At 37.6% G+C, this 66,073-nt stretch overlaps 2 protein-coding genes and 1 pseudogene across 2 annotated transcripts; 2 read left to right on the top strand and 1 right to left on the bottom strand.

Annotated features, from left to right (window-relative positions):
- Positions 1 to 6,911: 6,911 nt before the first annotated feature.
- Positions 6,912 to 10,089, bottom strand: LOC149023680 (protein NRT1/ PTR FAMILY 8.3-like; annotated as a pseudogene).
- LOC149023681 (ABC transporter B family member 25, mitochondrial-like) lies at positions 10,025 to 49,156 on the top strand. Its single transcript, XM_089144205.1, is given in 21 exon segments — positions 10,025 to 10,520; positions 22,504 to 22,734; positions 22,846 to 23,032; positions 23,296 to 23,357; positions 34,978 to 35,021; positions 35,560 to 35,662; positions 35,933 to 36,040; positions 36,185 to 36,268; positions 36,408 to 36,468; positions 37,002 to 37,147; positions 37,256 to 37,372; positions 38,090 to 38,175; positions 41,247 to 41,335; positions 42,621 to 42,676; positions 45,726 to 45,806; positions 45,953 to 46,018; positions 46,106 to 46,198; positions 47,313 to 47,377; positions 47,635 to 47,770; positions 47,892 to 47,997; positions 48,000 to 49,156. Coding segments are annotated over 21 exon segments (2,229 nt in total). The 5' UTR covers positions 10,025 to 10,253; the 3' UTR covers positions 48,041 to 49,156.
- Positions 49,157 to 58,859: 9,703 nt separating this feature from the next.
- On the top strand, positions 58,860 to 61,308 carry LOC149023682 (putative pectinesterase 14). The gene is made up of 6 exons (XM_089142834.1): positions 58,860 to 59,334; positions 59,420 to 59,591; positions 59,932 to 60,138; position 60,310; positions 60,549 to 60,798; positions 60,895 to 61,308. Exons 1-6 carry the CDS (start codon positions 58,883 to 58,885, stop codon positions 61,076 to 61,078), a joined length of 1,266 nt encoding a protein of 421 aa, XP_088998960.1. The 5' UTR covers positions 58,860 to 58,882; the 3' UTR covers positions 61,079 to 61,308.
- Positions 61,309 to 66,073: the final 4,765 nt, after the last annotated feature.

Genomic DNA, 66,073 nt, shown 5'->3' on the forward strand with positions numbered 1-66,073 from the left:
ATAACCTTATAGTTCACATTGCATAGGCTAATGGGTTTGAAGTCTGTAACTTCCTCAGGGTTGTCCTTTTTTGCGATGAAACATAGCAATGTGTGATTTGTTCCAAAAGGTAAGGAGAGATTTGTGAAGAACTTATGGACAAAGGAGAGTAGGTCATTGGAGATTAAATCCCAATTTTTTTGATAAAAGTGAGCATTGAAACCATCAAAACCCGGTGCTTTATGGGGTCCCAAAGAGAATAAAGCTTCCTTGATTTCCTCCATAGATGGCAAGAAGGAAATGTTCTGTGGGATTAGATTGGGATCAAGAGGAGGGAAAAGCCCTTCCACAAAGTCCGGGTCTAGGGGATTTGAGGTGGTGAAAAGATTTTCATGACATTTGCAGAGGCAGTTGCAATTTCCACAAAGTTCTTTAGGATCCTTCCTTCGGACTTGAGACTTGATATCTTTCGCTGATGACGATGTATTTTTGACGCCAAATGGTAGTACCGAGTATTCCTGTCCCCATCAGAGATGTATTTTTCTCTAGATTTCTGGAACCAGAATTGTTGTTCAACCCTCAAAGCCCATTGGATTGAGCATATTTTTTCCCCAATGAGATCAGCATCTGGGTTACTGGAAGTCTATAAGATGTCCACTTCAACAGACAGTTGGTTAAACAGGTAATCAATGTTCCCAAACGAGTCTCTACTCCATTTTTGAAGGAATCTGGAGAGATTGGCTAGTTTAATGTGAAGTTCTTGTTCATCATCCCTTGTCCAGGCAATTGTGAGGGACTCTGAGAAATTAGGATGTTGGTACCAAGCATCTTGGAAGTGGAATAATTTTTTCCCCATCATAGGATTACAATCGAGACTGAGAAGGAGGGGGTTGTGATCGGATACAAGCATTGGTAGGATTTTCAGAGTTGCATTGGGGTAGATAGAGATCCAATTTGGACACACAAACACATGATCAATCTTTTCCTTGACTAGCTGGGGTGGTTGTTGCATGTTAGACCATGTAAAAGGATTTCCTTTACCAATAATGGCCTGGAGAGAAAATCCAAAAATGATCTTGGACAGGTTGGGTAGGGAAGGGGATGGTTTGAAGCCTCCTCCTAATTTGTCTTCTTGTTTCAATACTTCATTAAAGTCTCCCACAATAAGGAAAGGTTGATGGAGGTTTTCAATGAAATTGAACAAAGCTTCCCAGAAAAATTTTCTATCAGCATAGGTGGGGGGGGGGGGGCATAAATGAAGATTGTAACCCAATGTGTTTCCTTACCTAAAATTTCAACAGCAATAAATGATTTTTGGATCTGAAGGGTTCGAGGTTTGAAGCTCAGGATTTTTCAGAATGCACAATCCCCCTCTAAGTCCTTTGTTTCCCCAACTGTTGGAGTGTGCAACAGGGACCAAATGGCGAAAGGTCTTCCTATTTTTATGGGAAAAAACATCATGGTCTTGACATTTGGTTTCACATAGAGAAATTAATTCCAGATTTCTTAAGTTTTTCTTTATGATCATGGAGAGACATTGTTTGGTAAATTTCCCATTTATTCCTCTAACATTCCAAGCAAGGATGCTCATGGTGAAGTAAACTGTAGTTTTTGAGAGGAGAGCCCAAGAACAAAATATGCTAACAATATGTACCAACAAATGGATCTTCTTCAGAAATCTAAACAAGATATAAAATTTAAAAGGAAAGGAGAGGGAGATTCTGTAACAGCAATAGGGAGTGACAAGCAAGACTAGAAAAAGGAAAAGGAAAAACAGAAGTAAGATTTCAACTCAGATTAAGGTAAGATAAGATTCATTCAAAAGAGATGGAGTAAACCTAAGATAATATCAAGATAAATCTAAACTTATGTCAATCATGATAACGATTCCAACGGATAAATTGGATATTGTTGAACCAGTAAAACAGAATACTAAAAACACAAATGAAATGAACGAGACAACTGTCGAAAAATTCGCTATAGAGATGGTAAGGGAGGACCTGGGGGGCTTCAATCTCTTGTTCCTGGTCATCATTCTGGATCTGAGTTAGATGTGCAGGTGCATGTTCAGGTTCAGTTTGGTTGGTGTTCATCCTTGACTGCATCAAGTTGTTTTGCAGGATGAAGTTGTTGAAACGAGCCTCGATGCCAACCCTGTAACACTGGAAAGTTTCCCACGGTTGTGGGCAGGAGGCTAGGACCGATTCTAGGTTAAGATTGAGGGTTTCGACCGGATTAGAAACCAGAGGTGTTCCCACTTCTCTTCTTCTCTTTTTGTTTGATGTGGTTTTGCTTGTCTGGCCATTCTCGATGGTGTTTGGATCAGCTTTTAGGTTTGGTGAAGAAAAGGTTTTCTGGGTTTGGTTTTCAGCTGTAGTTCCTTGGGTGCATGAGCAGTAGAAATTCATTGTATGGGCTGTGACTGAGTTGTTGAAGATCCCTCCTTGTTTCTCAAGCTTGCTTAAGAAGTTTTTGATGTTTTCATCTTTGGCAATGTTCCCTTCTTCTTGTTGTTCTTCTCTAACTCGTTCTTCTCTCATAGTCAAAAAGGCATTAGAGGGCTGATTTGTTTTGTTTTCATACATGAATTCCTTCTCATGATTTGCTGCGTTTTCCCCTTTTCCCATCATTGAAACACCCCGATTTCCCTGCTGAAGGGCCAGATCTGCTACATTTTCTGCTACCAATTCAGCTGCATTTTCTGCCATTTTTTCTACAGTTTTTTTCCTTGCATTTGCTGTTGCAAAAACTGCTGCATTAGCTATTTCAAATTCTGTTGCACTTTCTTTTGCATTTTCATTTGCAATTTCTGCTGCACTTGCACTTTGGATTTGAACATGTACTTGTTTCTTCGCATTTCCCAGTTCATGATGCACATCATTCCTATTCCCTGCTTCTTCTAGGATACTTTTTCCTGCATCTTTTCCTACAATCCTTTCTTCAATCTCACAACCGATTAGATTGTAACCGTTGTGAGAATCAAGCTCACCAGAAGTATAGTTGTTACTATACCCAACCTGATCATTATTTCGACCAGTAGATCCTTTGATGGAATTATTGTTTCCACTCAAAAACTGAGGGAGGGAGAAGTCTTCAATTTCATTATTCCTTCTTTGAAGACTTTCCACCCCAAAGGGCTCACTGCCTTGGGCATGCCATTCTTTCTACAGTAAAGGATCAATCAAAGATGGGCCCTCAGCAGCACTATGGCCATTAGCCTGAGAGTCAGGCGCCATTTTAGCCATATCAAGTAGATCAGTGCAGGGATTAAATGCAATATCCCCTACATTGTGCTGCAAAGTGTTAAGATTTACACCACTTCCCTGACTTTTTTGAATGGGAGTGGTATAAGAAGCAACAACCATTGATCTCAACTCAGGTTGATGTTCATGAAAGGGATTACTCATAAAGAAAACATCATCCATGTTGAGTGGAGGGGAAGTATTGAAACTCAAACTTAACTGTTCAAAGCCCTCCCCTCCAGAAGTATCATGTTCAAAATCTGATCCAGCCACATCATGATTTCCCACGATTTAGAGGGAGACTTGGGTATTCTCATCAATCTTGTTAATGAGATCAACAGTAGGGAGGGAGAGCATTTGTTCCAAATCCTTAGTTGAGAGTGCTCTAGAGAGGCCTCCTTGGATTGGTTCAGTGTTCAGCCCTTTAAAGAAAACTTGGTGTCCCATATTAGAGACTATTGCTGAATTAGGGCCCATCAAACTAGTACAATGCTTGGTAGTATGAGTAATTTTACCATAGAAGTAACATATGATTCTTACCTCATATAGCAGGTTCAATGGGACCCAACCCCCCTCTTTGTTACGGTAGGATGCTTTAAATCCCACATTTTTGTTAATGTCCAGATGATCTTCACTCTTGCTGTGTTTCCAGTCAATCCAAGTTCAACAGGGTTAATATGAACTTTGATCACTCTATCCAATGCAACAGCAACAATTTTTGCTTGATCCAAGTTGAGGTATTCATTGTTCATTCCTCTTAGTTGGATCCACACAGCAATGGGTGGCAGAATAACATCACTTCTAAATTCCGGCAAGGGTTTAAGGGAGAGATGGAGTAGAGATGATCCTAGCCACCAAGGTGATAATGAGAATACCTGGTTTCTCCTTTCCTTAGATATGAACGTAGCTTTGAAGGTATCCATACCAGCGTAGAAGACTTGAGTAGCTCCCAATGGAGACCAAAGGGTGGTCAATTTCTTCCCAATTGCTAGTATGGATTCACATTTAAAACCAATAGCATAGCCATAGAGGATTTGACCTTCAACAACCTTCGGGGGATTGGGGATGTTGCCCTTCACAGTCTAGTTGTTTAGTTGCTGAACTTCCCTCCAGGCTTTGGTTTTGATTTTCCCTTTATGCTTTTCAGCATTAATAGGAGGGGGCTGTGACGGGGGAGTCATGGTTGGAGGATTCAGGATAGGAGGTCGACCATGAGTAGAAGCTGAGGGAGATCTTACCATTTTGAGTAAGAGTTGTATTGTAGAGCCACTGGACAACAATGTTTGAATTTGAGACAGGTAGCAAGGCACAAGGAATATGGTTCAAACGATTGTCTAAAAGAAGAAATATGTCCTGGCCTTCCATACATGGGAGATGGTTTGAATAAAGGGGATCAGAGTACGGCCAAGCCATAAATGGTTTTGGGTAGGCAGGGATCATCGAGTGCTTGGGTCAGATTTAGATGAAGTGACTAAGCTCTGGCTTTAGGCTATTAATGGCTTGATCTCAGTAGGTAAAGGCATGGATATGGATGGTAGGATTATGTATTTTGGATTTGGTATGCTAGATTTGATTCAGGCCATGAATAATGGGATCTTGTTCAGCAGAGAGAAGGATTTGAAGTGTAATGGCTGGGTTTTAGATTATGACTTGAGGTATGCAAGAGTGGGTGTGGTTCCAGATTTGACAGGGTGCATCACATCATCCTGCAAATCAGAAGAGATTAGTCTAAAGGAGAACAACACACACCTTACTTACCTTTGTTTTTCTCATTGCAGAGACGACCAGGAACTCCAGATCTCACCCCCCTAGGGTGGGGGTGTAGGCTCTTACATTGTTACAGCCGTGGGGAAGGGGAGAAGATGAGGGAGAAGAGGGATATGTTTGGTTGGGTCAGAGTCGCAGAGAAAGAGGAAGAAGATACATCGCAGAGTAGGTCAATTTCTTGTTTAGGCACTTGATAACCTAACAAAATGAATATCCCTTTCACCTGAAGTTAATAATGTTTTTTTTTTCCCTCCTGAAGTTTCACTCTGAAAGGGTTCAATTTGTGATATTCACTTCAACCATATTTTGGTTTGAGGACAATAAAAAAAAACACATTGGGAAGGACGCTTGAGCTTGGCCAGCCTATCTTCACTGTTCCTCCATCTACCCCAGCTGATCCATTCTATTTTTCTCTGTCTGAAAGTTGTAGTTTGATTGTGATTAAGGTTTCTGAAATCTTAGTAAGGGAAGAAAGAAGTAATAAGCTTATCCAATCTTCTTGGACTTCCAAACATTCACCATTCAAGGACCTTGATCTTCACTGGGAATTTGAGTAAGGAGCAGTTGTTTTGGAAGGTTTCTAGTATAATTTTTTTTTTATATTAAATCAAAGCTTGATATTAATTAAGATAGCAAATATAGAGTAGTAGGGTCAATTACATTTACTGCTTTGTTAAGGTCTATGGAGGATACAAATGCTACGTATGTGAGCCATTTGTGGAGTGTGGTGTCACAAAAACCATTAAGGTTTGTATCCTTAATGTTAGAAACATGTTCATCAAAATTGGGACAGACCCTATCGACCACCTGTTGTGATGAAGTGGAAGCAGTAAATCTCAAACTTCTTTTTCATTGCACCATATGTCTTGTAATTGAAGGTTTTATAGCAATGCTTGATCTATCCCGTCCAACCGGTTCCACAACCAATGGTTGAGTTGAAATGGAATGATGAACTATATACAGTAACCAAGGGTGAAGGTTGGCAGGGGTTCAATCAAGTCCCTTGCAGGTATGGCTACAGAAATGTTGTGTATACAACTCCTTTGTACAGAGATGTATTATCAGTATATGCATATACAAATGGAATTTCACCATTACAGATGTTGAACAGGGGTAATAATGATTAAGCAATTATGGATTACTTGATGCATCAGTATTAGTCTTGTACATAACTTAGTACAAAATATAGAAATTTAGAACGGCTATGACTGGACATAAGTGATTTAAAGAGGGGCAATCAATCCAATGAACAATAAGTAAACGACCACAAGGATGTTTCCAAGATCCATAAGATCAAGACAATCACCTACAAAACCCCTTCCTTATGCAGAAAATTTTCAAGTCACCTGAAGGTACAAGGGGATATTCTTCATTCCCCCATATTCCATGATGAGGATGAACCTGACTCACTAAGTTATCACCAGCTTCAGATCCGGGAACATGATCTCTTGTATGTTTCCCAACCACAACAGAAAAACATATCTGTTTTGGAGATAGAACACCACTCATATACCCCAATGATCAAGTAATATCTAACCCTTAGATCCAACATTAGCACACAAAGGTCAATCGGCATCCTGAACAGTGTGTGCAATCTGCTTTATTGGCATTCTGTTTAAAGATGCTAATATCAAATTTATGTCATTCAACCATTGATTTCTTATGTTTTTCAAGTTGCCCAGAGAGAAAGAGTTCCAATATACATTATCACAGTATTCTTAACATAAAAACGTAATAGAATCTAAGCAAAAAGACTCTAGAAATACATCCAGAAGTGAGAAAGAAAGATGTGTTGCAGACAATCAACAAGGTTAACATAAATAATTGCAAATTCTACCTGGATGTAAATTGAAATTACAATTTAATGTACATTACGTGTATTTGGTTTGTTATGTGATAGTAATGCATCTTGTTTGGATAATCCTAGGATGCTTTCTTATATTTGTACCTTCCAGCACAAATGAAATACACCACCAGGTTCAAGAAGCTGAGACCTGTAAGTAGCCAAAAATAGTAATCAAGGTGCCCCTTGTTTAAGTTATTGGGTATCCAACCAGGCTTTCCACCTTTAGTTGTTATGGTTGTCACAATGGTCAGAATGAAGGAGCTAAGGTAATTCCCAAAGGCATTTGTGAGAAGTGACAAAGCACTACATAAACCGATAAACTACGCATAGCATTAGGTGATTGGTCATAAAAGAATTCGAGCAAATCAATAAGGGTAAATATTTCAAGCAGCCTCAACCAAAAAATACCGAGGTATCTGCCATAATACATTCATAGGTAGAGCCACCTTATGGTCCACCAAGTCAAGAGACTTTGCAATTTTTAACCGCTTGATCTCTACAATTGCAGCAGCAACCATTGCGAGAATTGATATTAGAAGGTCAATGCTCATCCTTTGCAACTGTGAAAATACTCTCTCCTTAACCAGTGATTTTTCTTGCAAATGGAACAAGGAGCCTGTCATACACTGGGACCCAAGAAATGACACTGAGTATGTCAAATGTTGATAAGGATGCCGGGGGAATGATGAAGGAACTGACAGTCGTTTCCATAACCATCCCTTGCTCCACAAACATGGTGAACATTTGAGCATGAACAGCAGAAACACTATTCCAGTTGTCCAAATAGGAAACATGCGTATCAGGATTTTCAATTCTTCGACTTGTGTAATAGTGTAGAGTTTCCATTGACTAGAGAAGTGAAACCTTGCTTGTCAACAAGGTTTCATATATATCCAAAATATAATACAATCCAAATATTAATACAATGTTGACATGCCACTATCTATGATTTTTTCCAAAAATCTGCTAGTTTGCATTCTTGTGTTATTATTATTTCAATTCATATGAGAATTTAACATGTAGGTTAAGAAGGAAATACTCGAATTCATCACTATGCTCCAACTTCCGACTCCCTTTGATTGCTGAGGTTTTGTCTGACAGTTCATTCAACAGAGAACTATCCTGAGGGACTTCCAAGTTCCACTTGGGAATAGATGAAACTACAACCTGGCACATTCTTGTAAGAGGGCTCCCACTTGATTTCTAAAATCTATATACATAAGGGCGTGCCTGAAAAGAAACTTATAATGGAAAATCCCATAAACACTGTAGCAATACCAAAACCTAGTCCCTACCTAGTATTGTCCTTAATCCAAGCAAGAAGACTACTTGATATAAGAGCACCAATGTTGATAGAGAAGTAAAACCAATTAAAGAAAGACCCTTTCTTCATTTTCTCTCCTGGATCAGTATCATCAAATTGATCTGCCCCAAAGGGTGAGACACAAGGTTTGATTTCACCAGTGCCTAGAACAATCAGATATAGGCCGCAAAAGAAAAAATAGTGTACTGAATTGGTGTAGCGGGTGGGCAAAGAGAACCAACACATGGGGTGGTTTGAAGCAAGGTTTAAAGTATCAGTATCAAGTATCGTATCGGTCAGGTGATTTTAAGAGACATATCGTCCTGTATCAAGTATTGTATCGCTCTAGCTAATGTATTTTAGTGTAATTCAATGGAGAGACGTTTCGAGATGTATCGTATCAATTTGGTCAAATATGGATACGTATTGGCTAGTATCATATCGTGGGATACTTTAAACCTTGGCCTGAAGGTAGAAACTGAAATTGACAAGGTCAAAGTACCCATTCCCTGTACAATACATCTAGTCAGCTGTCAAGAAAAAAGAAAAGCCATGAAAATAAAAGAGGAGTAAATTGAGAAAAATAAATGAAGACACACTATATGATTAGAGGTAAATCACCCTCAATAAAACCTTAAATATGCACAAATCAAAAGTGCCCTAACACATGGATGTGGTAGCCCCACTCATGGACAAAATAGGGCCCATGATAAGACAAAGACTTCTAGCATTTCAGTGGATGCATTTCTTCTAATTTGTATCATTTTCCTCTTTTTCATTTCAAACTAGCTTTGATTGGATTCATGCAACCATCCAAGATTAATCTCTAAATATGAGGATATAAAAATTAACATTTTGAACTCACAGGTGATGGCTGTCAAGTAGAGGTCACTTTGGAGTCTGGATTATATAAACCTTATGTTAGTCAAATACATTCTATGCAAGGAATCAATAGCCCAAAGAAACCAAAGGAACAAAATTCCAATATATACTTACAGTGAAGTAGATTGTGAAGAAAATTGCAATTGTCCAATACCTTCCCCAATATGAATATGCTAAAACAGCCCCTATCAGAGGTGTAATGTAGCAAGTGCCAGACCAAGTGGTAACATTTCCTGCAGCAGAAACATTTCCTTCATTTAGTTTGTTCAGCTAGCAAAACATGTATCTTATGACCTTCTTTCTTTTTTCCTTTCTTGTTTTTCTTATTTGTTTCTTTCTTTTTTCTTCTTCCTTCCTTTTTAGCAACAGACAATTTTATATATTAGAGATTAAAGTATTACATAATACAAAGCGGAGCTTTGCCCTTAGCCCAAGAGAATTCGAACTCTAACCTTTTGCTTTGATGTATTGATTTTTAACTTCTTATTTGTTACTATGACTTTTGGAAGACAACACGTGACAAGAACGGATAATTATGATTACAAAGGTGAAAGATGATAGCCGTTGAATATACCTCTTACAACGCGACACCTTACAGAGCAACCCAGAAAATACACCCAACAACAAACTAAAAATGTGTATTTTATACTATAAAACTAACAGCTACGAACCATGTCAACCACAGAAACCAAAACGATGGGTTGGTTAATGCTTTCAGAAGGAGAAAGCTTGCATCATGATTCATGCATGTAATTTATTCAATAATTTACCTACTAAAATGCCCTTTTACATTCATAGTCAGCAGCCTCCTGTTAACATTGCGTAATGCTCATTGTAATCTTCCAAATAATTTATCATTTTTTCAGAAGCTTCAATAAACTTTTTTTTTTTTAATTATCTATTTTTTAAAAATAAATAAATAAATTATTTATAGTGACGCCATTTCCACGCATTTCTGCATTAAATCTATTTAATTATTGTTATTGTGATCGTTCACCGTTCAGATTTCAGACCTGCCTAACAGTTTCAAAAAGTAACAAAAGGAAGAAGTAAACGAGCTCATGAATCATATCATAACCAACATCGATCCTATATGTAATATATTTCGATCATGTGCTGCACGGAAAATTGAAGCATCAATTGGTGTTTGGCATGTAAATTCGTTTATGAAGGCGAGTGAAAAGTGAGCCTGGGTTGATCAGCAACCATTAATGCTGGAAATTGATTAACGAGGATGTTAGGTGCTTCAAGGAGATGTTGTTTTAAGCTTTCTGAGTTGTTGCGTTGCAGAGACCAGCTGAGTTCACGCTTTGTTTATCAGAAATCAATTTCTTCAGGCTCCCTGCTAGATGGTCGCCGGGGGCTGAACATCGGAATTGGAAGTCATATATCCGACGACGAATCTTCTCCGAGGCGCACCGGCGGTTTTCTCCAACAACAGAATGGGCTTCTACTCTGGGGCTTTGCATCGCCCACAAGGATTGGGCTTCCCGGAAAATCGGTAAGTCACCTTCCAACGTTTAGCCACGGCGTCATATTTTGTTTGGTAATGATGCTACGGAGTGAAATTGAATGCTATGTATTAAATGCGCAGCGGTCAAGATCAAATCTCGACCTAGATTTAGATCTCGGCCGTCCATTTCAAAAGTAGTTTTGGTGAAAACTGAACGTAGGCAATACAGTAGTACTGAAGTTGAACCGGTATTATTATTATTATTATTTTCTCGGGTACAAAAAACAACTCAAAAGAACAAACAGAAAACTTAACTTAAACAAGAACTATGAGAATTCCTTCTAACCCAGCTGGAGGATCAGGAAAGAAAGCTCATGAGTCTAAGGGACAAAGTTGCACCCTAGACATCCAATCAACAGCTTTGTTTGCTTCTCTACTAAGATGAACAAACTTCACCCTTCCATTAACGCTTGAAAGGGTTTATTGGTACTGGATATGACTTAGAAAGTCATGATTATATTACTCAAGAAAAAGGAAAATTTTCAATGCTTCTAATGAATTATCCCCTAAATTAATGCCATCATTTGAATTATCCAATCAGACCTTTTATATGGTAAAAATTTATTAAAAGTACCTATTGTAATTAGAAAGTCACAATTAAGCACACTGATGAAATCAAGTTAAATATTTCGAAATAGACCTGTTGCTGTGTATTCTTGTTCGTCCTCTCAACCAAATGTACTTGTAACGAGGTCGAGTATCACATTCGACGATCTCGTTAGAATTCTCTCCGACCAGAATGGACAAGAATGCAACAAACAATAAGAATCTCAATAGTGATTACTCAATTCAGCGTACCTTTCTCTCTTGCCTATCTGCCTTTTTTATAGGGTTCTTCGGGTTTTTTAGTGTTTGATTCATCTCAAACTAGATCCTTACTTAGACTTCAATATAGACTCCAGTTGTTGAGTCTATCTTCGACCAATTTAAGTCTGGATAAAACTCTTCTTTGATTAGGAGTCTGATTCACAAACGCGCTTGTCACAAATCTTCTTAATAGACCATTCAACATATGGTCGATTACACGGTCCAACCAGGTTCGGTCTGGATTATAATTCTTTTATCAAGACCTCATAGGCTACTTGCTTCTTCATCTCCCTCTTCCTCGTTTAATCTTAAATCCTTCCATAGTTTTGGAGATATAATTCGAATGGTATTCATAAATTTTTAAGTAGTGAGGATAATATTGAAAATAAATAAATAAAAACAGACACTACCCGTCCTTAATAATAAGAGAGCTAACTGATAAATTATGTAAGTCAGGGGATGACGTTGATATTCGGGGGTAAGTCAGGGGTGAGACTGAAAATTTCCCTATTTCAGGGAGCGAGGTCAGGAGAAGATTTTCCCGCTTGTTTTTCTTTCTTCTACTCTCCTTGCAAGAAACAAAGTAGAGGAGCTTTTTCACCAGCATCTCCAGCGAATTCAATTTGGGTTAGGTTTCCAAACTTGGTCGGTGCATTTCTTGTCCGGTCACTGGAAATCTCGTAATTTGGAGACTAGGGTTCACTTTTGTCAGTCGAATTTCAGGGTTACCTGAAATAAAAAAAAAAAAAAAACAAATTTTAAGAAAATTCTTCGACGATCTGATCAATAAGAGTCAATACGGCAACCCTAAGCCAACTGCAATGATGGGGAATAGTCTGAAAAATATCACATGCCTCCTCACTTGGATCCACACGTATATGCATATGATATTGGAAATGGCAGTTTTCCCATGGATGATGGGTTTTGTTAAGGTTTTTCAATGACATGTTGACTAAGACTTCTTATATAAGGTATAGTAAACTCTCTTTCAAGAGATTCATTTTCCAACGTCTCCTTTCGGATGATCTGCCCATGAGATTGACATTTCTTCTCAAAGGTAGAAGTTATGGCTTCGAAATCCCTAGCAGAGGGAGGGTTTTAAAGAGGAACTTCAGATCTAGCTCTAAGTATAAAAGCGTGGATTTCTGATCCTGTTAGAGTATCTTGATGTAGAAGAAGCTGCAACGAGGTTTGAGTTGCAAATTATGAGTCTATCGAGGAAGAACAACTACGATGTTCCAGTTAGAGAAATGACTGGGAAGGTAAACGTATCTTCTTCTTCTCTTCTATTGGGTTCTGTTTCCCAATCAGAAGAAATTGGGAGTCTGTTTTCGTATTCGTGTCAATCTTCGGTGCTTGATATAAGCAAAACTACTGCACCACCTGTTCATCACTATCATCAAACAGCGACAACAGAGTCAAGAAGTCCCTTCTTTGGATATTCTGATGGATGCCACCCATAACAGAGTAAGAGATCTAACCTTGATTTGATTCGTTTCTCATGAAGGACACTGAACAGGCGATTGGTGATTTGGGTGGATTTAATGATTTCCCATTTTCTGGGTTTGAACATATTGCTTCAACAGATCTTACAAACTTTATGATTTTGTTATTGACCCCGAGACACGGGCCTGGATTGAATTCTTTAATTTCAACGATGGGATCGACCATCTAAACTGGTTCCGGAGACGAGAAAATTGGGGAAGACAAAGTAGAATGTTCCCATCTCATCCCCTTTCTATAATAATAAATAAAATGGCATGAACAATTTTGTTAACCTTTTGAAACTTTAAGAGATGATTGTTTGATGGAACAAGAAAGGTGGGAAAAATGTATTGCTTACATTTAAATTTTAAAATTTGAGTTTATTTTGTTCACGCGGATGGGAGAATGAGCAAATAAGGTTTCTCAAGAAGCTTGTTTGCTAATGGTGGCACCAACTTTGTCCTGCCCCATGTCTAAAAAAAGTCCACCATTTTGGGTGGGACTGTGTGGAAAACATAGAACAAGTTTTTGGGGTCCACATAATCACTTTTCCCTCATTTTTCCATCCTTTACTTTCTGTTCCTTCACTCTAGTTACATAGATCTCACACACTTAACTATTCCAACCCACACGGCCTCTAAGGAGTGTTAACACCCCCCCCCCCCCAAAAAAAAAAAAAAAAAAAAAAAAAAAAAGAAAAAAGAAAATGGCAAGAAGAAAAATAGAATAAAGTGACCAACTTGTAAGGAGTGCATTTTTCATTTCATAAAATTGAGTTATCACTATTTTATCTCAATAAACTTCAGGAGTTTAAGTGAAAACACTCTAAAGAGGTTTATTTCGGACTGCTTGGAATCATTTGGGAATTGAAGGGATCCACCCATTGGTTAATTATACCAGGTCTCAGGTTTGGAACTGTATTTTTAAGTCATATTCTAGTGTTGACCCATAAGGGCCAAAACCATTAAGCAAGCAGATAAACTGCAGTCCTAGTGGCTAATATTTGTGGAAGTTCTAGAGTAGAAATGTAAACAGATTGATATCTTTGACTATTCAGTATCCATTGACGTCTCTAACTTCAGGTAACCATACCTTTCTTCCATTATGAAACGAAACTATTCGTTCCTTGGTTAGTGGTTGTGTTCCTAATGACTAGTACACATGTGAGCTCTGGAGGAGGAATGCAAATGGATCAATATTTTTTCATTGTGGATGTACATCCTTAACCAACGTAACAGAGACCTTGGTAGGACTGATGCTTAATCCATTTGTCCATGTCTTTTAGTTGGTAAAGTCTCATGATTCTCATTACCTCATTCCTTGAAACTTGCTTATATTTGTATTGGACCCTAATTATTATTATTATTATTTTAAATTTTCAAACCAACTCTAAACAAATAAAAGCATCCTAAATGAGTGCGAATGTAAACTGAACTCAGAGTTTTAAATATTTGTTTGTAATCCTACCTAAAGACTTAGGTAATAGTGCATTTCTTTGTTATTATTATTATTATCTCCTTTCCTCATGTTTTTTCTTTGGATGAATGAGATCTATTATAAACAGCCCAAAAGGGAAAAGTAATTTGGGGGGGGGGGGGGGCAGGGGGACCAGCTCGATTAGTGGTGCCTAGGAGGAAAAAGCAAAGAGGTCTTTAGTCCCCAGGTAATGATAGTGAGCCTGTTCCTTGGGGAGTCTATTAGAGGCTTGGGCACAAGATCCCTACAGATGGCCTTCCAAATTTTCTTAGGAGCTGGATTTGGAGGTCCATTTGCAAAAGTTCCGCTCCATCCAGATGTAAGTAACAAATGTGCCAAAGAGAAGCTTTCCCACCATATCGACGATAGAAGATCCTCCGAAGCATGAGATGATCCAACAACGTTCAATCTCAAAAGGTCACAAGCATCTGCATTAGTGCCAGACAGAGGCAAGGGCTCAGGACCAAATGGGCTTGGCAAAGGGGTAGGTGAAGAAGAGGTGGTTGCAGTCTTAAAGTCTAGGGCAAAAAGATCCAGATAGAGGTAAGGGCTTGAGATCAAACGAGCTTGGTGAAAGGGCAGGCGAAGGAGAGATGGTTGGGGTCTTCTAGTCCAGGGCAAAAGATGCTTTGGGGGGGGGGGGGGGGGCTTGGAGAGCGGACAATGAGGAATGATGGGTGGGCATGTAGTGGGACAGGGCTTTTCTGTTCTGCGTGTAGTCCTTGATCCTTCGGATGCCAAGGCCTCCTACAGATTTAGGTTTATTGATGGAACCCAACTAGTGGGGTGGAGGAATTTTGGCCTTTTTAAAGGAAGCTACAGAAGAGGGATTCCAATGCATGGATGATGGATTTCCGAAGAGCAAAGATTCCACACCAGTACATGTAAGAAGACTAGAGAACAGATTTTTGAGGGATTCCTTTCCTTATGTTATGCTTGCTTGAGTTGCATTTACTAATTATGGGCAAAGGAATATTACTTGCTTGTGAGAATTTCATTTTTAACTATTCGTTTATACTTCAGGTGATGTTATGTTTCTTTGTAATTGTTACACAGCAGTAAAAAAAACTGAAAACAGAGAGAAGATGGTAAGACAAGAGAGAGGGATAAATGGAGAAGAAGTGAGGAAGAGGGGGAGCTGTAGAAGTCATAGCTTTCCCCCTTTCACAGAATTATACTGACATATCTGATATCTTTATCTTTGGTTTAGGGAAGGTGGTTACGATAAATCTAGATCACGTCCCTTGTAGTCTAGAAACAAATAAAATGATATCTGTCCTGCATAAATGTTTTTTCTCCATTCCAACAGCAAATGTTATGTCTGGCCTAGTAACTATTAGGTAAATTAATTTTCCTACTAACCAACTTTAGCAATGAGGATCTTCAGAATCTTCACTACCAGTGCTGCTAAACCTTTTATGAGGGTCCATAGGGGTATTAAACTGGTTTGGCAGCCAGAAAATCTTGTATCAGTCAGGAAGTCAAGCACATACATCAAATTAATTTGCAACAAATTAATTTGCTTCTTGCTGCAAAGAACTTCAATACCCAAGAAGTATCAAAGTGGACCTATGTCCTTCATTTGGAAATGGTGGTGAAGGTAAGTCTTTGCATCCGCAATACTGGTAAGCATCATCTCCAAAGATGGTGATATCATCAATATACATCATGAGTTTTACTACATGTGAAGTCCGACGGTGAACAAACATAGAATGATTAGAGTAGCATGTATACAACTATATCGGGTAACAATGGAGCTGAATTTCTTAACACCACGCATGAGGAGACTGTTCCACTCCATAAATAGCCTTATAAAGTCTGCAAATTTTGCCTGACATCTCTCCTTGAGCAACAAATTCAGGAGGTTGCTCTCCCATAGAAGAAGGCATTTTTAACATTCAACTTGTAAAGGGCCAATCAAGATTGCAGCTGAGATAGAACTCTCGCAAGATTAAGTGAAGCCACAGGAGAAAAAGTTTCTTAGTAGTCTATCTTATGTCTGAGTATAGCCTTTAGCAGCTTTAAGATGTAGAAAGATACCTAATAGTGTAGACCTAATGACAATGGACAATGTCCTTTCCAGGAGGCAAATCCACAAGAGACCATGTTTTTTGTGACAATAATGCATCCACCTCATCGTCCATAGTAGGTTTCCACCCTGGATGAGAGATGGCCTTAAGATGAAAATTTGAAACTTTGTTAGTATGTAGATGATGAGGACATAAATGAGCAACACAGAAATGGAAAATGGGAACCAGAAATGTATTGAGTGATGGGATATGTAGGGGTTTTAAGGTGCAGGAGAGTGTACCTGTGTGAAGGGAGACTAGTAAGTCCGATGGCTCTATGGTGTCAGAAGGAGGACCAGGGATGACTTGATCAGGGGTTGCAATATCTTCTAGTGCTGGAGGGTAATGCTACTGCTGCCTACATTGATACATCAACAATAGTTAGGACTCTATAGAAGGAGTAGTTCTCATCCGCTCAGTTCTCCAATCTTCCTACCTCTATTAGTGCGAAATCTTCTCCATTCCCAAATCCACTATCCGGGCCATGGAATTCCTCTGCTGTGCCTTCCTTTGGAAAGGTCAAGAATCCTCCCGCTTTCTCCATCCCATCAGTTAGCCTTTTTCCGGCCGCCCCAAATCTGAAAGAGCTTGGGGCTCTGTAGAATTTCCAATATCAATCTTGCATGCCTTATGAAACTCATCTGGAAAATTGCTTCCAAGTACAATTCCATATGGGTTTCTTGGATTTACTCTCACTTGCTAAAATCGGACTTCATTTGGACTGTTTCCATCCCTCCTAACCCCTCCTGGGTCTGTAGAAAACTCTTGCTCCTCCGTCCTTGAGCTCTTCATGCCATCTCCACTCAAATTGCCTCAGGCTCCTCTACCTCTTTTTGTTAGACCCTTGGCACCCGTCAAGAGTTCTTTTTAACCTTTTTGGTCCTCGTTCTGTGTTTGATACCAGATACCCGTATTCCCAAGCTCACCACTCTATCCACTTTCATCTCTAGTGGTTCTTGGTCTCTGCTCCCCCACCCAAGGCTCACACATGTGTGGAATTCTCTCCCCCTCTTGCCGCAGATACCTCCCCTACTGACATTTCTTTATGGTTACCCTCCCCCACTAAGCTTTTCTCCACCTCCTCTGCTTGGAACCTTATTAGACTTCCCCCATCCCCTTGTCCCCTGGGCCCCCCTAGTTTGGTTCAAAGGCCACATCCCCTATCACTCTCTCACTCTTTGGAGAGCCCTTAACCTTGCCCTTCCCACAAACCTTCCTCATTAGCCGCCATATCCCGGTTAACCCTAACTGTACCTTGTGTTGGAACTGTTGTGAGGACCTTGAGCACCTTTTCTTCCTTTGCCCCCTTTTCTCGCTCTCTCTGGGAGAAAGCCCTAGCCACCATTTGGCCTAGGTCGAGGCACTCTTACGGTTTTGCTCAAGACTGGGCCTGGTGCTTGAGAGTCTTCTTTGTCTCATCCATCTGCGACCAGGTGGGCAAGCTCGCATTTGGTGTCATTATCCACCATTTGTGGTGGGAGCGAAATCTTTAGCGTTGGACCTCCAAATCTTGATCTCTTGACTTGATTTGGAAGGCCATTTGTTTTGAGGTCTCATCTAGATCGTCTCTTTTCCCCATCCCTTGGTGACCGACTCTCCTTGGAATAGGGTGATTGTTAGTTCTTGGAGTCTCACCTCCCCTTTTAGGCCTCCCTCTCCTTAGGCTGTGCCCCCCCCTCTTTCTCCCTTTGTATTTTGGCATTGTTGTTTTAATCTAATTATTTAAGAAAGATATCAGGTGATTCTCAAGAAAAACAACAATTAAATCATCTGAGGAAAAATAAAAAGGTATGTTTTCAAAGAAGGTAACATCGGCACTCACAAAATGATGATTTAAGTGGTTCAAGACAACTGTACCTCTTGTGAGTACAAGGATATCCAGGGAAAATACGTTTCAGCGCAGGTGGAGATAATTTGTCAATTTCCGATGTAAAGTCATGAACAAAGAACACACTTCCAAAAACACTAGGTGGAATGGGAAACAAGGTTGCGTTATGCTGCAAAAGATGAAAAGGGATTTTATTATCTAGCGAGAGAAGAAGGCATACGATTTATAATAAAACGAAGCAGTAAGAATAGCATCACACTGAAAATGTATAGGGAACTTCATCTGAAACATAATAGGACGAGCAATATCCAACAAGTGTCGGTTCTTACGTGCAGCCACCCTATTTTGTTGGGGGTGTAAGATCAAGTTGTTTGACGTATCATTCCCTTAGACAAACAACATTCAGAAATATCCTTTTGAACTCACTCAAGAGCATTATCTAGTCGAAAAATTTTAATACTAGCATCAAACAGAGTTCTTGTTTCATTACAAAAGTTCTGAAAAACTGAATCAAACTTTGGTTGATCTTTTAGTGAGTAGACTCAAGTTAAATGAGAATAATCAATCTATGAAGCTAACAAAATAATTAAACACTAATCTATTACGGACATGACAAGAACCCCAAATGTTAGAATGGACTAAAGAGAATAAAGAGGAACTGCGTGCATAGAACAAAATTCCATCGAAACTTGCGAAATTTCCACCGAAATTTCCCATTTTGGAAAATGCGAAACGAAACTCATGAGGACCGAAAAAAAGTCCTCAGTTTTGATCGAAATTGTCAAAATTTCGTCGAAACTTGTCGAAACCTCGAAACCTGTCGAAACTTGGTTCAACCTAGTTGGACCAGCTGGTTCATGAGGAAAAAAATTCCCAAATTTCGTGGAAACCTGGGAAATTTTGTGGAAACTTGGGACTTTTTCCTGTAAATTTTGTAGCTTTTCCAAATGTTCAATTTTTTTGTTTATTTCATGTTTCCCCAAATACCCACGACAAATACCCCCTCCATCGGGACTTCCCTATCCAAAGTACGTATTCCCTCGGAGTTGGTTATCTTAAGCATATTGATGACCAGACTCATAAAGTTATAGTTGTCGATTAACTTGAGAACCATAGGCATAAAATGTCATGGGATGTCTATGTTCGTTGGTTGGAGGAGAGGATGTTACAGACGTAGTACTACTCAGCTCATAGGATGAATCCACTCTTGGCACTCATCTTAACACTAAGTTGTATTTTCCTTTTATTGTCAACTATTTTGAAGTTAGAAATTATATATTGAATGTTATGTGCTTAAGTAGTTAAGTTTATAATGTACTTTTTGGACAACTCTACATTGATGTTATGTACATTGAATGACATATCTCCATTGATTTTTTTAGCGAAATACAACAAATGTATTCTTTATACTCTAATTAGCTTAAATACAGGATCCCACCCCAAAATACTCTCTAAAACATGTCGAAACTTGTATGGAAAAGTCCTCGGTTTCCTCAAAATTTCCCAAGTTTCCACCTAAGTTTCCCATTTTCACCCGGTCGAAACTTGAGTTTCCCTCGGATTTTTTACCATGACTGCGTGTATTAGTATTACTAGGAAAAGAAGACTGATGATGTTTTCCCAATTCACATGCTTCGCACTTAAGGTGAGCACACTGAAAGACAGGAACCATAAGTTGAAGCTTTGCCAAAGAGGGATGACCAAGCCAATAATGCCACTAGAGAAGGTCCAATGCCATTTAAGTACTACAAGCCTGATTGCTCAAGCCCTCCACCAATCGTCGTTTTTGTCTGTAGATCCTGAAAGACACAATAAGAAGAAAAGAAGGTAATAGAACAATTAAGATCATTAGTTAACTGACTACAGACAACAAACTTAAAAAGGAAGTTTGAGAACAAAAAGAACAGCGGAAAGGTCCATGTAGGTTGTGGGAGAGACCACTCCATGTCCAACTATCTTGGTAGTAGAACCATCAGCAAGAATAATAGGTGAAAAGTTAGCATGACTGTTTAAGGATGAAAACAAATTAGACTTAACCAGTCATATGATAGGAAGCACCGGAATCATCTTCCATGGTGTGGAAGTAGATTCGAGGAATGCAGAGTTACCTGTATGTGCCAAAATAGTAGTAGATGTGGAGGCAGTGGCAGCTTCAAGCTGCTGTAGGCGTTTGAGAAGCATAGTATAGTTGTCACGAGAAATATTAGGTCCAACGGAAGAACCTTCAGAAGTGGATGGTAGAGATGTGTTGCCATTCGGGTTAGGATCACTATAAGTGTCAACAAATCCAGTATTAGCTAATTCATGAGCCCAATCAGGCTTGTGTGCTTTACTATGATTAGACCACAAAAGGTGCATTGATGAGAGGACTTGTCAAATTACTGTCCACAGGAACCATGATCATGGCCACATGACTGACCACAGCCTGTAAAAGATCCTCTTCCTCGATCAACAAAAAAAGCAGGATCGTCTTTAGTAGGGGCAGCAACAGAAGACTTACATGGAATAGTGACGACAAAAAAGTCGTGAAAGACCTATTGAGGGAAGGCACCTTCTCTCCAGTAAATAGCTGGCTTTTCACTCCTTGATAATCAGGTCACAAACCAGCCAAAAGTTTAGCCACATGAAAGTCTGCCCTTTATTGTTTTAATTGGTCAAGATCAACTGTCAAAGGCTGCTATTTTTGTAATTCCTCATGATACCCCTTGTGATTTGTCATAAGCACTGAAATAATCACTAAGTGATTTGTCCCCTTGTGAAAACTGAAATATTTTTTGTAGACCTCATAACTGCAGGAAATATTCTTGGTCTGTAAATAACTTCCATAAAGATCATCCTGCACTCCTTTAGCTAATGTATGAAACATCACATTGGCTGTAATATTAGGTTCATCTCTGTTCCAGAACCAGATATTAACAATAGAGTTTTCATGCATCCAATCATCATGTGCAACAAGCCAACAACAGATGTGGCATCCTAGAGGTCAGGTTTGGGAGGGTCTTCTTTTATATATCTAATCTTTTCCTTTGCATGAGTATAGGCTTCAACAGCCTGGGCCCATAATAGGTAACTAGATACACCACAAAGTTAATAGACTAGCATATCAGTAGATGCCTCAGGGTCGGGCCATGGCAGCAGGAAAAAAACAGATGTACAGGGATAGATAACCGAATCAAACAAAAACTCTGAACAGCCAACTAACTAGGTGCACAGTAGCAGCAACTGCAGACAAATAAGCTTCAAATAACTAAATTAGATTGAGTCAGAATAATGGAACCTGAGGAGCAGAGTTCAGGGTAAATTCAACATTCAAACAGTGTAGTCGTCCTCCATAGAAGAGAGTACTTGTTGACACTTGACAGAAATCAGAGTAGGCTTCGAGGTCTTCCATCAAGTAGCAAATCTAAGGCTTGAAGCAGCAGTAAAATCTCAAATTCTAGCGTCACAGACATGGTACAGGTCCCATACCTTAAAGCCATTCATAGGGTAGAATCAGGCCTCTTGAAGAAACACTTCACATTATTGTGTGGCTGGTTTTGAAGCAATCACAGAATGCAGCAAAGGCTGTGTTAGGCAAGAGGAAGTACTTAAGAAGACTCTCAAAACTCAAGGCTCCTGTTACAACACAAGAACAGGTTTTGTAGCTCTGATACCATGTTACACGAAAGTCAAAAAGATTGAAAACAGAGAGAAGATGGTGAATGAGAGAGAGGGAAGAATGGAGAAGAAGAAGTGAGGAAGATAGGGAGCTGTAGAAGTTGCAGCCCTCCCTCACACAGAGAATATATTGACATTCCTCAACTTACAGTCAATCTAGATCACATCCCTAGTAATCTAGAAACAGATAAAATGTATAGCTGTCCCACATATATCTTTCCTAAAATAGTACAGAAATCTGAACCAAATAAGGCTAAGTCTGACCTGCAACACCTAGACCTGACCTAGTAAAATATTAGAAGTAAAAAGTTTAAAAACTAACTTTATATAATCGTTTAACAGTTATTATTATTTCTTTTCCTCATGTTATCCTTGCTTGAGTTGCATTTACTAGTATGGTCAAAGGAACACTAGCTGTTAGTGAGAATTTGGCAAAATTATTATTTTCAAGCACCCGAACGCATTTTTGTGGCCAAGGTGGATAATGAATTGCTTGCTTCCGTTGATGGACTGGAAGCATTTTGTTACGTCCACCCGCACTCAATATGTTTTTTTGTAGTCCACACCCCAATGCGTTTATGTTGGTCAAAAATGATATTGGGGGGAACGTATGCATAGAAATGCTTGTGTAATGCAAAATTGTGAACAGATCCATTTGCACCGTGGGCACGCACTGTTATCAACATCAGCTGGTGATTTGAGCAGAGCAAAGCAGGCTGGAAAGCAGGCAAAATCCAACACAGTTGTAAAAAGACCCCCAGAAGATGAAATTGCGGACATGAAAATCCTTGGAACTCTTGCCAAGTATTTGTGGCTGAAGGACAACCTTGAATTCCGTTTCAGGGTAGTGATGGCAGTCAGTCTTCTAGTAGGAGCAAAGGTGAGAACTGTTCTTTTAGTTCTTCCTCCGTCATTGTCTTCTCTCAAGTGAACATGCTTTTCTTTTACTTAGGAAGCTTTTATCTAACAATTCATTGCTATCATCCCTCAGGTTCTGAATGTTCAAGTACCTTTCTTGTTCAAGCATGCAGTTGATTGGTTGTCAGTAGAAACTGGAACTGGCAATGAGATTGCCTCGCTTGCAACTGCTAATCCTTCTGTTTTGGCACTATTTGCAACCCCAGCAGCTGTTATGATTGGATATGGAATAGCAAGGGCAGGGGCATCGGCATGCAATGGTAGTGTCCTGTCGTTGATTTGAATCGAGGATAATTGTAACCATGTAATGTGAATTTACTGAACATACAATGTTTTTTTTTTTCTTTTTCAAATTAAAATTTTTAACATCCCCATAATCTTACAGAGATAATTTATGTTATGCATTCCCTCCCCCTCCCCCTCTGATGTAAAATTGTATAAAATTCTTGTCTTCTGCTTCCTCTGGTGATCATATTCTCTTGATTTATCATATCCTAACTATTGCATGCATGGCATTTTTCAGAATTGCGGAATGTTATCTTTTCAAAGGTTGTGTTTCGGACAATCCGCAGGGTTTCTAAGAAGGTATGCCACATCGTGGAGTTGGTATTTTGGAGCAAAGAGTAATTGGCTCGTTAATTATGAATGTTATGTTTTAGAGCAAAAGTGGAAAGCTATCCCAATGTTATTTTTGGTACAGTCTGCTTTAGCTGTGCTCATTGGTTTTACCATTGCAGCAGGCTCTATATGGATCGCTGCTGATCTGTGGTTAATTTTGGATTTGATGGGTTGTTTAATAATTGGGAAATGTAATTGCCACATATTTGTATTGCTATGCCTTTAGTATCAAGGTAGTGTTCATTACCACCCATAAACAAATTGCTTCAAAAACTACAACAAAGCAGGAGGTTTAAGCTGGATGAAGATGCAAGTTATGCAACCATATTCTGAGTTGGAAGCTTTAGTATAGAATGGAATCACATGAAATTGTGGGAATGTAAACCAGTTGCTGATAGCAGATACCTAGGGTTGAATCCTACTTCACCTGGTTTGCTACTGCCAAAAAAAAAAGAAGTAACAGTAAGGTTGCTCCATTTTGACTGAGTGATCACGGGGTCGAGTGTGGACTCAGCCTCTCTGCGTAAGCAGGGTTAAGTAAGGCTGTCCCCAGAACCTGTAGTGGTGGAAGCCTTATGCACTGGGTATTGTATCATAGGGGTAATCTAGTGTGAAGGTATATCCCAGTGCAATCACAATGCAGTTTGTGTTGAGCTGGCATTGAAAACAGAAAGCACCTTTTCTTCCAGTGTCATTTCAACTCTCTGGTGTGGGGATGCATGTATGGAAAGTTAACCAAGGAGAGGCAGAAGATTGGCTACAAGAGGTAACCATTTGGAAGTTGAACAACTTTTTGTGCCCAGTGGAGCAATTGTTGCATAGCAACTCTGGAGTTTTACTCAACCATTCAATGCACTTGGACTGAGAGAAACTTCAGGATCTTTCAGAACAAGTCAAGGACCATAGACCAAATTTTAGCAGCAATAGTAGAAGATGTTCAGCATAAGTGGGCTGCCAATCCCTTGTGAAAGAACTGACTAGTCTTCCTACATAGCTGAGAAGTGGAATATTTATGTTGAGCGGAAGTCTAAGCTGCCTAGAGCTTGTTCTTATTTCAAGCCTCCTCAACATATGGTTACATTGCATTGTGATGGGGCTTTAATCAAATCAGCTTTTTATGGAGGTTTAAGGCATAGGGGCAGGAGCCTATTCTGGCTTTTACAACTTCTTAAAGGAAGGTTAAGAAGCAGCCATGGTAGAAGATCTCGCTCTCGAGAGAGATCTCGCCACCTTGAAAAAGAGAGATCTCGACCATCTCGGTGAGATCTCGGTCGAGATATACAATTTTTTGGCGTCAACTCGGTGGCCCATCTCGGTGGGTTTTAGGGTCTCAATTGGGTTGAAACTTGGTATTTAGCTTATTTAAGGCCTTTTGAACACGTTGGTGGCCTTGGATTTGTCAGAAACAGCCCTATGTATGATTTCTAAGTCTACCCATAGTGTGAAACCGAATGTAGTGGTTAGGGAATGTAATGTTATACAACATGTAATATAGAACCTTTAGCATATAAATGAAAGCATGTATATCAAATGCATCAACTAACTTAAATGTTATCAAAATTCCATCCATATGAGTATCACAATCTCAATTTTCAAGAATAAAATAATTATACAACCATTAGAAGTTCTATATAAGTCATTAAATCATAAATTCATAAGACAAGTAGAGAATGATTGATCTTCCTTGTTGTAGATGTGCTAAGAGTATTTGCAAGTGAAAATTCAGCCAAAATCCACAAAAAAATGCAAAAATTAAGAGTTCAGCGAGATCCAGTTTGGCGAGATATGGGGATATGGCGAGATATGGCGAGATATAGCGAGATATGGCGAGATATGGCGAGATCTCGAGCGAGATATCCCAACTCGCAGATCTCGACCTCCATCTCGTCTCGCCAATGTGAAAAAACGAGATATCTCGCGAGATCTCGGCGAGATCTCGCGAGATCTCCCACCATGGAAGCAGGCATGGTTGCTTGATCCAGTGCAAAGTCAGAGTATCGAGCTGTAGCAATTGTCACTTGTGCGTTGATGTGGATTAAGCAGTTTTGGGGAGCTTGGCTTTAATCACGAGGTTATATAATCAAACCCTGTGTTTCACGAGTTATGAAGCATATTGAAGTAGACTACCACTTTGTTCATGCAAAACTGTTGCCTGCAACAAGGGCCGATCTTCACTTGTCATGTTTGAACTGTAGAACAGCTAGCTGACCTATTCACATAATCTTTGGGGGCTGAAAGGTTGAATTATATTTATAAGTTATAACAAGCTGGGAATGTCTAATGTTCATTCTCCAGCTTGAGGAGTGTTGAAGGCTAGTTTTAGAAAGCAAGAAAGGGGGTCAAGAGTTAGCGCCTGATGCTAACTCTTGACCCAGCTGTAGGCATTAGTTTGAGCCCATATAGGACTCTTTCTCTAAGTAGTCTTGTACAATTTTTGACTGCTTTCCTTATAAATAAAAGCTTCTTTCGTAGAGTTCTTCAGAACGACTGTGAGGCTCCCATAATCCTCTCTTCAAATTTTCTTCTTCTGATTTAACCATGTCCAAAACCAAAAAATCAGTAAAACACTTTTTTTTTCTTCTATATTAAATGTTTTCTTATAGAGCAATTCTGACAATATTCCCACTCAAAATCAGGTTTGTCCGGGACATGGTTCCTTCAATAACAATGAAAAGGAAACAATCATAGATTTGTTGGGAAGATGGTTCTGTTCTATGCCTTTAATCTAATATGAAGAAGTTTTGTGTAAAAATAAAATTATTTAACTAGTCAAAATTCTTAGAGGAAGAAGAACATTTCTCTACTTCGGTAGCAGTTTAATTTCTTTAAATAAATCATATATTCTAAGTATAGTCTAGACCAAATCTGAGATAAAGGATAACCACAATGACCACTTCCAAGAACAATATAAACCAATTGTATGTTTTGATTGCTACAAACTCCTAATAGCTTCTTCTTTCAGTTATCTTGTCTTCTAGTTTTTTGTTGATCATTGATGACTTGATATGGCTTAACTTAACATTCATTTTGATGACTTGATGTGAATATTGAATTTTGATGACTTGATGTGGGTTAAAATTGATTTAATAATATGAATCTTTTGTATACTATACTAACTTGCTGAATGCTTGGTCGTGGGCAAGGATCAAGATGTCGGTCTTGAGGTTAGTTTTGAGTCTTTTGACCATCCAGAAACTAGCGTTGAACCTGAGATATGGCCGAGGTCAGTTGAAACCGTGTCGAAACTAGGGATTTTGGGGGGACAAAACTTGACATGTGATGGGCTGGTCATAATTGGTCGAAACTATCGATACTGGCTGAAACTCCGAAAACTTGTCAAAATTTGTTGAAGCTGTTAAAATTGGGCGGGTTCAAATTAGTCATAACTTAGCACTTATTGATCAAAACTACCAAAATTTCCAAAATATTGTCAAATGTTGTTGAACCTAGGACTTTTAAACTAACACACGGTTTCACTTAGGTTTTTTGGGAAAACCAAGGTTTAACCAAAATTTGGAGCCATCTCAGTCAAAATTTGGACTATGGTCATGGGTTCAAGTCTTGGAAACAGCTTTTCTAGAAATGGGTAAGAATGCATATGTTTGACCCTGCTAGTCCCTACCACATGCAAGAGCCTTGTGTACTGGGAGGAGAATCTCTCTCTCTCTCTCTCTCTCTCTCTCTCTCTCTCTCTCTCTCTCTCTCTCTCTCTCTCTTCTGTTTTTTTAATAATAGAATAAATTTGGAAATAATAACTAACACTTAGGAACCCCTTCACAACCTTGGGTTGCATTGATAGCTATGCTCCCAAGTTTTGTCAGGTAAAAGTTAAATTATATAGGTAGTTTAGGTTGGAAATAGGGTGGATGAAGTGGAGAGGTGCATCTGGGTCTTGTGTATTGACATATTCCATTCATGGTGGGAGATCTCTCTCTCGAGCGAGATCTCGCCACTAAGAAAAGGTGAGATCTTGACCGAGATGGCGAGATCTTGGTCGAGATCTACAAAAAAAATGGCGTAGTCTCGATGGCCCATCTCGATGGGTTTTAGGGCTCTGGTTGGGCTGAAACTTGGTATTTAGCCTATTTAAGGCCTTTTGAACACATTGGTGGCCTTAGATTTGTGAGAAAATAACCTTAACTATGTCTCCTAAGTCGACCCTATGTGTAAAACCGAAATTCCGTGAAATGCAATGTTAGAGTCTTAGAGACAACATGTAATGTAAAGATATCAAGTAATTCAAGTTAATGAGTTATCAACTATCAAGTATCAAATACAATAACATTACACATCAAGTATTCAAGTCAACAAGTGATCAAAGTTCAAACTATCAAAGATTCAAAGTAATAAATTGTTAAATGTCTTCAAAATTTTACAACCATAAGAATTAAGAAGTTTTAGACTTTTAGACTTTTAGTAAGTCATAAATCATAATCCATAAGTTCACAAGTCACAAGACTAACAAGATCACAAGAGTAACAAGATTAGAAGATTACAACTTACAACTTACAAGACTAAGACTAAGACTAAGGGTATCACTCAGCATTTTGCATGAATTGATTCTAAACGGTGGCCACATATGACTCCCAAGTCAATCCATCACTGTAGTATGTCACATATCGGTTTATATGGAATTGATATGTCTCCATGTCAGAATACTGGAGGAATAGCACTGTGGGATAACCGTCAATCATGGGTGGGGAAAGAGCCATTGTTGTTGTTGTTGTTCATATTGTTGTTGAGTATGTGGGTAGGGGTTTCTAAACCACTCAATTAACAACCCACCTTCACTCCCATATGTGTACTCTCTAGGTGCAGGGTCTTGAGGAATAGTATGACCTCCATAAGAGAATACCCATTGTAATCTGACCCGGTGCTATGATCCCCGTATTGGTAACCCAATGACAGGCAAGTGTCCAAACTCTGTTGATGTGAATCACTTTGACCATGATCTAGGCTCATGCTTCCCATGTTCAATTCAAGATCATGCATGCTCACATCATCATTCGTTTGCCCCTGCCCCTGGTTTGATCTGCTCTTCCTACTCCTAGCATAAGTTCGAGAGATAGGGGAACTGTGGCTTGCATGTGTCGGATGACTCAAACCTGGTGGAGGTGACTCCCTTTGTTGACGCTGACTTCCACCAGAAACAAGACCAGCCTGACTGCCTCTATGACTCGAACTCGATGGCTGACTTGGGCCACTTGGCCCTCTAGTATCATCGGCATCATCTGAATCCCCACTACTAGTTGTCACCTCAGTTGTTTCAAGTCGACCAAGTGGCTCCAGAAATGGTAAAATTTCTTCTGATGCTGCTACAGCAACCTGACCCTCATCAGAAGATATGTGCTCAGCCACAACATCTGGGCCCATATCAGCAGCAATGGTAGGATCCGGCTGCCCTCCTGGCCCATCCAACACTGGGCCACCTCGATCCCTAACCCACTGATATATGACATCATCTTCCTCATCTTCTGCGGGGGGCTCGTGGAATATATCAGTCAACTCAATCGGTTCACGATTGTCGTCATCTATATCATCTTTTATGTGCCCTACTCTCAATCTCATGTTGTAATGCACATACACTAAGTCCTCGAGCCTCTTATTCCCCAATCTGTTCCGTACCTTACTATGGATGAGCGAGAAGGTGCTCCAGTTCCTCTCGCAACCAGAGGATGAGCAAGTCTGTGAGAGTACTTTAATTGCTATGTCCCTGAGATTTGGCGCACTAGTTCCATATAGCACCCACTAGTCAGCTGCATAACCAAAAATAAGAATGCATTAGGCAAGTAAATCTTTATATTTATATAACTTATCAGTTATCATTTATAGAGTTATAAAGTTATAGACTTAATGAATTATAGAGTAATGGACTATTTACCAGGATCATTTTTTTGCCTAGTTGCAACTGCAGAAGGCTTTCCAAAACTCCCAGAGGCATCCCTGAACTCCCTGATCTGTACACCAATTCTTCAATTATTGTATTATGTATATGCTTAATGCATTAATGCAAGAAGTTGAAGAAATAATTGAATAAGTTCTCACCTCTCCATTAATTGTCCCTTGCACGACGTCTTGCACCGCATTCATCAACTTTACATCAAGCCCCAGATCATTCTCGTAATGGTACTTTGGGTTGAGGTAGTAAGCTTGCATTGTGGAAATAAGAAATTTGGTTAGTGACTTGGTGATTTGGTTGTATATAAATTATAAGTTATAACTTATAACTTATAACAAATTAAGAATGTAAATTAAAGTATACAACAAAAACTTAAAGACTGAAAAGTGACTCACCAGCCAAGTGCAAAGGATGCATCAAGTGCATCTCCCATCTATTATCGATGATCCTCTCGTAGGATTTGAAGGAGCTAGGGGCAACAGCTCTAACCAACTCTTTCATTTTCTCGAGGGCAGCATATATGTGGGGCATTGTGGGCTTCTTCTCCGAATCCACCATCCTTAAAACAAACACAATAGGCTCTATAATGCCCAGTGTCCTATTCAGTTGCCTCCAAAAGGAATCATCAGCAATGGTTTGTTGGGCTAGTACTGCATCAGGATGGCTAGATCCACGCCAACCAAACCACTCCTCACTTGCAAACATGTGCCGTAGACCCACCACTTTCTTCTGGAAGCTTTTCAGAGCTACATAGTTGGTGATGAATCTAGTCAATCCAGGTTTGACTAGATCACCCTTACAATGGTTCCTCATCATCTTCCTCATCATCTTCAGCACATAACCATGGTTATAAATAAAATTACTTACCCTTTTAGCCCTTTCAACCACAATATTGATTGACTTTCTTTTCCCCAAGTCCTTCAACATAAGATCAATCGAATGTGTTGCACATGGTGTCCAAAAGAGGTGGATCTTGCTGCTCTTGTTCCTCATCAACATTTCACCAGCTTTTTTGAAGTTAGCACCATTATCTGTGACAATTTGGACAACATTCTTTGTCCTTACCTGAAGGACCACCTCCCTAAGAAGCTTGTAAAGGTAGTCAACATCTTTGATCTTATCTGAGGCATCCACTGACTTAAGGAAGGATGTTTTTCCATTTAAGCTCGCCATAAAATTAATGATGGACTGTCTAGTAGGACTAGTCCATCCATCAGCCATCACAGTAACACCATATGTACTCCATTTTTCTTTTAATGAATCAATGTATTCATCCACTTCTTGCTTTACCTTGGGTAAATATTTATTCATTACTTCCCAAGCTATTGGGCCTTTAACCCCTACACTTGCCCTAGCAATTGCATTGATCATCCTCTAATAGTATGGTGTTTTGGCTACATTGGCTGCAATGTTGTTGTAGAGCATGAATTTGCTAATTGCCAACCTAGCTTCCTCCTCCTTACTGCCTTCTCTACCTCCAGCAAACATATATGGAATGCTTCTTTGATAGATGTCTTGTTGGTTGAAGAGGGAGGGGTCTTGGTCAAATGTGGAATCATAATGTCTAGTCTTCCTCCTCCTTTCGATCCTTTTAGTTCCCTGAAAACTATGTCTAGGTGGCATGGATACCCCTGACCCCGAACCACCTGCTCCCCTTGTCTATTCATATTGCCTCACATTCTCAACATATAAGGACTGTATGCTAGCTTCCATTGCAACCTTCATCTGTCTCCACTTGGCTCGTGACTCAACACCCATAACCCTCCTCTCTTCATCGTCGCTTGACTCCTCATCAACATCAAGAATAGGTCTAGATAGCACTGTATCCTCAAATTCCCTTTGCTTTTGTGCCATCTTGTCCTTTTTTTGTTTCCCTCCCTTTAAAGTTGCTGCAATTGCTTTTTGCACTTCATAAGGAACCTTGGGACACTTAGAAACATCTTTGTAACCACCAGCCAAATGTTGCTTTAATTTGGCTGAACCATCATAATTCAAAGTCTTGAGGCAATACTTGCATCGGGATTTCTTCTTGTCAGCAGTCAGTGGATCCCCATGTTGCCAAGTAATGTCCTGAGTCCCACTACCAGTGCCGCCACTCCCACTAGTTGCCATTTAAGATTCAAATGTACAGCACTGAAAGTCTGAAATACATACATGAATGTTCCCAAATAATCATTAGAATAATTTTTAGATACATAAAAACATGTAAAAACAATTTATAAAACAATAAAACACACACTTTGTTCTAAGATAACATATATACAGTGCTCAAACAAACATGTTTGTATTTTTAAAATAAACTACATAATATTAGCATCATTTAAAAAAAAAAAGATAATTTTTTAATAAAATATTATTTTTCATAATTTTTTATTTAATTATTAAAAATAAATAAATAAATAAATACAGCAAGCATGATAATCAAAATATTAATACATGAGATTGTATCCCTCTAAATGTAGTTTAACGTAAATAATAATCACATTCATATCATAAGTATTTATTTATAATCTTTAATTTTAATTTTTTAGATAATATATTATTTAAATACGAAAATTTTTAAAAAATAATAATATCGAAAATTAAATTTTTTTCCATGAAAGTGTAGATCAAAGCTTGATCATCAACATATATTTATACCACACTCATACAATCATTGTAGAACCTTGTATTTAAAAAAAATTCAAATTTGGGGGAAAATCTTACATTTCTTGAAGATCACTTGAAATAGGCTTGAATCACTTGAAATATGCTTGAATTTGTTGTTGTAGATGAGTTGATGATGTTGCTATGTTTAATCCCCAACAAATTCCGGCCAAAATTTGAGTTTTTTGGGCAAAAATGGCCTTCCAAAGGAGAGAAGGGCGAGAGAGAGAGGCTCGAGAGAGGCGAGATATGCCTCTCTCGAGCGAGACAGGGGCTTTTAAAGCCCCTAAGCAAGTGGATTTTGTCCCGTTAGCGAGATCTCGAGTCGAGATCTCCCATCTCTCCCGATCTCGCTTGAGATCTTGTCTCGCTATCGTGAGATCTCCCACCATGATTCCATTAAAGCTTAAAGGAAAATTCTATAGGACCGTCGTTTGACCAACTATGATGTATGGTATAGAGTGTTGGGCTATAAAAAAGAATCATATAGATAAACTCAGTGTAAAAGAAATGAGGATGCTAAGATGGATGATTGGCAAATTTAAGAAGGATGAGTTAAGGAATGATCATATTAGAGTTGGTTTAAGTGTTGCTCCCATAAGTGAGAAGCTTTGGGAAAGTCATTTGAGGTGACACGGCCATGTTCAACGGAGACCTATAAATGCCCCTGTACGGAGAAGTGATATAATCCAAAGTGAAGGAACTAGAAGAGCCTGGGGTATACCTAAGATAACCTTAAGAGAAGTCGTGAGAAAGGATGTGCATAGTTTAGGCCTTGTATTTAGCATGACCTCTAACAGAACTGATTGGAAGGCAAGAATCCATGTAGCCGACCCCATTAGTTGGGACAAGGCTTGTTGTTGTTGTAGGTTGGAACTTGCAAACTTATTGAAATATGACCGAAACATGTTGAAACTTCATGAGAACCAGATACAAAGTGGTATTGTATCAAGGTTTCACAAGAAACCGAAATTTAGAGCTCGATATAACTCAATATCTTTGAATGGCTGTTGGATTGATTCTGAACAATTTCTTCTTATTCTAAGGATTATGAGGCATGCAACTTCTTGCTCTGTAACAGACATTTTGATGCTGTTTTAAATCTTATTTGGTTTTCTTCCAAACGAGAAAAAGATATAGAAAGCAAGTAGATTTGCAATCTTTACAGCCAAATCACTGGCAGCTTATTACTCTATGACAAATTTTTTGTCCGTTACAATTAACAGTCAAATGCAAAGCCTTGGGGGGAAAGACATAGATTGGATGATCATAACCTCAGCATCTGAGAATGCCTATTTTCCTCCCCTTGGTAATAAGTTTCGACTTTTAATGTTTCTTTTTGCGAGTCTTGGTATTCTAATTTCTGAGATGGATTCTTTCTATCATGTTCTTCGTGGGGTTATTACCTGAAAACAGTTTTGTGGATAGGGGGCATCACAGGTGTACTGGAAAAGATAAATTTTTTTTCTTATTCTTTTCTTTCCCCCCTCCTTTGATGATCTTATAATAAGGGTGATATGCCAGGATTAGAATAGGCTCAACACAAAAGTATTTAAGTAGATACATCGAAGAGGAGTGTCTAGTTCTAATCATACTGGGATTAAACAGCAATGGATCTTCAATACCTCAAATAGAAGTATAGCACATCTCAGCTGTGTCATTAAAATGGAAAAAACTGTGAGGAATGTCATGAGAAATCAATAAATAACGAAATACATGAAAGCAGTCAACTAAGATTCAGTGTAACCACGATGGACATGTTCTAGGGCAACAGCCATATGAGCAGAGAAGAGTGGCAACTTAACTATGTTTATAAAAATGTGAAAAAAATATTGTAGATCTGTTTTAATTCTATCTTAACTCTTCGAACAGACAAGTTTGGACCTCCTCTAGACTGATATGACCATGATGTTTCACTAGCTGCCCCTTGGATTCTCAGAGAAGGTTGTATGGATGTAGGTTCTCAAGCAAAATGAATAGATGATAAATCTTGACCAGAATATCTTTGATGCTACTTCGTTACTTTCAGTTAATCTTCCCTTGCCGTTTCTTGATATTTTTAGGTGTAATTAAGCCTCGTCGATTTCTTATGAATTTCTTTGGCACAGTGCAGTGTTACTTCCAAAAACTTATATGGAAGTAACTTCAAGAATTTTTATTTGATCCTTACTTCTTAGTTGCATCAGCAGAATGTTTTTCATTGCTGTGACATGGAAAAGATGAATTTTGTAAACTTCATTGATCAAGAGTCTTTCTTTCAGATTCAGGGAGTTAGGACAATCAAATACTATTACATCACTGATTGTGTCTTTCTTCCCTTTGGTGATGATGTCAGACCCTTATGAACTTGAGAACTTCGAGACACTTCTAGCTTCATGTCATGCTGTCTGATTTTCTAAGTCTTCCACCTCTCAATTTCTTAATAATTATCAAATACAGTTCATTCTGTGTTTAGGATATTCAGCGCTGAACAACTGTAAGACCTGCCATGGTGGTGTTGTTATATTACAGCAAAAATTCCATCTTTTTCTCCTCCAGCAAGTCCCAGATCTCCTAGATTACACTATAAGCTCGAATTGAACATCAAAATTCATCTTTTTTAATACTCCATAGACTTCTTATCTTTGTTCTCTCTGAACCTTGTTGCGAGGATAGGATGTCGATCTGTCAGATTTTGGTTTGGGTCAGTATAGAACCTTCTCTGTCTCACATCACGGTATCAATTTTCTGGGAACCAGTTGCAACTCTTCTTTTTTACCTCTTTTAGCACCTATGGAGCCATGACTGCAACAGTTAGATCTCTCTCTCTCTCCCTCTCTCACATATGTGAATGTAATCTCATTTTGAGGCAATACATTTTGCTTTTTTTGTTAACTTGTGATATTGAATTTATATCATATACTTTTATTTTCTTCGTCACCATTTGTATAGATATAAACAAGCTATTTAGTTCATATTCTCCACTGTTTAAGAATCTGTCTCTCTCAGTATCGTGTTATATTTTCCTTTGTTTAACTTGAGGAGTGATTATATTTTGTGCAGGTGTTTTCACATTTGCTTGATCTTGACCTCAAGTATCACCTAAGGTACTTTTTGATCTGCTTTAGTTAACACAATTTTGGACACCATTGTGCTACACACTCAAGATGGCTACACGTTATATCAATAAAGTCTCTTACTTTTACAGTGGTAATTTAGTTTCAATCAGATTCAAAATTTTGATTCTTCCTCTTTTTCCTTTTTTTCCTTTACATCTTGAGCATTTTCCTTTTCATTAACAGCAGAATAAGTAGGTGGTCATGGTTTTCTTGAGTTCCTGAAACCTCTATCTCAATTCCAACCTTGACCTTCCTCTTGTCCTCTTGGAGCCTTGAACCTTCTTCAGAAGCCCTTACTAGCCCCTTGCTGATATTGAATGTGATAAGGTTAACCTTGCTAATTAACTTTAGAGGCATAGGTTTTCTGCTGAGGGATATGTCAGAGTTTGTACTATATACTAGTCACATTCTTCATGGTCATCCATCTATTGTTTACTTAATAGTCATTCCTTTGACCTTGCTGAAATCTAGTACTGTGTTACACAGATGCTCACTTATCTATCTGACATTGCATCTGAATTTCCAGTCGGCAAACAGGGGCACTGAATCGAATCATTGATCGTGGCAGCCGAGCAATAGACTTTATTCTTTTAACAATGGTATTCAATATTGTTCCCACCATCTTAGAGGTCAGACTCTATTAGCTTACTGGCATTATCTTATTTACTTCTCAATTATTATTTACTGCTTTTCCACATAGAATAATTTTGAGTTTTTAATTGGAGCTGTCAAAGCATCACTTAGGTAACCACCTTAGCATCCAGCCACATAGAATAATTTTGAGTGTTGCATTGATAGCATCAGAAAGTGTTTTGGGTGCCTTAAGTCCAGGCCTCTCCCATGCCTTAGTTTGCCTAGATGCCATGCTTACTGTTTTTATGACATATATACCTCTTCAGATTTTTATGGTTTCAGGTATTTTGGCATACAAATTTGGATCATTGTTTGCATGGATTACATCCCTCTCTGTTTCCGCGTACGTTGTGTTTACATTGATTGTAACCCAGGTAAGATTTCAATGCCCATCTATTGACACTTTCAAGGCTGGTGGTGAATCAGCTTTGTCTGTGGGAAGTAGTCAATCTCTTGATAGTGTTGTTGGTTGAAAATATTATTAAATCCTGTATCTTATCTGTTCTTGTTCTTTGCAGTGGCGCACTAAGTTTAGGCAAGCCATGAATAAAGCTGAGAACGATGCTAGTTCTAAGGCAATTGATACGTTGATTAATTATGATGTTAGTTCAAAATGCTTGTTTTTCTTTACGCCATTTGATTTTTGTTCATCTCTTTTGAACTAAAAATTCATTCCTTGCATTTCAGATTCTTTTTGTAGAGTTAATGATGCTATTTTATTTTTCTTAACTGAATCTGCAGACAGTTAAGTATTTCAACAATGGGGCTTATGAAGCTGAGAAATATGAAGAGTTCTTGAAAAGTGAGTTGTTAAGGTGTTTTTGTGTTATGTAATATGTGATTTTCCCCCCGTCAGTTTAACTGAGGAGTAAAATAAAGGTTTTCAGAGGTAAAGTAGTGTTGAGAATCTTGAGATGAACAGGGAGCATTAAAAAGAAAGTTTTGATTGTGATATTTGCTTGAAAGTGTTATAGATGTAAAGTGAAGTGAAAATAGGTAGGGCCCCACGACAAATAAAGGTGGCAGGTGAAAAATACTTTTGGTTGAAAATGAAGTGAAGTTCAGTGAGAAATACTTTTGGTTGAAAATTGAAGTTATTTTCTGTAGTATGTAATTGAAGTAGTCATACGTTTATGCTAGGTAATGGTGAGAAAATATTCCAAAATATTCCATTCTATTTTAAGTTAAATCTTATTGTCACCTCACTTCTTTGCCAAAATTTTGAGAGCTGAATATGTTTAATTGTTTCAGTGGGTAATGCTTGTTAATGATGCTGGAATTTTTTTTAACCTACGATCTTACATGGGTACTTGACTAATGATAGTGATGATATAGGCTATGAAAAAGATGCTTTAAAGGCACAAAACAGTCTTGCATACCTGAACTTTGGCCAGAATGCTATTTTTAGCACAGCTTTGTCAACAGCAATGGTGTTCTGTTCATATGGAATTACGAAAGGCGAGATGACAGTTGGTGATCTAGTAAATATTTGACTCCTTGGTCTCTCTTGTCATACTTTACCAATTATATTAAACCATGACGTTTTTCATTGATTGATATAACAATAATCTTCAAAATCTATTTGATAGGTTATGGTAAATGGGCTTCTGTTCCAGCTCTCTCTTCCTTTGAACTTTCTTGGGAGTGTCTTTCGGGAGACAAGACAGAGTCTTGTAGACTTGAAGTCAATGTTTCAGATACTCAAGGTAGCTTTCATGGACTCCTTTATGCACATATCTCCTCATTGTCAATTTGTTACTTGTGGAAGAATCCAACTAGAATTAGGAAACCGAAAATCGACATAGAAAATTAATAGCAGGATTTACATGTTTTAAGAGAATCAATGGATGGATTGACTTAATCATCATCAACACTTTAAAGCCTTAGCAGAATTTTGGAATCAGAGATTAAATTATCAGACTGAAGTCTAGAAATTAGAAGAAGTAGGAAAGGTGGACCTAGGACTAGAATTCAGAAATGGAAACTGAAGAAAAATAGGGCAGTATAGCTGCTGACTGAGTAGAATCCTTTTAGCATTGAGCTAACAAGCACGGGAAGGATTTGACGATATCTCTTGATGTAGCTTGTATCTCTCTAATACAGTATGATATGCCTCTTAAAATCAACCTTTAATATGATACCTGTTACTGATACTTCAAACCTTGTGTATGGTAGCCTTTTGCTTCTTCCTTTGGAAATTATGATTTTTTCAGATTATCTGCAACAGTATGATGCTAGAAATCAATATATCTATTTGTAATAGTATTCCTGCACCTTTATTCGTCATTGAGGAATTGGATCATGCTTTTTTTCATTACTGTAACTTTTTGTGCGAGCTACCCGGATAATGTTCCAGTGGTTTAGATTTTGAGTTGGATTCTCCTATTGATTGGGCATACGATCTCTTATGGCTGTTTCTGTAGGAGAAGCCTGATATTAGAGATAAACATGATGCAAATACTTTACAGTTAAATGGAGGGAGCATCCAGTTTGAGAATGTCCAATTTGGGTAAATACTAGCCTCTTTCTTCTTAGCTGTTTTATCATTTATATGTTGTTTTATTTTGGAACCGTTGTGCTTCTTAAGGCTGCTTGAAGACCATGGTTGTCATGGACTCATGGTGCTACCAAGGCAAAAAGGTGTCCTGTAATCCCTGTCCTCATGCATCAAGATATTGGGCCTAAAAGATGAAGGAATTGTATCTGCAATAGGGAAATATAATTGGTATGGGAGATCGAGAATTCACCAATATCTCCTTTTCCTTTTTGGGATTCAGGGAAGAGATGGGAAATGAGTTAGTATCTCACTGACATGCCTGATTTTTCAGTAATATGTCAGCAACTCTCAGTATTTTACTATAACTGTATGTCTGCCACAAAAACCTGGCTTTGACTCACAACAAAGTGTATTCACTTCCCAAGATTTCAGTCCAACTTGGTCTTTTCCGCTGATTGAGTTGGGTTCCCAACTCAGTTCTCAAATTATGCGTAGTGTACAGGTCTTGCCTTGGGTATCTTGGTTTATCTTGTTACCTTGACGACAATGTTCTTAACTCCTCTAGTATGGAAAATTGATGAATAAATAACTTTACTAAACGAGAAGAAGAAAGAAGCTGGATTGCTGGTAAATTGTGTATTGTGTATGGATGGTGAATAGGCAAACAGTGTTACACTACAATGACAGGAAGAAGGCAGCCACTGGACCTTGATCCATGGTCCTATGTTGGGTCGAGTTGGTCATAAAATATCCCAGGAAGTTGGGCGAGACTCAAGTTTGCATGAGCTAGTTAGTTCTTTATTTGGCTGCTTTGGTCAGTTGTTTCTATTCCCCCTCCCCACCTCCCCCCCCCCCCAAAACAAAAAGAAATATAATATAAAGAATAAATTTTGTAGTAGTAGTTCCCATAGTTTTTAATTTCAGCCAGGATGTAATGGCTCCCATTCATGGTAGGAGTTGGAATTCCAGTTTCCTAGTTGATACAGGATTTGTAATTTCAGATTACAAATAAATTGTCAAGCTACAAGAAAGTTGATTGAGGTGGCACGGCCATTCAATTAGGCCTTTCAATGCCCTTTGTGTGGAGAGGCGGTTTAATCCAGATTGAAGGAAATAGAAGAACTAGGGGCAGATCTAAGATAACCTCAGAGAAGTGGTGAGAAAGGATATCCAAAGCTTAGGCCTTGTATTTAGTAGGGCCTCAAATAGAGCTGATTGGAAGGCAAGGATCCATGTAGCTGACTTCATTTAGTTGGGTAAAGTCTTGTTGTTGTGGTTGTAAATAAGTTGTCAAGCTGTTCTTCCAAGCTTCATATTATTAAATTAAGATTATTGACTGCTTTTAAACCTTAAGTGACTCTGTGAGATAGTAGGTTATAGATCTGACCTGTGATGGTTCTAGTACTTCAAGTTCTTCTCCCATGCTCTGTTTTACCTCTAGAAAGTATGTCTTCGGTTCTCAGATTATTAGTGTAGTTCATGGTCTCTATTGATTCCAGTATAAGGGTAGTATTGAATCTCAGTTAAATTTCTAGATGATTGCTCAATCTGTTCTCTGTTTTCGTTTCTACATCTGCACTTATAGTTTGATCAATAAAACTGCTAATTCTTTTGTATTTTTCTTGAAATCTTGGTGAATCAAAGGTAACCCATTTATCTATACTTAACCTAAGTCCTGTGCCTTTCTTATCTGATATCAGGCCCCTACTTAGTTTTCTCTCTGACTCAATTCAGTGCCCAATTTTCCTTGTCAGTCTAATTAATCCCTATTCAAGTGTAGAGTTTGATGCTAAATTTCAAGGTAGAACTTGGTTGGAACTTGGGGATTTCTTATATGCTTGGTTTGGAACTTGGGGAAATCCCCAAGTTCACTAAAATAGACCAAAGCAAGCATTTAACCTCTCTGGTTGTGAGGTCACTGCTTCCTAAGTTGCTTCTAAATTGTTTGTCAGAGCATTCCCATCCTTTGAGGGGATCTTATCCATCCTATTAACTATTGTTTCCTAAAATTAGGTATTATCTTGAATGGCCTGATTTTTTAGCAATATTCAGGTTTTAATTTGAGTGGCATTTTCTTGGGATCGTATCAGATACAGTATAGACTGTGGACTCATGAGCCTGCAAGAGGATCAATTAAGTTTAGTTCTATATGATGATATTTGAAAATAGCTGGTTCTTTGTTGGGAAAGAACAAAATGTAATTTCATGAGGATGGGAAAGAGTGGAAGGGGGGAAGGAGTGCTCTATAATTTCACTGGGATTTGTGAGAGTGATGCTTGATGGAAAAAAAGAAGCCGATCTGTCTGAAAATGAAGTCACATTATGTACGAGGGAGACTGTATATGAAGGTTCCATACTTGAGAAAATTAGATATCAGAAAAACATATGGAGGCTTGTTAGTATTTGGTCACTGTATTTGAATTATTCCTATTATTTTTGTTTGAAGTATTCATTAAAAAAGAACGAAAATACACTCTCCTACTCAGAAGGCTGTGTGGGATGACCTACCACTAGTCTTTGGCCTGGGGGTTTTATTACAAAGAAACAGTGGAAGCAGGCTTCCAAAGAGGGTATCCCAAAATATTGTTCAAAATATAAATAACTGACAGAACATATAACTGAATATAATGAAACGTGCAGTTTCTTATGTTATTGCCTCAGTAATAGGTATGTGTGATGCTATTTCATTAGTATAGGTGGCAACAATGGGTAATATCACTACCGAGGGATAGAATTATTTGTGGCTCATCTTGTGGCAGAAATCTTTCATTAGAAAGTATATTTTCTCTCGTCATTCTTCCATTGTTATTTCTGATGTATGATAGCTGTCAAAGTAGTAGTGACCTAGTACACTTTTTTTTTTTTTTTTTTTTTTTTGGGGGGGGGGGGGGGGGGGGGGGAGATCTAAAACAAAGGAAACAACACCAAGGTGGCTAGGTGCTGCCATGGCAACCATGGCGCACATCCACATAAAGGTGCCTCGAGGCCTGGCAGGGATAGGCGACACTGTGATAACTATCAAATGTATAACTGACTTGGTCAGGTCTTCATTGTTTTTCTGTTTTATTGTTCTCAACTTTCAGATACTTGACCAAACGGAGGATTCTTGATGGGGTTTCTTTCACTGTACCAGCTGGAAAAAGTGTTGCTATTGTTGGAACAAGTGGCAGTGGTAAGGTCATCGAATCTTCCAATTCCCTTTTTTTCTTTTTAGGTAGATTGTATTAAAACTGGAAAAATGAAATACAAAAAGCAGTTTCTAAGAACCTCCATATTGAAGGGAAGAAACTCCTAAAAGGGAATACCCTTTTTAATCGTTGACTCAGACAAAACCCAGACCCCTACTCTCTATGGTAGGTTTGCAATTCTGCATCTTTCTTTATGAGATCAATCATTCAACAGGGGAGTTCTCTAGGCCACCAATCAAAAGATGTCAAGATTCTTCGATCAAGGCACTGCAATTTTATTTACAATAGTAATTTTTGTATTCCTATTGTGCTATGCGCCCACATATGTGCAAGATTTTTCTGATATTCCATTTGCAGTACTGCTAGGTTGTACTGCTGATACTGAAAACTTAGGAGGATAGTGAATTGAGAAAACTTCAGGATAGGCTTTGTAATCATACATGGGATGGTGGCATAATGCCTTAAAAGTGCTGAATGTCTTTATTAACCTTTTCTTAGTTTCAGATTTCAGACCAATAGCCCTGTAGCCAATATTAGATGCCTAATTAACATATTTTTCAGTAATTTGTTTGATTACTTGATATTCTTGGTGGATGATGGGCCTTGACAATTCTGCAATTCAATTGTAAGATTTCCTCTGATGCTGTGCTCCTAGAATGAAATTTTATGATAACTCGGTAATTCTGATTTAATTCTTTGGTAGAAGGTGTTTAAACGTTAACCAAAAATAGAAAATAAATAGATTAATTGTCTATGTGCCTTCCTTAATGTACAACAGAAAATGCTTATAGAAGGTGGAGATTGCTCAAGATAATAGCCCTTCTGCCTTTCTAATATTCTCTTTCCATTCTGCCCTTCTGTCCCTCAAGGTCTTCTCTCTTGCCTGCCAACCTTATAAATAACCTCATCGCAGCTACACATTTTACCCATATTTGGCAAAAAGGCATAGTTCTGATAGCTGTTGTCTAAATTTTCCTCTTCCATTCCTCTGTGTGCCAATCAGACTGAAGTGCTTTCCAGTACATCAAACTTCTTGTAATAATATGAATGCGATTATTTCCAATCTTCCTCCCCTTTTATTACTTTAAATTCCTACATTGGAAGTAACTAATTCCGTAGCATTTTCATTTCTTGACTTCTAGTAAGCAAGGAGAATTCTGCCCATGCCTAAATGAATGAAACTTTTTCTTTCTATAAAAACTATGTTTGTGTTGCTATTCTTAATTTCTTTCACTCACCATTTGAGTTTGTCATAACTTGTATGTGCAGGTAAATCAACTATACTTCGTCTGCTCTTCAGATTTTTTGACGTCAATGCTGGAAGTGTAAGAATCAATATTACTGTTTCCCTTTATGGTTCTCTTACGGTTAAAATATGATCTACCGATACAACTGCATCTTTCTATGTTTAATTGTGTTGGTTACAACTTACAAGATATAAGAAAAACATGCATGAACCATCTGCTGGCAACACCAAAGGGTTGCACCCAATTCAAGTGCAGAATCGATGTGACTCAAAGAAGAAGAAAGAAAAAAAAAGGGATATCTTTCCTTCTTCCTATATTGTTTAAGGTGGCACGGGCATGTTCAATGGAGAACTATAAATGCCCCTGTATGGAGAAGTGATATAATCTAGATTGAAGGAACAAGAAGAGTTAGGGGTAGACTTAAGATACCCTAAAGAGAAGTGGTGAGAAAGAATATGCATAGCTTAGGCCTTGTATCTAGCATGACTTCAAAACAGTACTGACTGGAAGGCAAGAATCCATGTAGCCAACCACATTTAGTTGGGACAAGGCTTATTGTTGCTGTTGTTGCTGTTGTTGTTGTATTGTGTATATGTTGTGTCATTCTTATCTCTTATACACACCTCAAGATAAAGGGTGATGAAAGTACCCTGAACTTGTTGATGAAGATGGTATCAGATGTTCAGGCCCTTCTGGACTCATATTTTCAACCCTTCAGTCATCCTTCTTCCAATTCCCCATCACTGTTCCTTCTCTCCCTCATGCCATTTACATCTGTTAGAATAAAGGCATTAAGGCCAATGTAGAGCAGAAAAATAAGATCTTGGAATTTGGTTGATTCCCTTTAGATTCTGATTTGTTATTGGATAACTGACATATCCCTGCCTGTTAGCTGACTTGATGCTGACCTTCCCTTTTCAGTTTGACAATGACGGATACCTCCTTATCCATTCATAAGCAAATGACAACCACACCCTTTCCATGAAAACAAACTGTTTGGTGATGACATCAATATTAACATTTTTCTTTAAACCCAAAATAACTTCATATCCTTGATGGTGGGAGTGGGACTCTGATGGCCCTCCCTTGCTAGATTGATAAGATTTCTACACCCATCACTTGAGTGTCGTTAGTATGCACTATCTACCAAGGCATGTGACTGCTCTAGAGAAGAAAAGGTGATCTGCTGAGAACCTGAACATGAATCTGATTGTTTTCAACATTCAGACCAGCCAACAAGCTATTGACTCTGATTTTATCTACATGCTTTCAATTGGCACCAATGTCAATTACACTGTTAGGGTGGCACTCAAAATAATAATCCAAATTTTCATGTAAGGTTCAAAGGCCAGCACAGTATTGGGTAATGGGCATTCCTTCTGTTGGGTGTCTTGAATTATTTTGGGATTTCATACAGTTGAGCATCACTCCCAAATCCCAATCTGAGTGTAGACTTCCTTGGAAGCAGTCCACATTTGAGTAGCAAGCTCCAATAATCAATGTCCCTGGGCAAGATCTAGTTGCATATTATTAAGTAAATTATACATTTCAACAGAGTTGGAGATCCAATGATCTTGAGCAGGCGCCTTCAGTAGACGGGTGCTCACTTGTGCCAGTGATGTCACAGACTTGTCCAACATGACTTCAACCAGCGATAATTAGGTATGTAGACCTTGAACATATCAGATAATTGGTTCCATAAAGTTTGACTGAAGTACCATAGGGAGGTACTCATTCTGAGTTTGGCCTTCAGTTCCAGAGGAGCAGATATCGTCACTCCCAACCTGGGCATAGATATCCTTGGCAGCAGTTTTGAGAAGCAATCTCCAATAATTAATGTCCCTTGGCAAGATCTAGTTGCATATAATTAAGTAAATTAGACATTTCAATAGAGTTATTGGAGATCCAATGACCTTGAGTAGGTCCTTCAGTAGACAGTTGCTCAGTTGTGCCAGTGACATCACAGATGTGTCCAACAAGACCTCGACTAGCAATAGTTAGGTATGTAGACCTTGACCATATCAGATAGTTGCTTCCATCAAGTTTGACTGAAGCACCGTATGGACTTATGGAGGAACTCATTCTGTGTTTGGCCTTCAGTTACAGAGGTAGCAGATATCATCTTGAATCCCAAGTATTAGGAGATATGAGCCAAACAGAGTTCCCAGAAAAAGATACTGATGCTGGGTTAAATTACCTAGTTTGTTTTTTTTTTTTTTTGGCTGACCAGGGTTTTCCCAAAAATAAATATTTCAAGTTTTCTCAAAACCCTGAAAAATGATGGTTTTCTGAGGCAGACAACAAATCTTCTGCTCTTTATGAAAAAGAAAATTGATAGATGCTGTCCCTGTTTTCTGATTTGGGTTTCCAATGAAAGGAAGACCAGGCACTTCGAAGAAATCAATCTTCAAGATGGGTGAAGACTCCAAACCTGTAAAGGGGGCAGCAGAAGAACACAGGTGTTGATATCGTTGTATAACTGAGGTAATAAGTAGGGCAATAACTATATCAATCAATCACCTCATTAGTGCTGCCTTCTGTGAAGAAGAGAATAGAAAAGAGATAAAAGGGGGGAGGGGGGGGGGGAAATCAAGAGGAGAATAGCTAGAGAAACTACAAAGAGGGGAGGGTGTGTTTTTCAAGCTATATCAGTTTTGGCTCTGATACCATGTTAATTGTCTTTCTTATATAAAGAATGTAGAAGAAAAAATTGCAATAATAACCCTCTCCCTACTTGATGCTACTAATTAGAGTTTATGGGAGGGTAAAAAGTACTCAATAACAACAACCCCCCTGCGTGGTATGGTAAAAATTTACTATGTGCTGCTAAAACATATAACTAACCTTTTTCTTGTTTCATCTTTGAAATTTAAGTTCTTTATGGAGCCTGACAATTTTTTTCTATCAATTATTCATGTTTTGGATTATTGATCTTGCGAGTCAATTGTCCTTGTAGCAAATTTGTTTTGTAAAAGCTCAATTTATAACAGTTACCATGATATACTTTTAATTGGATGTACTGTCATTATTTATTCATCCCTCTCCCCCCGCCCGATCTCCATCTCCCCCCCCCCATAAAATAATAATAATAAAAATAAAAATTCACTCATAATCGACCACTGTACAGATCAAGATAGATGGCCAAGATATTAGGGATGTAACATTGGACAGTCTTCAGAAGTCAATTGGTGTTGTACCCCAGGATACTGTAAGTTTACAGAATAACTTGATTTCTCTTCGCCATCTTTCGAAATGAACTCTTTTCATTACTCGCTCAATGTATAAATTTTCATGTTTCTATAATACATTTGATTAGTTTGATCTAGTGTAATTTGATCATGCATGTACTTACAGGTACTTTTCAATAATACGATATTCCACAACATACATTATGGTTGCCTCTCAGCAACAGAAGAAGAGGTTAATGATGGGTTCTTCTATTGATTTTATCATCCTACTTCCTATCTGTAGCCTAAACATTTTTCTATTTTTTATTTGAAAATTCAGGTATATGATGCTGCTCGACGTGCTGCTGTGCATGACACAATCATGAACTTCCCAGAAAAATATTCTACTGTAGTTGGGGAAAGAGGACTCAAGGTTAGATGTTTTATGATGTGAAATGGGCTGCCCATAATTAGGTAAAGGTAGGATGGTGAGGATTGTATGCCCAAGCTGAACCCACCTTATGATGGAAAGAGCTTACCCAACATAGGCAAGGGTTCCACTGGGTTAACAGGAGGGGCGGTTCAGCCAGACTAGGACAGCCATGTATATTGGTGATGCATGCTTATAGACTGGCTAGTAAAGGGAAAACTGAAACTAGACAATTTATCAATTGGTTTGAGTTTTATTGGGTCTGAGAATTACAACCTGTTAATTGGTCTATTTTTTATCTATCATCCTTGAGACTAAAAAGGACTTTTGTGTTCAGGTTATAATGTATTGGTGCATATTGTACCATATTGGCGGTAAGTCAAGTTCTGTGGGTATTAATAAAATAGAAAATGATTCATCTATTCCTTAAATTGATGTTAGGGGTTGAAACGGAAAACAAGATGGATCATTACTAGTAAAAGATACACTTGGTATGCCCCTTAAACCTGCAACATGGAAACCATGAATAGAAACTGAGAGCAGCTAAAGGCCTTGGAAACTTGTTTTTCTCTTTGACCTTAGGTGGGAGAAATCATATAACTTAAATTCACCAATAAGTTTTGGGGATTTACAATATGCATATCATGGATCGAATTTGATTTGGAGAGGTTGCAGATAACCTCCCTCCCACCCCCCCCCTCTTTTTATTTTTTTTTCTTCCTGTTAAGCATAATTTGATTATGTAAAAAGAATGACCAATTATTGCATGAACTGATATTTGTCATATTTCATTATCAGGTGTATGCTTGAAAACTGTATTTTACATGAATCCCGAGCACATGCATGTGTTTGTTGATCATTTCCATATTTGTTTTGTGTCTTTGATATGCTACAACATGATATGTGGTACCTAAACTTTAAACCTTGTTTGCATGCATTCATGCGTGTATGTGCATGCTCATAGGGAGTTTCTACTCTCCACGTTGATTCCATCATTTTTCAAAGAGAGAAGATGTAGAGATCTTAGGAATATGTAACTCTTTTTGCCAGATTACTTTTCAGATGCTTACTCTGTGTTTGAGTTGTCACTGATAAAAGTAATCTGCGTTCCTTACAGTTAAGTGGGGGTGAAAAGCAACGTGTGGCACTTGCTCGTGCATTTTTGAAAGCACCTGCTATCCTGTAAGTCTCTCCTTGGTTGTCATTTCCTTTCTTGCTCTTTGTACCAAATTCTTGACTAGTAAAAATAAGATTATGCTACAAGTTCAGTTGGGGGACAGATTTTGATGGTTTGTATTGTGAAAACTCTCAGGGGTGAATGATTGTTGAGTACTTTGCTGTGCATCCTACTTGTTATATGACAATGGAATGCTTATCAATTTGAATGCATCAAACTTTTTCCCCCTGCCCTTATCTTCCCCTCCCCCTGTATACTTCAGACTCTGTGATGAAGCTACAAGTGCTCTAGATGGTACAACAGAAGCAGAGATTTTAAATGCTTTGAAGTCTCTGTCAAAGAATAGGACATCAATCTTTATTGCCCATCGGCTTACAACTGCAATGCAATGTGATGAGGTAAATTCTTTTTGGAAATTTTCTTGGTTTCCCTTAGCACTGAACTTCCACATATTCAAGAAAAAGGGCCCCGGGGGGGGGGGGGTAAAGTTTTTATTCACTCTTTGCATTGTAATTTCAGATAATAGTTCTGGAGAATGGAAAGGTGGTTGAGCAGGGATCGCATGAAACTCTCTTACTAAAGGCGGGAAGATATGCAGAACTTTGGGCACAGCAGAGTAGTAACATCTGACAATTGATTCGACTGTCAAATTTGAAGCCGAGTCGTAGTCAATTTCTTATAGTGAGTCTTTATCCGTTTGAGCTTGTAATATGCCTTTTTTTTTTTTATTAATAAACATTTTGATGCTCACCTAGAAAAAGAAAAAGAAAAAAAATCCAAAGACAATCCCAGTCCGTAATTGGGTGTTTTCATATTTTATTGATCTATGAAGGAAATCCAGTGAATAACATACGAGGCAAAAAGGTGGAGAAGTCCTTCAAGTTTGCTGCTATTTGTTAAGGTGCCTGAGATGATGCTTTGATGACTACAGGATTTAAATCCGAAGCAGCCTTCGTTTGGCTTCCTGCTCTTGAATGGGTGATCCATGGAAGTGAACCTTCAGCTGTCACAACTCACAAGCAGAAGCTCCTCTCAATAATTTTAAGTTGTAGCCTGCTAAGGGGCTAGAGGATATCATTCAAAGCGAACAGTAAAGCAATCCAATTTGAACTTGATGCATTCTTGCTAGCATCATTTCACCAATTTGAATCTGATGCATTCTGATATAGAAGGATTCTCAACGGTAGTTGGTGCCTGATTTTTTCTTTTTACTGCTAGTAGTGAGCACAGGCTGATTTTGGATGCGCAACTGAGCTTTCAACTTCCAACAAGCACAATGCCAACCTGTTTTAGCAACTGCAGAAAACTCCTAGTGCTGTTGGGCAGCCTCTTGCTAGCAGGTGTTCATAGGTGGTCATGGTTTGAATAAAGTCTTCATTTTGTTACTAAAGGCATCTTCGCCCCTCCCCTCCCCTAAATTTACCTTCTCAACCCCATGGGGTGGTCTAGTTGATAAAAAACCAAATTCCAAGGAGGTCAGAGTTCGTATCCTCTCAGATCTAAGATTTCGTAGCCCTGCCTCTTATTACATATTACCCCATCCCTATTACACAAAATTGGCGTGTTACGAAAAATAAATAAATTTACGTTCTCTCTCTTGTAGTCACCTTTCATTAGTCATAGTGAAAACCCATTTGGCGGTTTTTCTATATTTATTTTGGTTGACAGGTTGAGGCATCAAGTAAGTTAGGTAGATTATTGGATGCCAAGTTTCATGTTTCCTTCTAGACTGCAGGCTTATGGATTTCTTACAAACTAGGTTTTGGTTTTGGAAGGGATACGTATTTGAAATAAAAATGGTCCTCCGTTTTGTGGGATTTGATGTTTACGGTAATTTCGTTTTCTTTTTTCTGGAAGGACTAGGGGATCACTTCAATTTTGACATGCCATGGTGCGTCATAAGCTGATGCAATTTGAGATTAATCGTGAATATTGCAAAGAAAAGAGAGGGAATTAACATTGGGTTTGATGACGGAGTTTGGTCCAAGACATTCGTCTTCGGGGCTCAAGAGAGAAGTCCAATATACTATAAAGAGGGTAAAAAACTTTACAAGTCTCTGTACAAATTACAATCAAAGGAAGCCTTGTTTAGGCGATTGCAATTGCGTCTTTCACGTTTGAAAACATTATCTGTACACTTCGATCCATTGCAAAGGAGCAACATCATCGGTGGTTTCTTGGAGAAACCCTCATTCGTGAGGAAGAAGAAGAATAGAGCTCATGAATAATAACCCAACCAAATTACACATTAACCCCAAAACTGAAACAAACAACATAGTGTAGACTAACCAGATGATATGGCGCTGGTTTAATTATGGTCCAAACTATGCCTAAGTCACAGCTCAAGAAACCAAGGGATAAGAAATTGCAGATTAGCTCTTAATAATTCTCCCCCTTAATCTGTAAGATGATCCTTCATCATAGTGATTGGACTTCAACTGTCATTACCCAAGTGTACCTGCAAGACAACAAAGGAAAAAGAACAATAGTACAATGCAACACAATATGGAAAATACCTAAGACAACTAAACATGCAAAAGAAAATATAAAACTTGCAAGCACACAATGCAAACAAATGCAATACGTAGAGAAGCCTTAAACCATAACTCAAGTATTCATAACTTTGACAAAAAACAAACATGAACAACAAATCATGCACAAGTAAGGCATACACATCTCAAAACTAGATACAAGCATGAACAAAAGTTGTAAAAAATTTGGGCAGCATCTCCCCTAAAAATGCAACATATGCTTGAAAAACAACAAATCCACAAGACACTCACCATAAACTAACAAAACAAAGTAATACATAACTCCACACTGCAGAAAATACATAAAACTAGAAAACAACATCACCAATACTCAACAAGTCAAGACAATGCAAGAACTTAGAAAGAGTCAATACTTTTATACCACAATTTGTAGGATTATGCTCAGTACTCACTTTTTCAATCAAAAAGTACACCATCAGTTATTTTCTCTCTAAGGAAGAAGTAGCTAATATCAATGTGTTTGGTTCTATCATGATAAACTGAGCTTTTACAAAAAAAAAATAACACTTTGATTATCAACAAATACAATAGGCTTATTATTCAAAACACCTAATTCACATAATAAACTATGTAACACTATATGCATTCCTTCACACACTCAGATGCAACAACAAGCTTAGTCTTAGTAGTAGACAAGGCAACCACAAACTGTTGTTGTACTTTCCAACTAATGCAATTAACAGATAACAAAAAGAAATAAGAAGATAATGATTATGAGCATAATCAGAGTTAGTATACCCTTCAAGAACTAAGGTGAGCTTTTGAACACAAGACCTTTATTAACAATACCCCTTAAATACTTCAAGAACCACTTGATAGCAAGTTAGTGTTCCTTACTACGATTGGACATAAACATACTAGGCACACTCACAACATGAGCAATGTCAGGTTTACTACATATCATGAGATACATAAGAGATCCCAAACGACTAGAGTAAGGGAATTTAGCTATTTCATCTTTTTCAAAACTAATCTTAGGACAATGATCATTTGAAAGTTTAAAATGTGCAACCGAAGGAACCATAACAAATTTAGAATTCAACATATTAAACTTCTCAATGACCTTAAGCAAATATGACTTTTGACAAACATACATAGTTCCCTCCCCCTCATTTCTATAAATCTCAATCCCCAATACTATCTTGGTTGTCCAAATTCATTCATCTCAAATTTAGACTTCAACTTACATTTAATTTTTTGAATAATACTAGAATCAACATATGCAATCAAAATATTGTCCACTTAAAATAACAGATATAAATGAATAGAGTCTGAAATAAGACAATAGAGGCAACTGCCATAAACGCTTTTTTTAAAACCAATACTCAACACAAATGAGTCAAATATTTTATTCCATTGTCTTGGGGCTTGTTTAAGTTCGTATAGGGATTTCTTTAGCAAGCAAGCTTTAGTCTCATCATTGGCTGTTAAGATGCCTAAAGGGGGATGCATATATATCCTCTCTTCTAAATTACCATGAACAAAGACACTTTTAACATCCATTTGCTCTATTATCATTTGTGTTTGAGAAACCAAGAATAACAACACCTTTATAGTCTTATACTTAGCAACTAGAGAAAATATCTCATCAAAATCCATCCCTTCCTTTTAGACAAAACCCTTAGCAACATATCTAGCCTGAATCACTTGGAGTTATTCACCCCATCATTTTTAATTTTGAAGATCCACTTACAAGATAAAGCTTATGGTTTTTAGGTCCATCAACTAGCTCCCAAAGTTGATTTTTATTCAATGATTCCAACTCCTCATTTATGGCTTGAATCCACAAATCCTTATCCTTGGAATCTAAGGCATCTTCATAGGAACTAGGTTCACCAGATCCAAACTCAAAAGTTGAATCACTAGCCTTAAGGGAAAAATTAGCTAAATACCTCTTAGGTGGTCTAATCTCTCTCCTCACTCTATCCCTGGCTAGCTGGTAGCTAACCAAATCAGGAACCTCCACCCATATCATTTGAATTCACAGCGGAAAAGGTCCACCATCAATGTCAGGCTTCCTAACCTTAGGCTCATTATCACTAGAGCTAGGTTGAGGGGAAGTCATGGATGCTACAGGTTCATGACCATTAATGGTCTAGATAGTATCCAAAGAAATACCAACATTCTCTAAGTCAAACTGAAAGAAATCAATCAATCTTTGGTCTAGAGGGTCAAGATTGGTATTGTCCATTGATAGACAAGGGAATACACTCTCTTTAAAGAGAACATCGATACTTACAAAAGTTTTCACCCCAGGTATAGACCTATCTCACAATTTATAGCCTTTAACTCCCTCAGGATAACCTAAGAATATATACTTCCTACTCCTAGGTTCCAACTTGCCAATATTTTGATGAACAAAAGGCTTCACAACCAAACTCTCTAAGGTTATTCAACTTGGGGGGTTTCCCCCACTCCAACTCCTCAAAAGTCTTGAAACCTATGGTCATAGAAGGACATCTATTTATCAAGTAGATAGCTGTAGCCATAGCCTCATCCCAAAACCCCTTGGGAACCCTAGGAGTAATAAGCGTGCATCTTGTTTTATTTAGGATAGTCATATTCATTTTTTCAACAATGCCATTTTTTTGTGGAGTAGCTTTAACTATTCTATTCCTTTGAATAACTCTCTCTTTACAATTCCGGTAAATATTTTGTTAACAAATTCCAATCCATTATCAGTTCTTAATGTTTTGACATTTTTTTCCACTTATGTTTTCAACCAAAGTAATCCCTTCCTTAAACTTACAAAAAGTCTCATTCTTGACCTTCAACAAGAAAATCCAAGTCTTCCTAGAGTGGTCATCAGCTAGGCATAAGAAGTAGGAGTTACCTTCATATGACATGACAGATGCTGATCCCCATAAATCAGCATATGTAAGTACTTCAATATGGCACTAGGTATATGCAACCCAACCCCAAAACTCAACCTGTGTTGCTTTCCTATAACTACTTACAATACTCCAAATTTTCAACTTTATCCTCGCCAAAGATGCATGTTTCTTTAGAGCTTGAATTCTTCGATTATTAATGTGCCCTAACTTAGAGTGCCACACCCTAGTATAGATAGACTCACTAAACAAGCAACAAGTGCTAAAGATCATCAAGATAAGTACTACCATCTAACACATAAAAACTTGATTGAGATTTACCTTTCAAACATGCATGTGAACCTTTACAAATTGAAAGAACACCCCTAGATATATTTGTATCAAAACTAGCACTATCAAAACTGTTATGAAAATCAAATTCCTCTTTAAATAAGGAATATATAACATCATGCAATGTGAAAACAGAATCATTGTGAGTGACCAATTTTATTGTACCGATGCCAACCACATCACATACATCATCGTTGTCCATCATAACTTTAATATTATCTATCTCAATCAAGTATGTAAACCAATGTAAATAAGGGCACATATAGTAACTACAACCAGAATCAATAATCCAATCATTATGCTTATCACTATAAAAAATGTTCAACACCTCACAAATATCTTCATACATATTGGCTTGACTATTACTAGTAGAGGACATATGAAATTTGATGTCTTATTTTCTTTTAATTTTCTTTTATATGTATAATAATTTCATAGTGACCCACTTTTTTACAAAAGAAATGTCTTTTAGTGCTAGAGTCAAATTTATTATTTCCATTATGTTCTTGTTGAGGATCTTCAAAGGTATAGGTTGGATAGAAATGAAGTTAAGAAAATTGCGGGAAAAACAAGGGAAAGGAAGTATAAAGAGTTATACAATAAGTTGGGCACGAAGGAAGGGGGAAAATCTATTTATAAGATAGCTAAGATGAGGGATAGGAAGAGTAGAGATCTTGACCATGTTAGATGTATTAAAAATAGAGATGGTAAAGTATTAGTTTGTGAGGAAGATATTAATAAAAGATGGCCGGGAAACCTATTTCTCTAGTTTACTAAATGAGCATTCTTCAAGCACTTATGTTTCGGACGATTACACTTTTCACCAAGGCACCAACGTCCGAACTTATATACGTAAAATTTCGATGTCCGAAGTAAAAGAAGCTTTAAGGATGATGAAATCCCAATTGAATATGGAAGAGCTTAGGAACCCAAGGACTAGTTTGGTTGACTAAGTTGTTTAATAAGATTTTGAGCACAGGGAAAAATGCCAGATGATTGGAGGAGAAGTGTTGTGGTTCCAATTTACAAAAATAAAGGAGATATTCAAAGTTGTAATAACTATAGGGGCATTAAATTGATGAGCCATACGATGAAGTTATGAGAGAGAATAATTGAAACCCGTTTGAGACACTTAACTATAGTTACGGAGAACCAATTTGGGTTTATGCCGGGAAGATCTACAACGGAGGCTATTTACTTAATTAGGAGACTTATAGAAAGATATAGAGAATGTAGGAAAGACCTTCATATGGTATTTATTGACCTATAAAAAGCTTATAATAGAGTCCCTAGAGCGTTAATTTGGCAAGTACTAGAGAAAAGAAGTGTTGCAAGTAAATATGTAGATATAGTTAAGGATATGTATGATGGTTCGGTGACTAGTGTTAGAACAGTGGGGGGACAAAGTAATGAATTCCTGATAACAGTTGGGCTACATCAAGGGTCAACTTTAAGCCCATATCTATTTGCACTAGTAATGGATGAATTAACTAAAGACATTCAAGATAAGGTCCCCTAGTGTATGCTTTTTGCGGATGATATTGTGTTGATTGATGAGACCCAAGTGGGGATTAATACCAAATTAGAATCATGGAGAGTAGCTTTGGAATCAAAAGGCTTTAAACTTAGTAGATCGAAGACAAAATATTTAGTTTGTAACTTTAGTCATGACCGGGCAGATGATGAGGTGGTGATACTTGACGATAAAGAGATTCCTCAGAGTGATTGTTTTAGGTACCTAGGTTCAATCATAAGTAAAAGAGGTGATTTAGAGGATGAGGTTTCCCAAAGAATTAAAATAGGGTGGATGAAGTGGAGAGATGCGTTCGGGGTCTTATGTGATCGGTGTATTCCATTAAAGCTTAAAGGAAAATTTTATAAGACCGTTGTTCGACCAGCTATGATGTACGATGCAGAGTGTTGGGCTGTTAAAAAGAATCATATAGATAAACTCAGTGTAGCAAAAATGAGGATGCTAAGATGGATGAGTGGCAAAACTAGGATGGATAAGATAAGAAATGATCATATTAGAGTTGGTCTGGGAGTTGCTTCCATAAGTGATAAGCTTCGAGAAAGTCGTTTGAGGTGGCACGACCATGTTCAATGGAGACCTATAAATGCCCCTGTACGGAGAAATGATATAATCCATATTGAAGGAACTAGAAGAGCTAGGGGTAGACCTAAGATAACCTTAGGAGAAGTGGTGAGAAATGATATATATAGCTTAGGCCTTGTATCTAGCATGGCCTCAAACAGAACTGATCGGAGGGCAAGAATCCATGTAGCCGACCCCATTTAGTTGGGACAATGCTTATTGTTGTTGTTGTATTATGTTCTTGTTGTAATTAATACGATTGTCATTCCTCTTATGTTTCCTTTTGGGCTTACCTTGTTTGTTAAGGCCTTTGCCCTTAACAAATATGTTCTCTCCATTCTCTTAGAAGCCAATAACTCTTGTCTGCCTATTCTTGAGAGCCTCAATACATTGGTCAAGTGTTACATTTTGACAATCATATTTTATGGAATTCTTAATAACAAGATAATCATTATGAAGGGAATTCAACAATATAATAGACAAGTCTTGGTCATCTAATTTACTTTTCTCCCCAGTGCTAGGTAAATCTTGAACCAACTTCTTAAAGATGTCTAGATTTTGGTCTAGATTGATAGCATAATCCATTTTGAAGCCATACAACATTGCCCTCAAATAGATCTTGTTACCTAAATTCTTTTTCTAGTAAATTTGTTCAAGCTATATTCATACTTTTAATAGGGGTATTATCTTCCTCACCAAAACACCTAATAACACCATCAGTGATATTCCAGAGCATGCAACCAATTGTATTCTCTATCACCTCAATCCTCAATGTAAGGTCTATGCTTTCAAAGAAAACATTAGGATCATCTACAACCCTCAATAATCTTTATTGGGCCATCAGAGCTCTTATCTTCTCTTCCAAATCCCAAAATCTTCAGTCCCATCAAATTTCTCAATGTTTACCCTTGAGCTCCACATTGAAACTCTTAAATTCAGATACTTAGGGTTTTCACCCTAACCTACAACCACATTAGAGCTTATGGTAATTACACTAGGATGTTTATCCTCCCCAGACAAACCAAACCCCTTTCCAATCTCCACTTTTAATCTCATTTAAGCAATAATCTCACACAATAATCATAATATACATAATACATAACAATATATATTGAATTGACGCAATCTAAAATTATCCAAATAGATTAAATCAACAGAATGTTGGCCGAAGCTAGCAATATTAACAGACAACAACCTAACAGGAAAAATTGTTAACAATTGATAACAAGATCATACCAACTAATCAATTCAGATAATAACAAAGAGAATTAGATCTCAAGAACAAGGCATAAATCATTAGAGACTATCAATTTTATGCAAACACACCCTAGCCAAACCTGATTAACAAAGACTGTTACCCTAATCAACAATTTGTGAGTAAACAATTTATCAATTAACATGCCAAGTGATGCGGATCAATTATGCTTCTGGATCCGACTGAGCCTCCTCTCGTATCCGGGACGATGAGTCCTGCAAGAAAGGTTAGATGTGGGCCGGCTTGTGCGCCGGGCAGCCGCCTCCGATGGCAAAGTCAGATAATGAACAGAGTAAGGACTCGTGCAAAAGCTACACAAGATTATACTCAGAGTGTATTGGCTTGCTTACCAAGGAGATGCGTCCCCTATCTTATAATGATTAACTTACCTTATACGTATTTGGTAAGTTAGCCCGACAAGGGCTATTGTTTCTCCTAGGATTATGCTTCCTTGTCGTTGGTCCGATTCAATCAGCTGCTGAGTTGACCTTCTATATCAAGGATGATTGCTATATATGTGGCGTATGTTACGCTTTTGGTCATGGATGATCGGCATCTTTCCCGACTAACTAGCATGTGGAGCCCCATCCGGGTCAGACCCGGTCGGGTAGAAATCTTCCGTATCACCAAGAACACGACAGAGACCTTAAACCACGAAATAGAGCAATTTATAACAAAAGCCCCAAATCAATTTCTTCATAAACCGAACCTAAATTGGCTCTGACGCCACATGTTGCTACCAATTGTGATTAATCATGAGTATTGCAAAGAAAACAGAGGGAATCAACATGAGGTTTGATGACAGAGCTCGGTCCAAGACCTATGTCTTTGGGGCTTAAGAGAGAAGCCCAATTCATTATAAAGAGGGTAGAAAACCTTACAAGTTTGTGTACAAATTACCATAAAAAAAAAAAAAAAAAGCCTTGCTTAGGCAACCACAATAGCGTCATCATGCTTGAAAACATGGCCTGTACACTCAGATCTATTGCAGAGAAGGAGCAACAGCAATGGTGGTTTCTTGGAGAAACCCTCATTCGTGAGGAAGAAGAAGAATAAAGCTCATGAACAATAACCTAACTAAATTACACATTAACCCCCCAAAACTGAACCAAACAACATATACAACATAAACAGAACCGGATGATATGGCACCGGATCAATTATGGTCCAAACTATGCCTAAGTCATGGCTCAAGTAATTAGGGGCTAAGAATTACAAATTAGCCCTTAATATAAGATGTAGCAATCAGGTTAGCCTTGAGATTATTACTTTTTTTTTTTTATTTTTTTGGTTACTTAATCCCTCGGGGGTGGTGGTCTAGTGGTCTTCACTCCTATTGCTCATGTTTAGTGGGTTAGTGCACCTAGTTGCATTGTAGATCCTGTTTTTAATGTCTCAATGAAAATTTACTCCCATGAGGGTTTTGTATAAGTTTACTTTTGACCCCAAAAAAGAAAAAGTTCATTCCCATGAGGGTTTTGAAGCACCCATGTCTCAAGTTTGAATCCCCTCTACTCCTTTGTTTCTTGCACTGGGCAGTTGTATGTTCTTTGACCTAGGCATGAAACCACTACTGGCTTTTGAGGATTACACTAGGGCTTTGGTGGGGCTACGTTGACGGGGTCAATGTTTCAAGGTAGGTGCTTGCACTAGTAGTTCAAAGGGCTAATGCTTGCATATGTTGAATTTGAAAGTCCGAACGTTGTGTAGTAGGGGGCACAAGAGCTCCACTACTGCATCTCCTCTTTTAATTACCAAATAAAGAAAGAAAGGAAGAAGTAACCAACTATTCTATGGAGCAAACTTTGAAAGTGAATAATAGGAGAATAATGGGTCCTACACCTTATTGGTAGTAGTATCCTGTGTATGATGGGGAATCAATCCCCTCTGTTGTGCCAACAATAGTAGCAAGATTTGGATGCTCTCTTGGAGGGTCCACTTTCGAGTATATATAATCCATTTTATCAATGCTGAGAGATAGAGCCTCCTTTCTATATGTGTGATGAAAGGATGCATGTCAAAGAAACACAATCCTTTCTAATTAAATAAATGCTTGAATAACAAACACATACTAGACCAAAAAGTCATGGCCTATTGGGTACCCTCACCGAATTGTTAACTGTTCTAACTTGTATTGTTTGCTAAGGCTTTAAGCAAGATATATAAAGCTTAACCATCTCATAAGTTGATCCCATCAGCCGTCCAACCGGCCACCAAGTCACAGAAACCTCAGCATGCCCACCATTAAAAGACACAAGCTTTTGTTAATTTCCTACTCTTTACTTCCAAGCTAACCAACACCCACCTATACATCACCTATACATAACTCTCTCTCCTCTTCCCAAATTATGAGATGTTACACCCCTTCTCCCCTCACACCCACATCAAAAGAACGTGAGCAAACACCACCACCACCACCACCACAGCTCCCTTACAACAGTTCAACCATGAGACCCAAAACCAACATTATATTTTGGCTCTCAGTCATTGTCTTCACACTCTTAGCCATTCTAATTCCTTTCAGAGAAATCCATCCTCATTCTTCTACCAACAGCCCAACTACTGGTGCAGTAAAAAGCCTTGAGATTGCCTTGATCAAACAGATGATGCAGCAAACTGGCATTGATGAGCTTCTCTCTGTCTTGAAGCGCATTGCCAACCCAATAACCAGACGTGCTCGTCGGCACCACCATCATAGGCGGAGGAAACAAAACATGGAATGTGATGGCACTGATACATTCACATCTTGGATTGTATCAGAATATGGTGTTTCTCTCCTCCTTACAGTGGATCTGAACAAGGAATGCGCCAACTTCACTAGTGTGCAAGAGGCCATAAAAGCTGTCCCTGACACAAGTCCCACTAGAACACTAATCTTTATTAATTCCGGTGTTTACAGGTAATTATCTTTATCATATCAAACATTAAATACTAATTGAGTAGTACTATTTGATCTCAAAATAATTTTAAGTTTGTTGTGACAGGGAGAAGTTGGTTGTGGATGTTAACAAGATAAACTTGATATTCCAAGGAAAGGGATATTTGAAAACATACATAGAATGGAATGATTCTGCTAACAACACTGGAGGCACAGTTAACAGCTCTTCAGTTGCCATTTTGGCTCCTAACTTCGTAGCTTACAATATTAGCTTTCGGGTAACCAAATTTTGTGGTGATTTGATTTGATTTGATTTAACTTGGGTGATAGCTGTAATGTAACCATGGTTGAAAATCTCAGTTTTTCAAGATCATAAAAATTTTGGAAAAACCCAGTTTAAATCAACTTCAACCAGCCAAGTTTTGACTAGTTTTAACGACATTTGAACACTCATAACATGTTGAATTTGCCCACAAAATACCAAGTTCGATTGAAACTTGAGATATTTTGGTTTCCTAACCAGTCCAATATCTTGTTCTGGGTTCTTGAACCATGTTAGGATAATAGAGAAAGAGAACTGATTTGTTTGAATTTCTTTTTGGGGTATCGGTGATGAAGAATACAGCTCCAGCGCCTGATCCAGGTGAAGTTGGTGGGCAGGCAGTGGCACTGAAAATTGCAGGTGACCAAGCTGCATTTTATGGCTGTGGATTTTATGGTGCACAAGATACACTTCTTGATGACCAAGGGAGGCATTACTTTAAGGAGTGTTTTATCCAAGGATCCATTGATTTCATCTTTGGGAATGCCAGATCACTGTATGAGGTACATACATATATCTATTTGTTCTTCAATCATTGCTGTATAGATTCCTAACTAGGCTTAAGCTTCTAGTCTATCAAGCTTAGAGGTTTTATGAGCAGTGGGTGGTAGGTGTGGTCTCTGGAGACCTACACTGTTGAAACGAGGAGTAGAGTCAAGATTTAACATCAGGAGGGTCTGAAAAATGATTACAAAATTTCTACCACTAATATTAAAAAAATAAACTGCCAATATTAATTTATTACAAAATCAAGAACAAGTGAAAAGCCTAAAAAATACAATGATCTTTCTACCCATTGTTTTCATCGTTAAAAAAATTCTCCATTTAAGGGGGTCTAAGTGGTGATATTATCAAAAGCCACAATTTTTCTTCATATCTTCTAGTACTAACCGGAGGATGCTACTGGACACAGATTGCACCATTAATTCAATAGCTAAACAAGTTCCAGGAGTGATTACTGGATCAATCACGGCTCATGGAAGGCAGTTTGCAAGTGAAAAGACAGGATTTTCATTTGTGTATTGTATTATCAGTGGATCAGGAAAATTGTGGCTTGGGAGAGCTTGGGGTGCCTATGCAACTGTTATCTTTGCCAATTCATACATGCATGATGTGATATGTTCAGATGGATGGAATGATTGGAACGATTCTTCCAGAGACCAGTTTGTGTTTCTTGCTCTTATGTTTCCTTTTCCTTTCAAAGATTAGTCCTCTTGAAAATAATTGATTAAGCCTTTGTTTAATGTTAATGTTTACAGAACAGTCTTCTTTGGAGAATATAAAAGTGTTGGACCAGGAGCTAGTGAGAACTCAAGGGTGCCATACAGCAAACAATTAAGCTACTCTGAAGTGTCACAGTACATAGACATCTCTTACATAGATGGAAATGAATGGCTTCTCCATCATCGTCTTCAACATGGAGGATTCATTCAGAAATACTAACACTACTTATGCAGCAAATTTGGACATCATCAGAACTAAAGAAGCAGAGAAGACATAATTGATGAGTGTTCACTCCCTCAACTTCATGTTTTTCAGTTGTTGTTGAGGGGTGGGGTTCTTTAGTACACTACCCATCAAAATGTTGAGATTGTTTTCTATATGAAATAAGGATATTATTTTGACCCCAAAAAAAAAAATTCGTTTGTTCAAATAGTACTAACAAGAATACCAAAATAACCTTTAAGTTTGTCATTATTTATTCATTTCAGTATGAAACAATCTCTTTAAAATCCATAATGGAAAGAATATAAGGGCAAATTGGTATTCCAATGGTTTTGCTAAATGAAAATAATACCATTTTTTGGATTATTAATTAATTCTAACAAAAGGTAAAATTTGTTATAAAATAAAGAGAAAATATAGAATACAAAGAAGAAAGACAAGATGAGTTCAATCGGAACTGATCCATTCAGTTGAGTGCATTACATATTTATAGTAGAAGGAACATCTACTCTAATATGGAAATATCATAGTCTACAAAGAAATACAATATATGATTCTTACACACAATAAGATATTCTTAATATGGAAAGATAGATTGCCACCCAAGATAGAAGGTATATAAAATAGAAATATTGACTGCCAACATAGATCACTGTAATCTTCAATTAAGATGGGAATGTGAATCACCAATATTGTATGCTTGAGATCTTCAATTGGAAGTATTGTCTATTGGGGGATGATGAATATCCACAATCAATATTATTTATAACACTCCCCATTGGATGTCCATCAATAGATAATGTACCTCGTTAAAACCTTACTAAGAAAAACCCTATGGGAAAAAATCTTAGTGAAGGAAAAATAGTATACATATCTAAATAATACGTATTGGTAGCTGCCTCATTAAAAACCTTACCAGGAAAACCCAGTGGGACAAAACCTTGGTTAAGGGAAAAAGAGTGCAACACGTATTTTACTCTCCCTGATGATAACATCATTGAGTATCTTTGAATACGTACATTCTAATATCATATACTAGCTTCTCAAGATTTGAAGTATGCAACTTCTCAATAGATAAATCTGTCAACTTATCACTTGAACGAGTTTGTTGAACATCAATTTCACCATTTCATTGAAGACCATGAATGAAGAAGAATTTCGGTGAAATATGTATCTTTGCTTCAATTAAGTTATGCATGCAGCATAATTTTCATATAATATTGTTCAAACCTCTTCTTCTAATAAAAGACTGCATGCTTCCTGAATGTGTTGTATCATTGATCTAAAGTAAATATAAAATAGTTAACATTCACTTGTGAATAAATAGCCTGTTTGAGATCTAGTTGTATATAGATCAGATAAAAATCTTTCATCTGCATAACAAGTAAGTTGATGTCCACAGTCATAAAATAATATCATATCAATAATTTCTCGAATATATTGAAATATATGTTTTATAACATTTCAGTGTCTTCATATTGGAGAAGAGATAAATCTTGCTAGTACACTTATAGAAAATGCTATATCTGGTCTTATACTATTTAGCAAAATACATTAATGCCCAAATTGCAATAAGTATGGTACTTTATGACCAAGAAATTTTTCACTATTTTCTTGGGTCGAAATGAATATTTCTTTATATTGAGCGATCTCACAACCATTGGGGTACTCAATGGATGTATTTTATCTAGATAAAATATCTTCAAAATATTCTCTATATAAGTCGATTGATGAACGAATATTTCATTCGTCAAATGCTCAATTTACAAGTCAAGACAAAACATTGTCTTTTCAAGATTTTCATTTCAACGTTCTTCAAATAATCTACTGCTTTTGGAAATTCTTCAGGAGTTTCGATGATATATAAATTATCATCATATATACTTACTAAAATTAGATCCATATCCTTTAATAAAGGCACAATAATATATTTGATCATTTTTATACTTTTCATTAATCATCTCTGAAGCTTTATTGAACAAACTTCCTAAGAATTTTTATGTGCTTCAGGCATTTTGACTCCTTCAGAGATTTTCATATATATTTCACATTCGAGTGAGCCATATAAATATGCTATAATAATATACATTAGACGCATGTCAAAATTTTCATATATTGCCAGATTAATAAGATATCTGAAGGTGATTGCATCCACCACAAGAGAGCATGTTTCTATGTAATCAATGCCAGGCATCTGCGAAAATTTTTGTGTCATAATTCATGCTTTATATATCACGATTTCATTCATTTTCTCATTTCATTTTTCGCAAAAAACTCAATTGTACCCCACTGGCTTTATACCTTCAGATGTTGGACTACAGGTCCAAAAACTTTTATTTTCAAGCGAATTCAATTCTGTTGAATTGCGTCTCTACATTTTGACCAATCATTTATTGATTTATATTCGTCAACAAATTTATGTTCAAGATTCTCGTCTTGTTGTACTATTTCAACAATAACATAATATGCAAAAATGTTGTCGACAACTTTATCTTTTCGGTTCCATCTTTTTCCTGCAATGACATAAATAATCGAGATCTCTTCATTATTTTCAGGTACCTGAACCTCTTATGGGGTTTTATAGAAAATTATGTCTTCAGGATCTTCATAATCAATTGTCTCCATATTATGACCATATTGATCATTTACTCCTTTTATTTTCTAGGATTTTATCTTTGGAACCGATTGATCTTCCACATTTTAAACGTGATTTAATTTCATTTGCACTGATAGATTGTGCCTGCTGAACATCAATTCTAATTGGAGCATTTACAGCTAGAATATGAGATTTAGTAACTATTAGCAGGTCAGCAAATCTGGCAGTTGATTTATAATATTTATTACATTATCATTTGAACTTCAAGTTCACAGTGCTCAGTGCGAGGATCTAATGAGATAATGATAATGCATACAATCAATCTCTTTTTTCAACTGTTTATTCTCTCCTCCTCATGTTGGAAAAACTAATTCATCAAAATAATACTCAACAAGTATTGTATTAAATAAATCTCCTATCCTTAGCAATATATTGATTATATAAGGAGATTCATATCCAACATATATTCCCAACTTTATTTTGTGACTCATCTTTGTGCGCTGTGGTGGAGCAATTGGAACGTAAGCCGCACATCCAAAAATTTTAAGATGAGAAATATTTGGCTTCTGATCTTAAGCCAATTGTAATAGGGAGAATTTATGACAACATTTTGGCCTGATAAGTACAAATAATGTTTTGTTCTCATAAACAATGGTTTAGCTATTAATTAGAGAAATATACACATGAGCAACATGCTATTCAACTGTGATCTCAGTTGTTATACAATAATCATAAAGCTTGAGATGTAAATTCACCAGCATTATTAAGACAAACTGTCTTTATCTTATAATCCATAAATTATGCTCTTAATTTCATTATTTGAGCAAATAATCTCGCAAACACCAAATTGCGAGTTCATAATGAACATACATGTGACCACTTTTATAGATGCATCTACTAAAATCATATATTATCTGAATAGTCCACATGATGGGTGAATGGACCCATATATTTCACCCTCCATACGTTTTAAAAAACGTAGAATGTTCAATCTCAACTTTAGCTGGTGAATATTCAATAATAAATTTTTCTTGAGAACAAGCAATACAAGAAAATTCAATTTATTGAAGAATCTTTTGGTTCTTTAATAGATGACAATTGAATTTTCAATAATTTTTCGCATCATACTTGATCCAGGATGGTCCAACCGGTCATGCCAAATAATAAAATTATTGGAATCAATGTTCATTTGATTTACCCAAGCATGTGTTTCAACCATGCGATATTCATGTAGTACAAATTGGGAGAAATATCTAATACCTTTGTACAGATATTTATTTATACCATTATTTATAGTCTCAATTTGATAATCATTTTGGCAAATAGCTTTGAAACTTAATAAGTTTCTTTGAGACTTACTACAAAATAATGAATTATTCATAGCCAATTTTATCTCCTAGATAATAATAGATTAGCTCTTCCGGAGCTTTCAATCAATGTTGTACTGCCGTTCTTTATATGAACATTAGCTTCTGCATCATCAAATAAGAGATGTTGTATCTTACCATATGGAGTCATTAATGATAATTCACCAAAGCAAACAGCCAGGGATCTCTCTTCCCTTGTGTTTTGGGGAAGGAGGCACAACACAACAAATGGGAGGGACCAAATTATATATAAAGGAAGGGTTTGGAGTTGGTCCCACACTTTGGCACTTTTGCACAAAAGAGCCATCAAACTCAAAGCAGCTATTTTCTGATTTGTCCCAGCAGCCGGAACATTACTCTAAGCAAAGGGGCCATGCTATATATATTAGAAAGAAATCTATGCTTTCTCAAAACACCACAATTAAAGAAAGAATAGAAAACCCTTGTTCACTAATTTTAGGTTTTTATTTAACATATGCAAATGGTAAATGGAAGTTATAATCGATGTTCATACAAAGAAAATGAAGAGTATTCCCATGCAAATATGTTTTCTACCAGAAGCAGGATAAGTAATCTTACCACCAAATATGTGTACCAAAATTTCCAGAAAATTAAGGTTTCTCTTTGAGAATGATTTTGTGATCTCTCTTCCCTTCCACTCCAAAATTTCTCTCCCTAGTCCCTGCAAACCCAATATCAGAATAGGTAGCACATAACAATGACATGTAAAATTTTGTAAGATGAACGGTGGTGAACTTAAGAAACACAAATATAGTAGAGCTGCGACTTGGAAGTCACCAAAAAACAAATCTCATATACAGTGGAGCAACACTTCCCCAGAAAACCAGCACTTGCCATCACCTAAGACCAATACATCTCATTGCTTACACAAAATGCCATCAAAGAAAGATTTGTAATATGTCCAAGAGTAATAATTGCCGAAATATAACCACTCAAACTGAGCATGCTAGATAATCACTAATCATAGTTACCAGGGCAGCAAGGCCGTCACAGCATTTTACAATAGTC

The sequence above is a fragment of the Hakea prostrata genome, chromosome 2 (genome assembly GCF_041222555.1).
Source record: "Hakea prostrata isolate BN-2017 chromosome 2, UWA_Hpros_2, whole genome shotgun sequence".
In the NCBI taxonomy this organism is placed as follows: Eukaryota; Viridiplantae; Streptophyta; class Magnoliopsida; order Proteales; family Proteaceae; genus Hakea; species Hakea prostrata.

What these genes read in the sequence shown, in the direction of transcription:
- LOC149023682 (XM_089142834.1), top strand. Translation starts at nt 58,883, where the DNA reads ATGAGACCCAAAACCAACATTATATTTTGGCTCTCAGTCATTGTCTTC. An exon ending in ATTAATTCCGGTGTTTACAG is followed by an intron (nt 59,335 to 59,419) that starts GTAATTATCTTT and finishes TTGTTGTGACAG; the next exon opens with GGAGAAGTTGGTTGTGGATG. An exon ending in CTTACAATATTAGCTTTCGG is followed by an intron (nt 59,592 to 59,931) that starts GTAACCAAATTT and finishes TCGGTGATGAAG; the next exon opens with AATACAGCTCCAGCGCCTGA.